At 45.4% G+C, this 71096-nt stretch overlaps 2 protein-coding genes across 3 annotated transcripts; one reads left to right on the forward strand and one right to left on the reverse strand.

Annotated features, from left to right (window-relative positions):
- The first annotated feature begins 9710 nt into the window (after positions 1–9710).
- Positions 9711–20744, forward strand: LOC149322300 (chromobox protein homolog 2-like). The gene is made up of 5 exons (XM_089507967.1): positions 9711–9792; positions 9889–9932; positions 11020–11085; positions 16963–17032; positions 18292–20744. The coding sequence occupies exons 1-5, from the start codon at positions 9721–9723 to the stop codon at positions 19660–19662; spliced, it is 1623 nt and encodes a 540-aa protein (XP_089364093.1). The 5' UTR covers positions 9711–9720; the 3' UTR covers positions 19663–20744.
- Positions 20745–39107: 18363 nt separating this feature from the next.
- On the reverse strand, positions 39108–44284 carry CBX8 (chromobox 8). 2 transcript variants are annotated; one of them, XM_089539062.1, is made up of 5 exons: positions 43947–44284; positions 43209–43252; positions 42919–42984; positions 42636–42702; positions 39108–42360 (listed from the first exon to the last, which is right to left on the reverse strand). In XM_089539062.1, exons 1-5 carry the CDS (start codon positions 44013–44015, stop codon positions 41518–41520), a joined length of 1089 nt encoding a protein of 362 aa, XP_089395188.1. In that variant the 5' UTR covers positions 44016–44284; the 3' UTR covers positions 39108–41517. The 2 variants fall into 2 exon arrangements, with proteins under 2 accessions (XP_089395188.1, XP_089395182.1); XM_089539056.1 differs by having other exon boundaries at positions 42907–42984.
- Positions 44285–71096: the final 26812 nt, after the last annotated feature.

The following is a 71096-nucleotide window of genomic DNA, read 5'->3' on the forward strand; positions in this document are numbered from 1 at the left end:
TATTTTTGTTTCTCATCTCCAAGAACGACCCCAAACTGGGACTCAAGGTTGCTGACACATTAGGGAAGTGTTGTCCACACACACAAAAGGATGCAAATACCTCAGAGGCCTGGTTTACAAAAGCCAAAGAACCTTAAAGAGGGTGAGCTGATGGTTCTTTTCACAAGAAATGTTTGGCAAGATAATGCCTGGTTTTCCCCTTCCTAGAATGATTGGTTCCCCATCTGCCTGTCCTACCTCCCAGACGGAAAGGAACCACACAGCTCAGCAGGGAGAGGCCTGTTTTATATTGCATCCCAATTTGCTACGCATTTCCACACCATTTGCTTCCTTTTCTCTTTCCTGGACTGGAAAGCTATTGTGTGTGGGGGGGGGGGTTAACTGAGTAAGGAGCTGGAGGCAAAGCCCCAAAAAGCTGCCTATCAGGATATCAGCTTGGGAGGTTGTTGGTTGTCCCAGATGTTCCTATGGCTACCCAACAGGTTCAGGGACCAGGAGAGTATCTGGGCAAATGACTAGTAGATTACACAACTATACATCTCACTTTTTAAAAATTATTATTATTATTATTTTGGTCCAGATTCTGATATTCTGACTGGCCAAAAAAAAAAAAGCTTTAAGACCTGGGACTGTTCTATGATGCCTTCAAGAATAGAGCAGTGCTCTCTCCTTACAGAATACTGAGCAGCATGGAGTATGGAACACTCACTGGCATTTACACTTATTGCAATCCACTATCCAGAAAAAACATTATCGTCCATAAAGACTTGAGAACTAGGTATTTAATTTTAAGGTTCTCCTTCTCTGACATGACCCTGCCCACATATAAAGGTCTACCTCAGCAGTCTTTCTCCATGTTCCACTGTGATCAAAGGTGAGGAGGGGTGTGTCCAAATATTAAGGCAGAATGAGGCAGTTGCATCAGGAGGCAAATGCTAGGGATTGGGAAGCTGCAGCAAACTGTGTCCGCTATGTTGCTTTACTTCTTCCCTGTAAGCCAGCCTGCCACCCTCGGGTATAGCTGAATATGCTGGTCCCCCCACCACTAGCCTGGCACCATCTGATATATATTTTTCAGCAAGCGAATTTTTTTTTTAATTCCCAGGCCTTTTACAACAGAGGTGAGATTTGTATGTCCCTCCAGATGTTTTTGAACTGCAACTTTCAGCAGTTCTAACCAGCACAGCCAATGGTGAGGAATGCTGGGATTTTAAGTACTTGCGGAAACTATTGGACTGTTTTAACAAGATAATCTCATACAGATTCATACAGTTGCAGTTTTAAACAAGACAAATCCCTGATTCTGATTCACTGATTTTAATACCAGTTCTTCCTGATCCCACTGTCTGGTGTGTCTTTATCCCACTCCTCCTTACTATGTGTGCGTGCGCGCATATTCGGCCTTATCATTATGATAACACGTCCTGATAATTCTCTGAATAATTCCCTAATAATCACTCTTAAAAGTAAGGTGATAAGTCATTAAATAAATACATAAAACAAGCAAATAAATAAATAATAATAATAAAATTTTTATTTATATGCCGCCCTTCCTCCGATCAGGGCGGCTTACAACATATTAAAATACAACATATTAGAATACAACAAATTAAAATACACACTAAATACACTAAATAAAACACACATAAACCAACAGTAAAAAAGCCCCATAGCCCAACCTCTTGGCCACGAAAGAGGAGGGAGGCCCACAGGATATTTATTCGGGGAATGCCTGTTGGAATAGGAAGGTTTTAAGGTCCTTCCTAAATTGGGCCAGGGTAGTAGACGAGCGGAGCTCTGTGGGCAGCGCATTCCAAAGGGCTGGGGCAGCTATGGAAAACATCCTCCGAGAAGTGGAGGCTAACCTAGCCCCAGGCACCTTCAGTAGCTGCTGCCCAGTGGTTCTGAGGGTGCGAGGCGGAATGTACGAGGAGAGGCGGTCCTTTAGGTATCCTGGGCCCAAGCCATTTAGGGCTTTATAGGTAATTACCAACACCTTATATTGAGCTCAGAAGCGAATGGGCAGCCAATGGAGATCTTTTAAAACCGGTGTTATATGGCTGGTCCTGGAAGCACCAGTGACCAGCCAGGCTGCCATGTTCTGCACCATTTGCAGCTTCCGAGTTTGGTATAAGGGTTGCCCCATGTAGAGTGCATTGCAGAAATCCAATCTCGAAGTTACCAGAGCATGTACAACAGTTTCTAGGTCCCTCTGGGCCAGGTATGGGCGCAGCTGGCGAATCAGCCGAAGCTGGTAACAGGTGCTCTTGACCGTCGCATTCACCTGAGCAGTCAGGTGAAGCGACGAGTCAAGAAGCACCCCCAGACTGCGCACGGAGTCCTTCACAGGGAGCGTGACCCCGTTCAGGACAGGTGGAACCACCGCCATTCCTGGACCAGGAGAACCTATCACTAGTACCTCCGTTTTCTCTGGATTCAGCTTGAGTCGGTTTTCCCTCATCCAGCCCATTACTGACTCCAGACAGGCCACGAGAGGAGAGACGCCATCCTCAGTCACTGCATCAGTCGGAGACATAGAGAAGATTATTTGGGTGTCATCAGCGTACTGATAACCCCGCGCCCCATGTCTCCGGATGATCTCTCCCAGCGGTTTCATGTAAATGTTAAATAGCATGGGAGACAGAATGGCCCCTTGAGGGACCCCGGTTTTAAGGGGCCTCTCATCGGAGCACACGTCTCCCAGCTGCACCATCTGGGACCTCCCGGAGAGGTAGGAGCGGAACCACTGGAGCGCAGTGCCCCCGATCCCCACCTCTGCCAGGCGTCCCAGAAGGATACCATGGTCTATGGTATCGAAAGCCGCTGAGATGTCCAAAAGCACCAGCAGGGACACGCTTCCCCCGTCGGTGCTTAGACGGAGATCATCGACCAAGGCGACCATGGCCGTCTCAACCCCGTAACCCGCCCGGAAGCCAGTTTGAAATGGGTCCAGATAATCCGTTTCATCCAAGACCGCCTAAATAAATGTATAGTCAGTTACCAGGCTGCTAAAGGGCATAAATAGTATTTGGCATGAGTTCTGATATGAAGTATTCCATATTCCAACCTGTTGATTTCTGACAAACTCATTAATTTCAAGTCACCTGTTGATTTCTGACAAACTCGTTAATTTCATAGGGTTTTCCTAGGTAAAGACTACTCAGAGGTGGTTTTACCAGTTTCTTCCTGGGAAATATAGGCTACAGCAGCTAGTACTTGTTGGTGTTCTCTCATCCCAGTACTAACCAGGGCAGACCCTACTTTGCTTCCTAGATCAGACAGGAGCTGGTGCTTGCAGGGTATTTAGGCCCAAACTAAAATGGTTTTAATTAAAATTAGTACAAAATAGTGGAAACTATTTGACTGTTTTAACAAGAGTTATGTATAAGTCCACAACAAGATATATCTTATCAGGACAAGTGAGCATGCTCCTCATTATGGGACATCCTCTCAGACAAGCAGATATGTATGTTTGCCTGCCTGGGAGGAAGTCCCATAATAATCAGAGGGACTAGCATCAGAATAGACTTCTGGTTAAGATTGTTCTTTAGAAACACAATGTTTAGTGAGTAGCCAAGGAACACTACATAAACCATGTCAGTTTGAATAATGTATTAATTTCCAGAAGAACAAGGTGACTATCACACACATGCCCCTTTTCCAGTTACCTATCATTATGATTTTACTGTACAACTGAAACCTCTCAATAGAATGAGGGATGTGATTAGTGGACCATGTATTCATGCTGTGGTATTTTGTTGAGTTAAGTCACACGCTTTCCTAGTTTACCTTCTGACTTTGTCTGAGCAGCTAGTTTACCCTCTGACTAAAGGTCTTTCAGAGTTAGGGAAGAGTTAAGAGAGATCAACTGAACTTCCCAGCCCAACAAGAGGAATGAATCTTTGCTCAGCAACAAGAGCTTTGGGGATTTCCTTTCCATTTCTTTTTTTTTAAAAAAAAAGTCCTGACTCATCTGGCAGCACAGGATTTTATACTCTCACTCAGGTATGCTAGAAATCCTTGGAATATGTTGTGTTGTGTGCCATAGAAGCAACATAATATGCATTATATTTTTAAATACGTAACTAGGCTCCAAATATACATTACTGGAGGTGGAGTGATACTTCAATACTTGGCACAGAATGAATGATGCTTCTTAACAGAAGCATGTCATCCTGTCCCTTTGCTATCTGAGACAAGCATTTCCCTTCTCCATCTACTTAGCAGAATCCATATCCCTTTTCTTCCTGTTCCCTCCTGGGGGCCCAGCAAATGAGATGGGGCAGCTGCTGTAGATTGGTTTTCTCCCTTCAAAGGCCATGGGGAATACTTTTATGCATAGCCTCTCACAAAGCTTTGGAGGCTGTTGGAAGCTCATCTTAGGGGCTACAAGTCAATGGATAGATCACTTCTTGCTTGTTCTCTTGCCAAGCTTGCGACAAGTGAGCATGCTCCTCATTAGCTCAATTTGGCAAACAGGAGGACTCCTTCCTTCCATATCAATCTGCCCAAGAATGAAAATCTGCATCGAAAGGCCTGCATCAAAACAACCCCATCTTCAGAGGTGCTGCAGGAGGACCTTTTGGTCATGGCACCCATTTATGGAACAACTTCTCCAAGGAGACTCACCTAGGATGCACTGTTAGGGTTCAGGCACCAAGCTAAGATTTTGTTTGTTGTGAACACCTCGGCTTTTTTTTCTTGGTCAGTGAATAGTTTGATTTTTACAGCTTTCATTTTTCAAAAAGTTTTTGAAGATTCTTACTCTGTTATTTATGTAAATTTATTGTTTAAAATATTTGATATGCAGTTTTAGGAAAAGAGTTGCCACATGTCCTATTATGGAGAACAGTCGTCCATTTGAAGGGCAATTGCAAGACCTCTCCTGCTCTTCATCTCTATGTCTTCTTGTTAATCTTTCAACACAACAGGGACTGGATAGATCTACAAACAGAGAATGTCTTCATACAGGGAGCTGCTCCTGGCTCTGACAGCTCTTCAGATGAATCAATGGGATTTAACATAGATGTTGATTTACTATTTAATAGTTGATAAATGGGCTTATTCTAGTTGGAACTAGCAACCAGATTTAGGCTGTGATGAGTTTACAGGTCTCACCCTGTATGACCAGCACCACTCCTATGTAAGAAAAATACCACCTGCCCCACTAGCATTCTCCATTGAGGGATCTGCATTAGGATTTCAGACTAATGTCAGCAGTTCCCGCCCACCCACCCCCATTTACAACACCCCCTCATGAACAACATGAGCTGCATAGTGGAGCAATCCTTCTGAGGGGATGGGGGATCAAGGATATTGTGCAGACCCCCTCAAGGCTGGAGGTTCCTTCTGGACTAGAGAGAGGAAATCTGGGTCAGTCATCACATTGGACCCTCACTTAGCCTTCTGAGCTCCCATCACCAGATTATCAGAGCAACCAGGTGTTGACTTGGGTCATTTCATACTGATTGCCCTGCTCACATAAATCTAGTAAGAAGTCCATAATGAGACCCACCTTTAGCTTGTCACTCTTCGCTCAAGTCTTCCCCTCCTCACAGTTGGAAAGAGAACACAATACCTTCCTAAAAGCCATAACTTCCCCCATTCTTTCTTCTCACTGACGTGCTACATTTGTCCTGTATATTTTATATTTTAAAACACAGATAATGGAGAACTAATATGAAAAAGATGGTTCTTTCTTTGCTTTAGGAAACATCCAAAAACTCTCATGTGAGCCTGCGACATGATAACCATGTTTAGTTATTTGAAGGGATGGCATATTGAGGATGGATCCAGCTTGTTTTCTGCTGCTCCAGGGACTGAGATATGAAGCAATGGATTCAAGGTACAGGAAAAGAGATTCCACTTAACATTAGGAAGAACTTTCTCATGGTAAGAGCTGTTTGACAGAGGAGCATGCTGCCTTGGAGACTAGGGGGGGTCTCGTTCTTTGGAGGTTTTTAAACAGAAGTTGGATGGCCATCTGTCAGGGGTGCTTTGATCGTGATTTCCTGCATGGCAGAATGGGGTTGGACTCTATGATTCAATTATTCTAAGAGCTGCATATTGCTAGACCAGGGTGGTGGGAATGTAGTGGAAATAACCGTACAAATTGTTGCTAATTTTGTTTGCCAGAGGCCTACATGATGTACATATTTCATTTGTAGTTTTAATAAAGTTTGTTTCATATTGTATTTATTTGGTAAACTTTGACAGGCTAACCAAATTAATTAGAATTGTAGCCTATTTAGCATGGTATATTCTTTGCATGTAATAATAATTTTGTCATGTGGTGTTTGGGTTTAATTATACTTTTTTTCTTTGTGAAATCATTGCATTATTCCTAAATGTAATATTATTTTTGCACTCTTTGACAGTTCTCCCATGGCATGTTTCATCTTTAAGAACTGCTGCTTGAAATTGTAATTTTTTTAAAAATCACCTCCATGCAGCTGGTCCTTTCTCTTCCCACTGGGCTTATAATTAGAGGACGTGGGGTGGAAATTAGTTGAGGAACATAACAAAAGCCATGTTGGTTCAGACCAACAGCCTGCCTTATGGTTGTTTTTGTGTGCCTTCAAATCATTTCCAACATATGGCGACTCTATTATAGTGGGGTTTTTTGATAGGATTTGTTCAGAGGAGGGTTTGCCCTTGCCTTCCTTTGAGGCTGAGAGAATGTGGCTTGCCCAAGGTCACCCAGTGGGTTTCCATGAACCCTTATCTTCAGAGCCATTGTTCAACGCTCAAACCACTATGCCATGCTGGCTCTCTAACTGGTCCAGTTTAAAGGTAAAACTTAATAAAGCAATTAATAATAAAAATAAATGTTCAAACGGGCCACAATTAAGGTAGCAAGACCACATGCATTTACCTGGAAGTTAGCCCTAGTCATTATTGTAGGTCGGACATATCTCTGAGGTCCAAAACACATTGCAGAAATAATCCGGTTTGAGACCACTTTAACTGCCCTAGCTCAGTGCTATGGAATCCTGGGAATTATAGTTTGTTGTGGTACCAGAGCTCTCTGACAGAGAAGGCTAAATGTCTCGCCAAAACTACAGTTCTCAGAATTCCCTATCATTGTGCCAGGGCTGTTAAAGCGGTTTCAAACTGGATTATTTCTGCAGTGTGTTTTGGACCTCAGACTAAAACCTAATTTGCAGCTGATTGTAATTTACAAACGTCTTGTAAATCTACCTCCTCCCCTTCTGCTAGAGAAAATGTGTAATGGTTCTAGCAATAGCAGCTTCCTTTATATAGCATTTCATACCACCAAAGCAGTCTCTAAGCAGTTTACCACTGTGGCTAATCTTTTAACTCAGTACTTCTTAACCTCTTCTTCACCAGGGACCCCCTTTAAATACCTTTTGTTGCTGTGGACTCCCAGGACATTACTAGATTTAAAACCATAATAAGAACCACTGTTTTAACTCAAGAGACTTTATCAAATTATGGTGTTGTTTGAACATCCATTCTGTTCTGGGGAATAGGAATGTTTGGGAATAAATCACTATATGTTAATTTTTTAAAAAAAAGAAAGGCTGCACAAAGCCTGAATTGTCTATCCAAAGAAAGCACCGAACAGTTGCCCTTAGAAAATGTCCCTTTACTGTTAAAGTGGTGGAACTAATGGACAGCTGATGGGAGAAGGGAAGCTATGAAACTACACAAAGGGCAACTAGTCCTCAAACACTGGACAGTCATGTCCTCTGCATTTATAGACCACTTGTTAGAAGGTCTGAAAAGCTTGGTGAGAGAGGGAGAAGTACTCTTACCTCTGGGGAGGCAGGTGAGTAAGAGAGAGGTCCTAAGTGCCCTAAGATCATCTGGAAAGCTTAACTGAGGCTGCATCCACACTGGAGAAATAACCCCTGCTCTGAGCCCACAACAAATTCCAACTCCCAGAATTCCGTAGCCTTGAGCCAGGGCAGTTAAAGCGGTGGCAAACTGGGTTATTTCTCCAGTGTGGATACAGCCTGAATGAGGTCTGATCCAGAGTATTTTTCTGGGCATGGCTCACAGCACTAGGCTACTTCAGATACCAATGGGTTACTGGTCTGTGTGTGTGTGTGTTAGACATTTTGTTGTTGTTGTTGTTGTTGTTGTTGTGTGGCTTCAAGATGTTTCTGAATTCTGGCGCCCCTAAGACAAACCTCTCATGGGGTTTTCTTGGCAAAGTTTGTTCAGAGGAGGTTTGCCTTTGCCTTCCCCTGAGGCTGAGAGAGTGTGACTTGCCTGAGGTCTCCCAGTGGGTTTCCATGGCTGAGCTGGAACAGAACCCTGGGAAACCACTGCATCACGCTGACTCTAAAGCAGCCATTCCCAAACTTTGGTCTTCCAAATGTTTTTGATTTCGCCTCCCAAAATTCCTAATGTAGAGAGATCTTGTGGCACCTTTGAGACTCGTGAAAGAAAGAGGTTGGCAGCAGGAGCTTTCCTAGGCTTCAGTCTACTTCCTCACATGTGTATAATTTGCATACATGTATCTGAGGTGCATCTGAGGAAGGAGACCGAAGTCTAGGAAAGCTCCTGCTGCCAACCTCTTTCGTTCAGCGAGTCTCAAAGGTGCCACACGATCTCTCTACGTACTGGCTCTACAGACAAACATGGCTATGTATTTGTATTCTATCACTATTAAAAATATAACTAAGCTATCCATAGAATTAAAACCTTTTAATTTAATTAAAAATTGTTAGCCAAGCTGGCTGGGGATTCTGGGAGTTGGAGTCCAAAGTGGCTGGAGAGCCAAAGTTTGGGAACCACTGCAAAACAGCCTAGAGCCTTTTTCGTCATTCAGGGAGGTTGTTGCTGGTGTTCAGCGAATGTGCAAACACTTTCAATGCCGACCTTACTCAGAAGAGCAGAGTCCTGGGTAGTGGGGGATGCCCTCCCTGGTCCAGACCCCAGCTCCGCTCCCCTCAAGACCCACTCGAAGCAGGAAGGCTGCATCCACGCTGCAGAAATAATCCGCTTTGACAACCACGCCTTAATGCTGTGGGATTCATTTGGGGGACCGCAGTTTGTGGTGACCTCCTCGAAAGGAAAGGAAAGAAGGAGGAGAAGTGGAGGAGAGCAAATCAAAGCCAAGATAAAAACAACATTTCGTATTTATAAAGGTTAAATATTTAAAAATGTTTAAGTATCAAATATCTTGGTAATAAACTATAAAACGGCGGCGGCGGCGGAGGAGGAGGAGGAGGACACTGGGGAGCCCAGAAGGCGGAGGGACTGGTCCCTGGCAAAGGAGGCTTGCAGGGCGGCCACACTCCGCCAGGGAAGCCGAGGAGGAGGAGGAGGAGGAGGAGGAGGCCAGGCGGGAGACAATAGCAGCAGCAGCAGCAGCAGCAGGCAGCCCGGGGAAGCCGCGGAGGACGGGCTCCGCCTTCCCGCCTCCTGATTGGCTGGCGGGGAATTTGGGGGGGGAGGAGGAGGAGTCCGGCTGCGAGAGCGCGCGCCAGGCATTGTGTGCGCCGCCGGAGGGTCGCGACTGAGCCAGAAGAGAAGAGCCCCGGGAAAAGGAGGAGCAGCAGTCAGGAGGGCGCGCGCCCAGGCTCTCCTTCCTTCCTCTCTGTGTAGCCCCATCCTCCTCATCCCCAGTGAAGGAGGAGAGGACGGAGGGGCGAGACCCCCTGCTCTTGCCTTGCGGAGGCACAACGCTGGCTCCGCTAGCAGCAAGGCAGAGGAGGAGGAGGAGGAGGAGGAAGAGGAGGCTCAGCAATGGAGGAGCTGAGCAGTGTGGGAGAGCAGGTCTTCGCCGCCGAGTGCATCCTCAGCAAGCGGCTCCGCAAGGTGGGCGGCAGCAGCAGAGCCAGGGGGGGCAGGGGGCCCTCGCCGCTTCCCTCGCTAACCAGCCCCTCTTTCTTTCTTTCTTTCTTTCCTCCGCAGGGCAAGCTGGAGTATCTGGTGAAGTGGAGGGGCTGGTCTTCCAAGTGAGTCCGGACAATGAGGGCTGAGGGGCTCCCTGGGCGGGGCTTGGGCGCTGGGCCCCTCGCAGGCCCTGAGAATGGGGCTGGGGGGCTGCCTCCTTCCCCCTCCCGGCCTTGAGGCCACTTCGGAGGCGCTGGCAAGTTCCTTGGCGGCTGGCTTGTTTTGTTTTTTAAAAACGTGCGATTTCCCATCCAGGAACGAGGGAGGGAGGGAGGGAGGGGGCTGGGGGCAGCGCTTCCTCCCTCGGAGTTTCTTTTGTTTACCAAAACTCGTGCCTCTCTCTCTCTCCCCCCTCCTCACAGGAACTCCCTCTTTTCCTCCTCCTCCTCCTCCCCCCCCCCCCATGGTTTGCTTGGGCCTCGGCTTCTCTGCCCCCCTTTCCCTTCCCCCCTCCATGCCTTGCTTGCTTGGGCCTTGGCTCCTTTCTCCTTCTCCTGCCCCGTTTGGCACTTCGGGGGGGGGGGTCACCAGAGGGCCTCCTTCCCTCGTTGTCTCTGGCTGCCCTTCTGAAACCTGAGCTCCCAATGGATGCATGTTGCTTGCAGGGAAAGAGGGAGGGCCCCTCCTCTGCTCCCCCCCACCAGCTGCTCCTGCAAAGCAGACTTTCTTTCCCTGGCCCTCTCCTTCCCTCGCTTGCCTTCTCATCTTACTCCCTTGGTTAGCCCCATGCGCTCCTCACACATGTCTTCTCAAGTTATCCATTAGCCATCTGAGGACCACCCCCCCCCCCAAAAAAAAAAAGCCAGCGCTCCTTTTTCTCCTCTCCTCCCATGGCTTTTTCCATTAAGCAAATTGCATCTCCGCTGGCCAAGGCCCTTTTCTGACCCCCGGTTCTAAGATTCCACTTTACTAATCAGCCTTTTGAATTCCCTCTGAGGAAGAAGGTGACTCTCACTTTGAATATGCCAGCATTGCTGTCCTGGACCCCTCTCCAAAGCCATCTGTGGTGAAACGGTGTTTCTTTCCACTGACGTGTTGCATCTCTGTGAACATGAACATGCTTTGTCTCAGAGTAGAGTACAGGGGACATTTAACAGCTTGCTTTAAGGGACCAGGCTGTGCTTGCAATAACCTGTTACTCTTTTCTAGGCACAACAGCTGGGAACCAGAAGAGAACATTCTTGATCCCAGGCTGCTCCTGGCCTTTCAGAAGAAGTGAGTAGTAGGCTGTCAACATTGCTTACTGGGGAAGGGGAGGAGGGCTCCATGGGGAAACCTTGGCTGGATTATGGGTGCAGAATTATGTATTAATTCTTGCCCCAGAATTATACTCTTTAGCCAGACTTATAAGACTGGTTGGTTTAGTAGATGCAGATGTAAAACTGGGTGTGGGGTGTTCTTAAAAATGCTTAATTTTCTGCCTTCCTATTAACTACAGTGTATGCCACTCTTCATGTTGCATTAACAGCATTCACAGCAAGGGAACAGAGTCAGGAGTAAAATCTGTTAAACAAGTGGGTTATGAATGAGTATGCTGCTGCTAATGGGACCTACTGCCTTGTGGAATCAGTGTTTTGAAAAGTGAAATGGATGTACTGGCTATTTCTTCCCAAATGCCTCAGAGTTGCTTCTTGTGGCTGTTTATTTTGTAAGAGTGGGAACAATAACTCTTATAGGTCAATCATATTTGTCAACGAAAGTAATTTTTCTTAGGAGAGTACTCTGTCTGAGGACCTAAAATGATGAGATTTCTGGCAAAACACTATATACGCTTTCTATTGATTTTAAGAAAATACTGAAAACAATTTGTGTTTATTTTTAAAAAATAGTTCCTTTCTGAGTGGTTCAAAGTATCTCTCAGGCAGACAAATCTGTGGTTTTGATGCTTATGCTCTGCTTTGGCTTTTCAGTCATACTAAGTACATAGAACAGTGCTGCTGAAGAAAGGCCAAAGGTTTGCCAAATCCAACATCCTGTTTTCCATAGTGGTTAGCCAGTTGCCTGTGTGCAGATCACAAGCAATAGCTGTAGCCAGAGCTGAGAGCCTAAAACCAGAGAACAAACTCTAAAGTAGATCCAAACATTGACAATTTGTCCTTATCAGCAGTAATGAGCAATTGTCAGAGTTTATTGAATGGAACCATCAGGGTCTCCTGTGTGGTGTTAAAGGTGCGGGAGTGAGCTATGTCTTACTGTTTGGCTCCGTGGCTCCCATGTGCTTCAGTGGTTCCTTTGTGGCTATAAATGTATGGGCTTGGGTTACATCTTTGGTGCTGGGGAGTGGTAAACTGGAGTCTGAATTGTCTTTAATGATAAGGTCAGGAGGTTCCCTCTCTTATCTGTCCTTATGCAAGCAGCTGCTGGCAACTTTGCCCATCTAATCACCTAAATGGCCATAACTGGTCATGAAAGATTGCGGAGATGTTAACTGTCAAATTCTATGAATTCAGGATACTCTTTAATAACAACAAAAAACAAGCACTGCATTAGGAAGTATTAGGAAAGTAGTTGAAAGCTAAAGGAAGGCTGGCATAAGAGGGATGTCCCCAATGGAACTGGCAAAAAATAGACAGGTCTCTTTTAAGATCTATATGTTTGGTGTCTTGCTGTCCTGTGCCAAACATGTAAACAAATTGAGGTGTTTCTTGCATAGCTGTTTTCACAAGCATGGTACCCAAGATGGAAGGGGAAAGTATATTCCCCTGGATGTCACCATTTTTGTAGTTACAGTAGTTGGACACTGCTGCTTTGTGGCTACTTCTTAACACCTGTAGCATCACTGGGTTCGTGCACATTATTTAAGAAAGACCTCAAGGTGACTGTGTGTTCCTTGATGTGGGAGTGCCAACTTTATATTAGGCGTGGGGAAGGTGTCATGAGGCCTCGTGTTATTGAAGCCCACTAGAATTCCCCAAATGGCTTAAAACCACTGCAAAACACAGTAGTTTAACCCATAAAGCCCACCCCATACCTTAAGCATGTGGTGGGTACCAAACCAATCCACTCCAATGCCAGTCCAAATAGGAGCAAAAGAGATCTGCTCTTATTTGAGCCAGTAAAAAGCCGCCATGCCCTGGAGTGGCTTGAAGCCAGCCCCATGTAAACATTCATTGCAGCTTCTGGGCATCTTGGGGGCTTGCAGCATCTAAACGCCACACCATTTTAGGCCGATCTGTTCTGGCCCTGTGTTTCCTTTCCATAGCATTGAATTGCCATTACAAGACCAATTGTAGAACTTCACAAAACTATATAGTTTCTCACCATGTGATGATGTCTCATAGTGTTTGCAATATATGTAGCATTCAAAATATTTGATAAGTTCAGAATATGTAATATTAGCCAAAGTATCCAGATATTGAATTTGTCTTCAGAGACAGTAGGGACATGTTTTCATTAATTTTCTCAGATTTATACTTGATGGTAAAAGCCTACTCATTTCTGGATGTCCGGCTATGGTGGGAAGGAAGACTTTTAAATTAATCTCATTTTCTCCACCCCAGACAGTTACAGTTTTTAGTGGGAGGATGCAGTGGTCATAATCACTTCAAAGATACATTATTGAACACCCTTGCTTGAGGAATGGATAGTCCAGCAGAATACAGCAGTGCATGTCACTCATGGTGCAATCGAGTTCTGGATTTATGCTGCAGGGGGATTTCAAGATTTGGTGGAAACCCTGCCTATACCTATGGATCAAGAGAAATGCTTCTTGAAGAACTCCCAACATGCCTGTGGAACACTCTACCAATGAAAATCCACTTGCAGAAATGCTGAAAAGAATGAGGTTGTAGGTGATGTGGAGGGGGAACACATTGATGTTGGATTCTATACAGTTCAAGGCTGCAAACCCATCGGTGGCACAACTTTACTGCAGCCCTGGACCTGGTGCAGAAAATTGTCATCCTATTGAATTAAGTAGGAAAAAGGGGAGATTTTTTTTAAAAGCAGCTGTCCTGTGTTTATTATTGCCTTGCCTGCATCAAAACAGCAGAGCTTAGGATACAGTTACCATTCTGTTGCAGAATACTACCATCAGTTTATAATATATGTACATGAAAACAATAACTCGTATAAGTTGTATTGCAGTGGACTAGATTTCCCTGGCTTTGAACTGTGTGTGCTTAGAGATCGCAAATGGAGCACTAAGATGAAGGTTCAAAAATGGAAAAACGAGTCCTTTCAGAGAAAACGTTTTGCACAGACCAATCTGTCTTCACAAAGTATGTGTGAATGTGAGCACATTTCTAATGCGTTTCTGCCTAGTACTTTAACAGGTGCTGTGGGACTCCTGACACCAATTATGAATCACTGGCTCTAGTTAACTCCCACAACGTGCTAGGACAGGATAGGTAAGTGAGGGGTTGCTGAGAGATTGATAAACACACGCTGTAATGCATGAATGCTACAGGTGATTCCTGTGTCTCACTCATTCACTGTGCCATATGTAAAAGCTGTGCATTTTGTCTGAATTGCATTGCTTTCAAATTTCCCCACCTCCACTGGCAGAGGAGGCTTTTGTTCCCAAACAAAAGCAAGTCTTCTATTGGCACAGGCCATGTTCTCTAGCAGCTGTGATGTCTGACCAAACAGTCAGTCAGCATCCCCTGCACTGTAAGTGGCAGGGGGCAGATCAACAACCACTATGAGCACAGTGTACCTCTACAGGCCCCAAGGGAGAAGAATATTCATGTTGTCAACTATAATTTCCCCCCTTCTGCGGGGGGGCTGGAATGCAAACACTAGCTGAGTGCCTGAATATCACTATCTATCACTGTTGTACAAACACCCACAGTGCATCCGGGCACTCCTCATTTCTTTCTCTTTGTTTTGTTTCCTCTTGCTGTCTGCAGGCTGCTCTTGCAACAGGTGTCAAATCAAGTCCCATTTCATGTAGACCAGAAAGGAGGCCCAAGCCCTGACTAGTAGCAGTGACTGGGATGCTCCAGCTCTTTTTCCGTGGGGTGGTCAACTAGCTCGAGCCAGGTTCATATACCCTTGCATGCCCCATGACAAGTCATTGGTAAAGATAACAAGTCATATGTGTCATCGGGAGCACTACATCTGCTACCTTGCTGACTCTCCACCAGCTGCCTGAAGCCCAAGGTCCTGGTGTCTTGCCCTTGGCTGGATCTACTTCAGCCCATGTTGTTCAATAAAAATGTTAGAATTTCCATGTGTACTGTTTTTTGTTGATATGGAAATGGTATATGGGGATTCCTCTTCAACATCCCATTGTGATACAGCGTCACTCAGTCTTGGGGTGGAATGGGGTGGGAGAAGAAGTTTGCTGAGGTTAAGTGGTGATGAAACCCTCCTCTTCCTCTGCACTCTGCACCATAAAGGAAGCAATACTCTCAGGATGTACACATGGCATGAACACTGTCATCAGAGTGAAAGAGGCAGTCAGTTGATAGTGGAAGAGAGCAAATGGGATGCTGAGGACAAAGCAATGCATTGAGAAGGAGAGGCATTGAAGCATTTTTGGAGGATGCCCAGAAGGGCTGGCTTATTAGGCAACATAGAGAATAGGCAAAAGGCCTGGTTGATCCATGCAGGGCACTAGGTTGCTTGTCTATGCAGTTGGTTCAGGCTGTAGTCAGAATTTTCCTTGTGATAAGTTTTGACATAGGTTTGAACCAGATTTACTTGTTTGATTTATGTCTAGAATGTAAAGCATAAACTGGCCTATCCAGCCAGAACTCATTGCAGTGCTCCTGGAATGAACACTGCTCCCTCCAATCCAATCCATGGAAGGGAGGCAAATACCACCCTGATGTTTCAGTTGAGTAATGTAATTTTACCCTCTGCCTTGAATTCTAGAGTGTTGTAAAATATTTGGTGTATAAGAAATAACAAGGTTTTTATCATTTGCCTCTGTAGTTGCATGGTCATTCACTTGACTGAATAGAGAAAATGACTAGATTCTTAACACATGGTTTAAGCTGTTTATGTACTTTGGAAGAGATACTTTGCATTTTTCATGTATGTTTTATGACATATTTCATTACATGCATACTTTTTCAATGAGAAACTGCAGTTGTTGAAACTACATTATTGTGTGCATTGTAGAGGTGTGTGTGTCTGATTTAATATGTAACTGATATGTAATAGAAGTCATTCTATTTTGACATATACTCATTATTAGTTTTTTATATTTTCTTGAGATGTTCTATCCATCACAGGCTCTGTTCACAATTTGACTTGTATAGGCAAGAAACTGAAAACACGTAGCCAAGCAGCAAACAAAAAGGAGACAATCAGCACGTGCTAAAAGATGGTCAACTGTTAATTGGTGTTTAAAAAGCCCAATGCATTTTGGCCACACTAGGCCTTCCTCAGGGGTCTTCAAAAGAATTCACTGGAATTGTGAACACTCTCCGAAATGCCGGACCATAGAGATAAAGGCCCAAAACACAGAAACATAGAGATAAAGCCTTCCCTGAGGAAGGCCTAGAGTGACTGAAACCCATTGGGCTTTTAAACACTAATAAACAGTTGACCATCTTTTATCACATAGAGCTTGTCTCCTCTTTGTCTGCTGCACAATTTGACTTGAACATACATGTACAAAATGTACAAATTGACAATTTAAAACAACACTCTTTACTTGAGACTCATGTTTTTAAAAAGCCAAAATTTTGTCTTGAGACTGACTTCAAAGCTGTCATTGACCTATATAAAACAGTATAGTATGAGTAACTGTTCAAAACAGCACAAAAAAAATCATCTGCTTCTCTACACAAAAAAGCAGGAAGTAGTGAGAAAATATGGCAGCATTGCACAGAGGAGTAAATAGAACTAATGTCTCTATTGAATAGCAACAGAACAAGCTGGTAGACTGGGGTGGAGGGGAAAGAGTCAAGGAATACTATAGAACCAGCCATCTGTATTTAGTGGTAATACTCATTTAAGAAATAGACAAACTCCCACATTTCTCATGCATTAAACTGGCTTGTCTTTATTTGCATATGATCACAGGCAAACTGTGAGAGACTTGTATAGAAGTGTGCCACTACGTTTATTGCAGAATTGTGCAACAATGAAAAATAAAACATATGACATATGAAATGGATGTGTTTGTTGTCTTTTCAGAGAACATGAGAAAGAGATGCAGAATCGGAAGAAAGGCAAGCGACCCAGAGGCAGACCTAGAAAAAATGTGGTAAGTAATGGTAATTTCTGGGAGACAGAAGGAAACTGCGGTATAATTTGCAGGGAGCTTGCGGTATAATTTGCAGAGAGCATGTTTGCTTCTGCTTATACATGGTTCATGTGCCTCAATGAGTCAGAATCTCTTGTGTTTTAATCCCATAGTGGGTGGATATGTCTGGTCACGTGAAGGTGTTTAGTCTCTATTCAGAAACCTTTGGGAAAAGTAAATCATCAGTGTTTGAAGCATGAATCTTATTGAAAACCAACAAATGTTTAAAAGGTTCATTACATACAAACAGCTGTCCAGGTAGTATCGTTAAAACATATCATATTCTAATCTTAAGAGCAGAAATCGGGAAAGTATGACTGCATGCAGCCTTCCAAGGCTCTTTTTATGCCCCCACCCCCTGATGCCACCACCATCCATGGGGGGAGGGGAGTTTGTGCCCCCCCCCCCGAAAGCCCCAAGAGCTGTTATTTACCTTTTAATTAGGTTTCATGAGCATTCCTCTAAAATACACTTACTGTTTGGTAGTTTTTTTAACTCCCTTTTCCAAACCAGAACAAGACTTATGGTTATTTCTGGTTAGGTTTTGTTATTTCAATTTTTTGCCAGCCCATATAACTCCCAGAGGGCTCCAGGGCAGAAAATTGACCCCTGGATCTGGTAGAGTTGTCCAGCCCTACTTTAGGTAATGTGCGCCCGGTACAGATGGGCCTTCTGTGATGCCCTTGTCATGTGCTAGGGTTGCCTGGGGGCAGAGCACCCAGATGCCCCACAACCCTTGCACGTGACAAGGGTGTAACAATGGTGTCGTGCTGTATATATGGGCGCTGCCATTGTTACGTAAGCACTGCGCGGTGTCTGAATGGGGCTGCACTTACATACCGAGTGCACTAGTGGCGCACTCGGTACACTGCCGCCACGAGGTGGAAAGAGCCCGCTTTTCACGGGTTCTTTTTCCTCTGCATGGAAGCCGCACGGTTTGGCGGCTGCGGCTTCCCTGTGGAGGAAAAATAGGCACTGGCAGGCCTTTTTCATAGGTCTGTACTGCACTGTAGTCATCCATAAAACACAAGTGTTAATTTGCGGCAGAAAAGAGACAGTGCAGAATTTAACAGTGAGCTATAGCCAGTTTTCTGTTACAGCCTAAGTCTGTCTAGTGTAGTAGACTTAACAATTCATCACCGAAAAGTGTTTACTGGCAATACTACTGAAGAAGAAGTTAATACAGATGTTGCACCCATTCTTTGTTTGTTTGTTTAAAGGAACCAGAGATGCCTTCAAAGAGTAAATCCAGTAGCTCTTCCTCTTCAACCTCCTCCTCATCTTCCTCTTCTGACGAAGATGATGAAAGTGATCTTGAGACAAAGAGAGGTCAACGGAGCAGAGAGAGTCACCCAGTGCCTCAGAAGAAGGCTCAGATTCTAGTGGCCAAACCAGAGAACAAGGACCTTGTGAGGAAGAAGCGTGGGCGGAAACCACTGCCTCCAGAGCAGAAGGTAGCCAAGAGGACTGTCAATCTAACAAAGGTACTTAAAACAAATCAAAAGGAAATTGGACGGGGAGGAGGACCGAAAACGATGAGCAAGATGACCCCGCAACACAACGCTCAGAGTTCTGGTATTGCTATGCTGAAATCCCACATGAAGGAAGCCCAAGGGGCATTTGGTGGGTTTTGTTCTGGACCATCCTCTGCTGACAATCTCTCTAATATTGTGAAGAACACCTCCCTTGGAAGCCCAAGCTGTGGCATCAGCTGGCAAAGCTCCATCGTTCATTACATGAGCAGGATGTCACAGAACCAGAGTTCAGCAGATGCCTCTGCAGTGGGGAGGTTGGCCCTCAAGTCAGCCATGTCCTGCAAGAGTAGCCTGGGACTGGATTTAAAACTGAAAAACCAGAAAGGGGCTGGGGACCTGGAGTTGACCATGCAAGGATCCAAAGTGACTAAGAGGCCCAATGGTAGCAGTGCACTGGGAGAACAGAAAACAGGGTATGGGGTCAGTGCTCAGAATTTGCACAATGGCAACAAGGTTCCTGCTGGTAGCCAGCCAGCTTCCAACCAGGAGTTCAATCTCCAAGCTTTGAATCTGCAGAGTGTGAAAAATGGGCCAAACTCCACTGGTGGTAGCAGCCTTCCTCGACACAGTTGTGGGGCTGCAGCCAAAAGTGCAGGCAGCACTCTAGCGACAAGCATAGGTGTGGTCAAGGGCAGTGGGGCTGGTGGCAGTGGGCCAAATACTGCCAGTGCAGGGGCACCGTTAATGGACACAGATGCTCGCAAAAGTGAGAAGGCCTCACAGAGCACAACCATTGATGAGAAAGATGTGACAACCAAAAGCAGTGACCCTTGTGTGAAAGAGGGCTGCTCTACAGCAGAGAACCACAAGACTTCAGCCCTGTCAGAAATGAGCACCGGAGAAGAGGAGACTAGCTCTGATTCAGACAGAGATTCTGCTTCTTTCCCTGGAGCAGCCCAGAACATGACTGTCTCCATCCAAACTAGCCAAGACTGGAAGCCCACTCGCAGCCTCATCGAACATGTCTTTGTCACAGATGTGACAGCTAACCTGATCACAGTGACTGTTAAGGAATCTCCAACCAGCGTTGGCTTTTTTAATCTTAGACATTACTGAGCTCTAAGGCATGTAGGGTCTCTCTCTCTCTCTAACTCTCTCTCTCACTCACTCTATATGATGGTTGCCTTGGATTACAGAAGGAAAAACAAAACTTAATTACTACTGTTCTTTATAAGCTAGATGCTATTAAGCAGTAACTGTATTGGGAGATTCTATAACTGCTAACCATGGTTGCTTTTGGTTTCTGTTAGTTTTTTCTGTGGAAACTCCCTGAAACTAGTTCTTCTTGGGAACCAAATCGTTATACAGCTACAAAATACACCCATACATACACATCTGTATGTAAGGATGGGCTTTCACAAGGAATGGCTTTAGCAGCCACAAATGGTGTGTTGGGTGAAAGCTGATAGCCCAGGTTTTGCAATAGCTGAATTTCTTAGCTTTATCATTTGAAAATGGCACGGAACTAGGTATCCAGGTACCTGGTAAACTGCAGGCAGGGAGGAAAATCCCCAAAACATCCCTGTAGTACAATAACACTGTGTTTCCCAAGGTAAGTGGCTCCTTATTTTTCCACCAAACTCCAGATCTGACTCTTGTAAACTCTTGGAACAGCGAAGCTGAGTCTAATCCTCAAAACAATTCTTTACATTTAGGAGACCTAGAAAAAGGTTTGTGAAGTGAGAATTTTGTTTACTTGTTACTGAGTAGGCCTTGTTGAGGGAAACAAAAGAGGATGATACTGAAGAGGATGCTGTTTTTGGGGGGGTGGGCTTAAAGGACACAAATGCTATGGGCTGCATGTGCTTTAGAAGAAGAGTGTTGGCATCTTGAAGCATCAAGAACTATCTGGTAACTTACCTGTAACATACAAATATATATATATATATTCTTAGAGCAAGGAAGAGATCATCAGAACAAAGTTTTCCTGTGGCATGAGCATGCTTTTTCACTTGTCAAATGCTAGCAGAGTCTGCTCAGTGCAGAATGCCGCCTCTTTTCCTTTGTCTGAGCACTCATCTTTGTATATTTCTGTAATTTCAGGGTACTTACTATGCACATTAGAAAATTCTAGATAGAAAGCACTTCTGTATAAAATGATAAGCAACCTCTATGTAGCTCATTGCTTTAAAAAGAACCACATGTTATGGAGTTTTGCCTTGTGTGGTCAAGTGTAGCTTCTCATAACTTAAGCAAAAATTTGCTTGATGTGCTTGTTGCAAGCTATGGATTGCAAGCTATTTGTTATACAGAGGAAAAAGAAGTGCTCCATGTAGAATCTTTTGGAGTGTGTGAAGCAGTACTGAGGATCTCCTGGGAAAAGACAAAGAGGAGGCAGGAGAGAACTGCTCTTCATATCTGCTGGCCCAACTCTGTAGTGAATCTTTGGTGTTTAGAGACCAGATCTTTGGAACTTCTTTTAGCCTGATAGCTTCCTATATGTTCTTACATGCAGGTTAATCATAAAGCTCTCTGTGTGTATAGTTCTCTGGTGGAACTAATCCTCGATTATTGGGTCTATGTGTAGGTCTTGCGTCCCTGGGTTGTGTGATAATGATTTTCAGATGTGGCAGGGATTGAAAGTTCTCCTTATGGTATGTAGCTTGCTGTGGCAGGATATCATTTCCCCAAATGCAGGAAACTCGACTGCATAATTTGTGGATACCAGTGTATGAACCCAGAAAGGACAAGATAGAGAACATCCAGAGATCAGTCTGTAAACTTGCCTGTAAGTCAGGCTATGATTATTGTTAGCACCAGATATTTCTTATAGTCTATCACTGAACAGACAGTCTAGCTCTGTTCGAATTTAGCTGTTTCCTCCTAGCAGGGCCCATTCACATTATGTAGTTATGGCAATATGATTCCATTTTAACTGAAATATTTGCCTGCTATGGAATCATGGGTCTTGTAGTTTGGTCAGAAGCAAAAAAAGAGCTTCCTTGCTGGGGATTCTAAAGACTCCATTCTAAACTGCAAATCCCAGGATTCCGTAAGATGGAACCATGGCAATTAATTTGGAATCAGAGCAATATAATGGTGTGTGAAAGGGCCTCAGGGCTGTAGCACATCCCTAGGATGGGTGCCAAAGTTCATAGCATGTTTAAGGCAGGAGCAGAGACCAAATTGGATTATTCCTACGGAGATGCTTTGAAACCCTTGTGCCCAGATACAAGGACACTTTTCCATATAGCTCACACAGCCAGAAGATATATTGGCATTTGAACTGGGGCTGTTCAGCTGATTCATCTAAATCCTAAATCAAGCCAGTTTGGATTGCACTGCAGATTGTACTTGTCTGTGAAAACAAAACAAGATGAAGGCCAATTTGGTTTCACTATGCAACACAGTGGAAGATGTAGAGATTCAGATTTCTGAATGCTTGTTAAGGTTCATATCTGGGGTGAACTAAATTGGGGCTCAGTCCATTCCACCATGTTGAGTGAACTGAACTAGGTAGCCTTGCATAGCCATAATTTCAATACTGTTTATAATAGCCATTTCAGAGTAAGTGGTGGTGTGTCCCTAGCCTAGTTATGAAAAGTGAGCAGATTGCATGCTCACTTTGTCCTGTACTAGGCAGGTCATGCATGCAACTCTGCAGTCTTTGGGACCATTTGTAAGCCAAGGTTGGGCATACCAATTTTCCTGTTCATTTCTTTTACCCTAACATGTTACTATATATACTCCAAACAAAAATAAGATATGAGTAAGCTGCAGGCTTTGTTTATGTCCATAAGCAGTGATTCACAATTAACTGGAGTTATTGCAACTTCATCTATTTACTGAAAATTGCTTGGTTAGAAATAGCTGTCATGGAAATCCAGTGCCATTTACTTCTATATAGCGTCATGTAAAATTTGAGTTTTTTACTAATCTGATTGTTACTGATCTGATTTTTATTTAAAAGTGTTCTGATACCTGTTGTGGTGAATGCTCTTTGTACTCTGTATCTGTTGGATAAAGAGATGAGAGCCAAGATCCTACATCAGAGCAGGCGCTATCCACATTGTTCCATGTCTTTTCTTCCTCATCAACCATCAAGAAGCTGTCAATCGTTGAAGGAATTGCTACTGCTCAAGATAGTAGCCAGACTCAGCTTGGTGGGCAGGAGGAAGAAACTAGAGAGCAGTCATGGATGTAGTACACTTTCTTTTTTTCCTTCCACCAGGAGCCAAGAGCAGCCATATCGGCATGGTCTGAATTGTTTCCCCATTCCCTCCCTTTCTCACTGGTAAGATGCAGCAGCACTCCACCAGGAGTTTGAAAGCTGCCTGAAAAACAGGTTTTGGGGTAGAGCACAAAGGCAAGAGCCTTTGTGTCATTAACAGGATGCTGGCCAAGTCACTTGTTCTGGTGTTGTAGTATAAATGTGACCACTACGTCTGCTTCAGAATGAAAATGTCCAGCTCCAGAAATTGGATAGTGCATATATTCTAAATATTGGTGTGTGGAATCACAGGGGATCTGTATTTCTACCCCATTCCTTGTTTTTCAATCCAATGTCATCCTCTCACTGCTGTACTCTTGCCCCATAGAATAGTCTGCTGTAAAATAAGTGAATTCTGATTTTCTTGGTGGTGGATTTTGCCCTAATAGAGTACTTAAGGGCTACATGGTCTTAGCCTACACAACCATCTCTCATTTTGAGGGTGCCAAAATGGAACAGTGTTCACAATTTAATTTGTTATATTTATACTCAGCCAGTGAATTGCCCACTTGGAAAACTGGAGTACTTCCACTAGCTGGTGATTTGAAAGCTATTGGACAGGCCTGACAAGTTCAGGCCTGGACATCCTAGATGCTGTTGAAGTTGTGTTCTTTGATGTTGGTTTGGCTTGTCTGACTTTTGTAGTACAGGAGGGGTGTTTGCTACCTCATTGTTTATGTTCTACATCAAGTGTTATTTGGCCTTTATAAATAATTATTTCCTCTTTTTTAAACTTCTATAGTGTGCCTTCTGCACATCCAGTTACATGTGTGCTGATTGCAGATCCTTTGAGTGTTGCAAAACATATTACAGTGCAAAGTCCAACTTGCTCTGCTAGCTTGGCAAGTGCTTGTTTGGAGCTGTTTGATCCTTTTGTGCAACTGGGTAACTCTCACAGCCCTTACAAAGGAGGGCCAAGATTCTGAAGCAGAGTAAGGAGATGAGACTCCATACTATCTGACAGAGCTTTTGGTAAATGGACATGTTCCACAAATAGGAGTGGCAACTATTAGATTAGCCACCCTCCTGTTTTGTTGTTGAAACTATCAGATTTCCTGGCGGAGCCTCCTGCCAGATTGGTCTCCAGTGGCTCTGCTGCAATGGGGGTCCATTGCTACAGCTGAGATATCAGGAACAGGGATTAGTTTTTTCCATCCAACAGTATTATTGTCACAAATATAAAACACCTTAGGCTCTAGCTGAGGGGTAATAAATTCATGTGTATACATCTGTGTTTCAATGCTCTTGCAATAGTGCAGCATCAGATAAATTCTGTCTGACTCTGGTGCATTCTGTTCTGCTTTCTTCACATTCTTTTCTGGTGCCTAACCTGTTTACATGTTTATTTTGTGGATGTTTTCTCTGCAGCTGTAATTTTAATGTATAGCAGTTTCCATTTGCTGAGGGATCTCCCTGCCTTTTTTTCAATCTTTTGTATAGCATCTTTGGATTCTTGACTCTGCCTTTCAGTCAGTGCCATTGGTGACAGACATCTTTGTATTCCCTAGTGTGCTTGGAAAAGTGAAAGTGCTCTCTTTCCTTCTTTGGAAGCTCTAATGCTGTGCCTTTCTGTTACCAGTTCTTTTAATTCCAAAGTTTATAACCCTAAAACTGCCTTATCTTAACCAGTAAGATAATCCATTCTTCTGACAACTTGGGTAGACTCAACTAGTTGCTTGAAGCCTAAGTGGGTCTAATGCTAAAAAAATAAAAAAATGTATAATTTCCATCTGATACACATTCAAAGTCACAATTTAAATTGAATCTGTGTGGTTCAAAGTGGCACTAATTGTGTTCTTCAATTGATAAAGGTAGTATTCAAAGCCTACCTTTATACATATTTCTTAATTTTAGTGGTGGTGTATGTCTGAGTGTGTTTTAAAGGTGTGGTAAACTGTTGTTTAAAGTTTTCCCAAACTCTGAAGAGTTTTTTTATTAAAGCCACCAAATAGTGTTACAATATTTGTGGATCAAATTGATTTTCCCCCTGAAATAACTAAATTGCTCCTGTGTGCCCAAGTGAAGTTCACTTGCTTAAAAGTTGTATCTACAGTACCAAATACACACATCATACTTAGTTTATGTGGCAGTGTTATGATACACCGCTAATACTCAATGTATTCACTTTTGAGTTCAGAAAAAATGGCTTTCACAAGAAGGAAACTTGTGAGTATTGGTTCAGTGCTTCTTGTAATGTGTGTCAATCACTGTGTGCTTCATTTTAAGAAAGCCAAATAGTCCTTGTATGACATTTTCTAATTGCTTTAACTAGAGCTGTTTCTTTGCTTTTGTACTAAGAGAACAAAAGTTGGAGATGTTATTACCCTGGGAAAGCTTAGGTTCTTTGTTAGAGTGGGACAGACTTTCCAGCCATAATATTAAATAAGGCTGAAAGCAATGTCTGCCCCGTTGATCTTGCTGGGGGCTTACTGCTGCATTTTAGGGTTTGTTTGACCCTGGCTGGACTGGCTTGCTTGCTTGCTTGCTTCTCACTTGTGATGTCTTATCTTCCAGTATTCCTGGGCCATTAATACTAGTTTAGGCTTGAGATATCTAGGCTGTTTGTTTTTTAATTTATTTTGCAGGTTTTAAAAAAAAAAACCTCCTAGAAGATGTTATGCTGGAGAATTTTGTATAACTCTCAATTCATTGTTTTAGTATCAATAAATATTTTTTTAACTTTTCAGCTAATTGGCCTTTGCTACTTCTTTCACGTGGTTCTATCATCTTTCTCCCTTCCCCCCTCCCCCACAAAAACTAAACTGAGGCATTAGTGCATTCATATTTTATTTTAAATATCACAATCCTTGTATGACATTTTCTAATTTAACTAGAGCTTCACAGCAAATCTACACATATCTATGCAGAAGTAAGTCCAATTGAGTTCAGTAAGGATTTGTCCCAAGTAAGAGTCTAGCTTAAGTGGGGAACCTGCCCCCCCCCCAAAAAAAAAGATATTGATAAGGGACCCTTTCCATGATCCCAAAGATTATCCCTATTAGGAACAATGGGAAGACAGAACTGTAAATCTATGTTTGTGTTCAGCCTCCCCCAAACAAACTAGTAATTGATTTGTTTATTTATTAGTTTAACTAATTATTGTTGTATGCCTTCAAGTACTTTCCGACTTATGGTAACGCTAGGGCGAACCTATCATGGGGTTTTCTTGAGAAGATTTGTTCAGAGAAGGTTTGCCATTGCCTTCCCCTGAGTCTGAGAGCATGTGACATGCTCAAGGTCACCCGGTGGATTTCATGCTTGAGCAGGAAATTGAACTGTGGTCTCTAGAGTCCTAGTCCAACACTCAAATCACTACACCACACTGGCTCTATGTCAAAAGATCTCAGGGCAACATACAAAAAGATCAACTTGACCAATTTAAAACTTTAAAAAATTACACAAATTAAAAAAAATTAATAGGTTAAAACCTGTTTCTGTCCGGAGGATGCTAGATTCCAGTTCCCTTTGAACCCTTGCCAACCTGGCCAATGGTGAGGGAGCATCAAGGGCTCAGGCTAGCCTACTGTCTTCTGGTGCAGTGGAGGCTGCAGTCCCATCAGCAGTAAGCATATTGGATGTCAAGCTTGGTCAGCTTTTGCATGTGGAACACAAGTAGCTGTACCATGTTGTCCTTCATCTCAGACAGCAAAATGGCTTGAACTGACCCAGTCATCCCTCACCATTTACCAGAGTGGCATGGGCTGATGAGAAACAAATCCAGCATCATCTGGATGGCCACATGTTTTGGTATGCAGAAATGCAACCTAAAGGGAATATTCTTTTATTCCAATAGCCATTCTCAAGTGGAACATTATGCTGCCATTTTAGCATACAAGAGGCATAGGGCCTTCTGATAATCAGGATCTGGGAATAATTTCAACAAGGATTCTCAATATGGCTGTATTTTCCATTTCAGCTTACCACCTGGAGCAGCAGGTCCATGTGTAAATTCTACATGCAGTTTTTAGAAATGTGTGTTATCATCTGATGTTTTTGACTGCAGACAGCATAGCCCATGGTGAAGAATGCTGGGAGTTACAATTTAACCATATCTGATTGAGCCCCAGAGGTGCAGGTATTAGATGAGCATTCAGGACTGGCATCAAAGAGGCCATATATTCATCAAGAAATGTTTTTTCTGAAATGGTGAAGTCAGGGAGGAGTTTACCACTAATGACAAGAGAGCTAAGAGTTGTCTCTGATATTTGGAAATGTTCAGCTTGCCATTAGTAACATTCCACCCACAGCAACAGAAATGGGTCATCCCTGCCAGAATGCAATTTCATGTTGGTTACTTAATGAGGATAGCATATGGATTCTGTGCAACAAATCAACTCTGATCATGCTAAGCAACCAAAGTGAGGAAAGCTCCAGAGCCACAATAACTTGACTATGGTCCTCAACAGGGTTATGCTCTATATAGGAGGCACTTACCAATCACAGTACCAAGAGGTAGTCAAAAGGTCCAGGTTGGATTACTTTGCTGTTGGCACTTTCAGTGTGATACAAATAATAACATATTATTTTGGCTTTATCAACATGCATGGTTTCACCACCAGTTTTCCTAGTCTAAAGTGAGATCTAGATTGACTTACATTTCTTTATGCAAAGGGATCTTGTAGCACCTTAGAGACTAGCTGAAAGAAAGAAGCTGGTAGCAGAAGCTTTCGTAGACTTGGGCCTACGTCCTCACATGTATCCACCCCATGGATCTGAGGAAGTCTATGAAAGCTCATGCTAGTATCTTCTTTCAATTAGTCTCAGAGGTGCTACAAGATCCCTTTGCACACTAATTTCCATACTAACATTTCCATAGTTTGCTTGCTGCCTTTTTGCAGCGCAGTACTGTGATGCACCCTTGTTATATACTGCATCAAAAGAGGAATACAAATAATATACTGTCACAGGAAAAACGGTAGACAGATATTTTGGAATAAGAGAAAGTGAGAAACGAGAAGTTTTCATTTTGCTACTTGGGCCTATCACAGATCTATGGAGCAATTCAGGGTATTCTGGCCGTGAGGACCAGATGTTCTTTTCACAGAGTTCCAGCTAGGTGTTTATATCATGAAAAGATATCTTTGATCTACTCCTGTCTTATTCTTGAGCAAATTTTCTATTCTGCTAGACCTCATGTTTGCATAAACTGTTAAGGACAGAAGTGAACAACTGATGGTTTTATTTTTTTATTTTTAAACAGCATGACTGATAATGGATGATAAGAGATCTACTATAGTCCAAGACCATCTGGAGCATTACAGTTGCCCACCTCTGGCTTATAACAATGTCCCATCCTACTTTAGAAGAAGAGTTGTAGTTAATTTTAGGATTAATATTTTAATTCTAAAAGTACTCATGCTAAATGGCTAATAGTGGTTAACAGAGATTTCTTTTAGTATACATGAAGACACAACATCAAAATGAAATGGCCAGTAGAACAAAACAGGTGCTAAAACAACTTCTTTTAACTTGATCAGTGTAAACTGAAGCTTTAGATTCAAAATTTCTCTGGTACAAATGAAATGATCTGGCCCAGAATAACTTGCAGGAATTATTCCATTCCAGAGACTAAAAATCTGCTGCAGGTGGGGAGGTGGCCTTTGCCCTTTCCTTTTGCCTCAGTGTTTTCTCCACACCTACAACTTGCCTCCTCTGGCTTTTTTGCTAGTATTTGCTTAGAAGTTCTGCAGACCTGTGCCCTAGGTGGAGGCTGTCCCTCAGCCACACCTGGGGCTAGTACAACTGCACTCTTGAGCACTCCCAAGGGTTCAGCAGCAGCTACAACCTGGCCAGGTCCAACAGCCAGGTGCCCCTAGTGGCCAGTTTGGGTATGACATATTTTTAGGCGTTCACAAGCCCTTCACTTCGATCTCTCTGGGCTTGGTTGGGGTTTATGACCTTTATGGCTGGCCGTGGCTGCTGCGGTGCTCTGAGTCCATCGATCGAGCATGAAAGCTTTTGCTCTCCTCTGAGTGAGGGGTGGGGGAGGTAGCCAGCCATGAAAAATCCCAATATTTTAATCCTCCCCTTCAAGAGTGTAGGAGGTGGGGTGAGCTCTTTGTGCAAATCAAGGAGCCAGTGCTGCAGAATCTACAGAGCTAATGAGTGAGACCAAAATAAGCAGGCACCCTCCTTTTCCCAGGAGGTGTCCCACATTCCAAATTCCTGTCCAGGAAGGAATTTGAAAACGCCTTCCCTTTGGAGCAGGACTCAGAAGCATCGATTTATATCTCTTATCAGTTGGGGTTTTTTAAAGCTTTTTGTTTGCTCATGTCCTCCATTGTTCCTCAAAGGTCTTCTCTTTTGTGGTGAAGCCATCTAGTCAACCCCTGCAAAAGAGGGCGAGCCACCGCGAAATGGAGGGATCCTTCAAAGAAAAATGTAGGATGATGCAAACTAAAAGCTTGAAACACCCCTAGAAATCTAAACCCAGGCTTCTTGGCTTCTTACTCCTACTCAAAAAGGAGGCCCTTTTGCAATCTCTCTTGGACAGAAAGCTGTCCTGGAAAAGGAGGATGTCTGGGTGGGACAGGGGGTGAGGATAGGGAAGGGGCAGTGAGTGCCAGTGCTTTCTGCCCCCTTTGCCCTTTTTTTTTTTAAAAAAATGTATTTATTTATTTTAGCCTTTTCTGGGCTCCCTCCCAAACTGGACTCTGCAGGGCGCCAAGAAGGGAGGTCTTTCCCTGTCCCTGGCAGCAATTCTCCCTTGGCAGCTAGAGGGCAACAACAGCAGGAAGACAGACAGCTACTAGGCAGCAGCAGTGGTGGTGGCTGTCACTGACAGGAGGGAATTGTGACACCATAGCTAACATTGGTTTGCACTGCACACAGGGAGATGTAGGTGGCCCTCCTTATGTAACCCCATCACCTAGTTAAACCCTATGATGAGACATCCCAAGTGAGGCACAGTCAGGAACAGAGCATTAACAGAAAGGGAAGGAGGGAGAGATACAGAGGTAGCACATTTGCAAAATTAGCCAAGATAAGCACAAGAAAGATGCCAAGGCAAATAGCAGACACCCTTAGGAAGGCAAATGGCATCCAAAGCAGCATTACACATAAAATAGGGATGTGGAATGTGAGAAGCATGAACCAAGGGAAGCTGACATAGTAAAAATGGAAATGGAACGCATGAATTTAGCACTACTAGGAGTGAGTGAGTTAAAATGAACAAGAATGGGCCACTTTGAACCAGACAACCACACAGTGTTGTATTCAGGGAATGAAAAGACAAGAAGAAACAGGGTGGCTTTCATACTAAGAAAAGACATGGCAAAAGCAGTCGGAGAATACAATGCAAAATCAGACCGAATCATTTCAGTAAGGCTCCATGGTAAACCTATAAATATCACCATAATTCAAGTATATGCACCAATCACAGAGGCAGAACAGGAAGAAAATGATAGATTCTAGAAGAAATTGATAACATATCAATGCAGGATATCAAGATGATCATTGGAGTGTGGAAGGCAAAAATCACCAGGAACAGCTGATATTTCAATTGAACCGCTTTAATCCACATTGACAGAGTCAACTCTAGTGCTAACCAACATATGTCAACAGATATGGAAAACAAAACGATGGCCAACAGATTGGAAACTATCAATATACATCCCTATCCACAAAAAAGGAGATACAAAATACTGCAGTAACTATAGGACCATAGGTCTAATCTCCCATGCAAGCAAAATCATGCTCAAAATTCTGCAACATAGGATCCAACTGTACATGGAGAGAAAAATCCCAGAGGTCCAATTGGGGTTCAGGAAAGAAGAGGCACCAGGGACCACATTGCAAACATACGATGGCTTATGGAGCACACGAGGGAGTTCCAAAAGAAAATCAGCTTGTGCTTTATAGACTATAGCAAAGCCTTTGACTGCATAGATCATCAAGGTCTATGGAATGCCCTTAAAGACATGGGAGTGCCAACACATCTGATAGTCCTGCTGAGGAATCTCTACTCAGGACAAAAGGCTACTGTAAGAACAGAACAAGGAGAAACAGAATGGTTCCCAATTGCCAAAAAGACCAGACAAGGCTAGTATCCTGTCACCCTATCTGTTCAACTGGCATGCAGAATGTATTAAAAGAAACACAGGCTTGGACACAGAAGAAGGAGGAGTGAAAATAGGAGGAGGGATCTCTAAGATATGCAGATGACACCATAATACTAGCAGAAAACCTCCCAGACCTGGAATACCTTCTTCTAAGGAAGATCAAAGAAGAAAGTGCAAAGGCAGGCTTAATGCTGAACATAAAACCAAAATAATGACCACCGAGGACCTTCACAAGTTCAACCTAAACAATGAAGAAATAGAAATAGTAAAAGAATGGCCATAGCTGGGATCAAACACTGATAGAAATGAGGATTGCAGTCAGGAAATCAGAAGATTAAGAATGGGGAGGATGGCTATGAAGGAACTAGAAAATATCCTAAAATGCAAAGATATACAACTGAGCACAAAAGTTAGAATCGTACATGCCATTGTATTCCCTATTACCGTGTATCGATGTAAGAGCTGGATAGTTAAGGAAGAAGACAGGAAGAAAATCCATTCATTTGAGATGTGATGCTGGAGAAGAGTGCTGAGGATCCCGTGGACAGCAGCCAAAAGGACCAACAAATTGGTCCTAGAACAGATCAAGCCAGAAACCTCCCTAGAAGCCAAGATGACCAAACTGAGGCTGTACTTGATGCACATCATGAGAAGGAAGGACTCATTGGAAAAGACAATAATGCTGGGAAAGGTGGAGGGAAGTAGGAAGAGAGGAAGGCCACATGCCAGATGGATGGACTCTATTTGGGAGGTCATGGGTATGTGGTTACAGGAATTAAGCAGAGCAGTGGAGGAGAGAGGGTCTTGGAGATGTCTCATCCATAGGGTCGCCATGAGTCGAGATCGACTGGGGGCAGTTAACAACAACAAAAGCTAGAGGGCACTCTTTCATTGCCTGCCTTTGACTTGGAGGTGTTAGAAAATTGATTATGGGTTTGATTATTTGTGGTTAAGAAAGTTTAGCAGCAACAGCAACAAGCCTGTACTCCACAGGTAGTTGGTAAAAACCTACTGGATCTGAGCTTCTGGCAAATAAACATGATACATTGGTAGGTGAAAAGAAATTTATTGCTATATCTAGGTTCAACAAAAATAACGAATCAGTAGAGAAAACTATGCTTGGTAGAAGAGTCCCTAGAGCTGACTCTCATGTGTGAAAGTAAGGAGAAGAAACCAGCTTTAGTAGCATAACCTGGTTTCTGCTTCCATGCTTGGTGAGAGCAGAGAGAGGACAGAAGAGGAGAGAACAGAGGGCAATACACTTTATTGGTATATAAGGGAGGGGTAGGGGAAGTGGCCTCTTCACAAGCAACACTGACCAAATGACCATAGAGATATACATCAGTGTCCCTGTAGAAGACACCCCTTCTCAAGGAAAGAAAACACAGATCTACAAGACAAGCATTGATGCTAATGCTCCAAGAGGAGGCGCCTTCTGAAGGGCTCCCCGAAGTCCTCCTTTCCCCCGCTTCACATCACAAAATGCGCCTTGAAAATGCGAGTTCATTCATTCAGGTCGTCATTCCCGGGCGGATCAAACGCGGGACAAAGTCCTGCCTTATAAATTGCAAAGGCAGCCAAGGCTAAAATTCATCGATGTAGATTTTGGGCAGGGTGACCAGGAGTCCTCCTTTTCCAGGACATGTCTTCCATTTCCAGCCTTCTGTCCAGTAGGAATTCCCAAAGGTCCTTCATTTGGAGCATGGATTTCTATTTCTAGGAGTGTTTTGAGAGCTCTTGTTTGGGTCAGCTCCTCCATTTTCCTTGCACGTCCTCCATTTTTACGGTGCCTTGTCTCCTGGGCGGGTAGGACACCTGGTCATTTTGGGTTTGGGGCCCCTGGCCTGATCTTAACTGACATCAAGTGTGTGTTTAGGGCCTTCAAGTCGATTTCGACTTATGGCGACCTTAAGGGAAACCTACCATGGGGTTTTCCTGCAGGATTTGTTCAGAGGAGGTTTATCATGGCCTTCTTCCCCTGAGGAGGCTGAGAGAATGGGACTTATTGCTCAAGGCCACCCAGCGGGTTTCAGGGCCGAGCGGGGATTCGAACCCTGATCTCCAGAATCACTCAGACCACGCTGGATCTCACATCGCATCTAGTGTACGGGTCCAAAGAGATACCAGAGTCAACTCTTAGGGTGCAATACTCTCTCTATACTGCGCCAGACTGAAGTCGGGTTGCAAATGATCCACGCCACAAAAGCCCAGAGCTGAATAAATGTACCTGGTCCATAGATAGCCCTTAGGGATGAAGGAGCCCTTTAAAGCCGCGCTCCCCGGAACCCCGAAAAACCACTTTCCTGTGGACCAAAAGGGTCTCCCTGGAGGTGCCTCGGGTGCTGTCGCTGCCCAATCTGCATCTACACTCGAGAAATAATAGAATGTGACACTACTCCAATCTACAGAATCCCGGGATTTGCAGTTTTGTGAGGCACCGCAGAGAAGGCTGGAAATCTTGTAAAACTACAAATCCGAGGATTCCATAGGACGGAGCTACAGCACTTATTTCCACCGTTGGTCCTTGGCTGCATCCCGTACTGCAGAAATTATCCAGTTTGACACCATTTTAACTGCCAGGGCTTAATGCTATGGAATTCTGGGGGTTGTAAGTTTGTGAGATAGTCAGCCTTCTCTGTCAGAGAGCTCTGGTGCCTCAACAAACTACAGTTCCCAGAGTTCGCTAGCATCGAGCTATGGTACTTAAAGTGGGGCCAAGACGGATTATTGCTGCAGTGTGGATGCAGCCCTAGTCTCCGGTGCTGCCAACTTGGGTTGGCAGCTTTTTTCTTTCTGCCTTTGGATGATTTTTCAGCTTCCATCCAGAAGTAAAAAGGAATTGTGGCGGAGTGGGAGCGGGAAAGAAGCGATAGGGATGCAGATGTATTCAGAAATATAATAATAATAATAATAATATTTATTTATTTTTATTTTTTTATGAGAGAAATGAGAGCTACTGTGGTTTGAGCGTTGGACTACAACTCAGGAAAATGGAAACCCACTGGGTGACCTTGGGCAAGTCCCAGTCTCTCAGTCTCAGAGGATGACCATGGCAAACCTTCTCTGACTAGAAACAAAAACCCATCAGTGATACCTTTATTGGCCAACCGAAATGCACAATATACGTGTTGCAAGCTTTCAAAGTTCCATGGGATTCCTCTCTGAATAGGATATCTGAATAGGATAGTCCTCTCCGAATGGTCACAGTCAACTTGATGGCACATAACAACATGATAACATGGTCTCTGGTGAACCTGTGATTTTGCTCTAAATGATTTAGTCCCATGGTTCTCAAACGGTCGGTCACACTCTCTCAGCTTCAGAGGAAGGCAAAGGCAGACCACCTCTTGAACAAATCTTGTCGGGGGAAACCCCTGATAGGGTCGCTTTAGGGCCGCCAGAAGTCGGCAACCACTTGGAGGCACACTACAACAACATGGTTTGTGTCTGGTTCTGGCTTGTTTGAACTCCTGCGTCAAGACAGGAGGTCGAATTGGAACAAGCCGAGAAAAGTCCTAAGGGGCAGCCCACAGGAGGATGGGTTACCTGATCCAGCGGACTGGGGAAGTGGAACTTGGAAAAGTTTGAAAACTGAGGGGAGTGAAAACTAACAGAGGCACTATTTATCTTCTAGAGACCAGAGCGCTTTCCATGTGCTCAAAGCGGTGTACAAAGGATAAGCTGCATACAATAAGAAAGGAAACGGTTCAGATCATATTCCCAGGTGGAAACACAGATTATATCGGATGCACGAATAAGAAAAACCATTCATACAGTGGCTTTTAAAATAATGTTGTTGTTTTATTATTATTGCAGCCTTTTTTAAAAAATGACCAAGGAGGTGGCTGTTTCCTTGGTAACTATGGGGAATGCAAATTGTAAGTGCCTTCTCGCCGTTGGGTAAAGAGGACCCCACAGCCCCGGAGCTACTGCTGAAAGAGCCTTGCTAAGTCACTGCAAAGAGCCAGCGTTGGACCACGACTCGGGAGACCAGGATTCAAATTCCAGCTCAGCCAGTGAAACCCACACAAGTGTTCTCAGCCTCGGAAGAAGGCAAGGCGAACAAACCTTCTGTTGCCAAGTAACCCCGCGATTGGGTCGCCATAAGTCCGAAATGACTTGAAGGCACCCAACAAAAGAGTCACTGCAGGCGATCGGGCAAGAAGCAGGGACTGACTAGCAGCTGGCAACCGAAACCGACGGCTGGGCTACCAGTGAAAGGGAAAGGCGGGGAATGAGACACCCGTGACCCAACCTTCCGAGTCAAGAGGACTTGCCTCAACTGGAACCTTGTGAAGAAATATTTTAAAGAAGACCTTCCCAGAAAAGGAGAGAATAAGGGAGGTCTGTCTCCACGTATGGACACGTATGGACACGCAGGACATCTCCCCAGGCTTGATGGACTATAATTCCCATCCTCCCGCATGGGAGGCTGGTGGAAACTGGAGCCCAGCCACCTCTGGAGGGCCACAGGTTCCTCAGTCCTTTCTACTGGGAGAAAACAAGCCTAGGAAGACGGTCGACAGTGGATCACACTCCCTCAGAGAGTGGTGGAGTCTCCTTCTTTGGAGGTCTGTAAACAGAGGCCATCTCTCAGGGTTTGACTGTGAGTTCATGCATGGCAGGGGGTTGGACTGGATGGCCCTTGGGGTCTCTTCTGTGATTCTATGGTTCTGTGATCCCTAGCAAGAGCAAGACGGGTAGACCTCAAGTCCTCCAAACTTTGGCCCTCCAGATTTTTGGACTCCAGCTCCCAGAATTCCTGACAGTTGGCCAAGCTGGCTGCGGCTCCTGGGAGTTGAAGTCCAAAATACCCGAAGGGCCATAGTTTGGGAGCCGCTTGTCCCGATTGACCTCGAGAAAATGGAACAGCGCCTGCTTTGCTAACGCTCACACTCTCTCAGCCTCAGAGGATGGCCATGGAAAAACAACTTGAAGGCCCACAACAACAACCAAACCCAGTAATCTTGTTTGCTGTTGTCGAAACCGAGGCACAACTGGTGTTACAGCAAACTACCATTCTCCGAGGTCCACAGCATGGAGCCATGGCAGTTAACGTGGTGTCAGAGGGGATCCTTTTTGCAGTGTGGATGCAGCCTAGCAACGGGGAGAGGGCTCTGAATTCGAATCTCGGAGTTCAGAAGGTGCCTCCTGCGTGCCTTGTTGCGAGAAGGGCGCCGTCCTATTTTCCTTCGAAAGAGCAGGCGATCCAACCAGTGTTTCTGGGCTCGCTAATTGCCTGGTTGATAGCACACAACAGAATGAAAACATGCCATCACAACAACAATAATTAAACAAGCGCAGCGTCTGGAGACGGCAGAAGTTTCCAGCCAAAACACGTCTCCCCCAACAAACACAACTATTATAGCGCCTCCTCCCCCCTCGTTTGCTCTGTGTGTGTTTGTGTGTGCATTTGTGTGTGCTGTGGGGGGAGTAGTTAGTTTCTAAGACGTTTTGAGAGGCCAGTTTTTGAAGGCGGAGAGTGCTAAAACAGAATATCTTTATTTGTCCTGGAAAATCCTGGAAAACCTAGGAAAGGCCGTTTATACTCACCGCCTCTGGAATTCTGCCTCCCTTGCTATCTTCTTCTTTTTTTCTTCCCCTGATTTATTTTTCAAGGGAAAACGATGGAAACAATGGACAACCCCTATTAAATCGGGATCTCCTTAAAGCCAGGCAATCCCTCTTGGAGGTGAGGATACAAAATCTCATTACTGGAGGCTTCTCCACTTGCTAATGGCTGCTGCTATACTAGCCCTGTTCTGGTCTGTGGCCAAAATAAATCCATTCGGCCATTCACTACACTGACCTCCTAGTAAGCTAGATGTAACTCAAGCTACTTTATCCCAGAGCAAGATCAATTTGCTCACTGAGTGCGGTAAATTACTTTATTGACCTGATCCCGATGTAAGGGAGAGGAGGAGGATGGTCCTTCCTTGCTTGCTCGAAAGGAGGCTCCTTTGAGGGGACAGGGCAGTTCAGGTGGCCTCTATGGGTGTTTATAGACTAGGAGGCGTGGGCTGGGGAGATTTAGGTCTGATCTACACTCCAGAATTAATGCAGCTTGACACCGCTTTAACTACCATGGTTCCATTCTATGGAATCCTGCGATTTGCAGTTTGTTGCGGCACCAGAGCTCTCTGACAGAGAAGGCTAACTATCTCACAAAGCTACGAATCCCAGGATTCCACGGCATGGAGTCATAGCAGTTAAAGCGGCGTCAAACCGCAGTGGGGATTAGACTTTAGATTCAAAGCCTGATCTATCTCCTTGAGTCGTTGGAAACATGTATAAAAAGAAAGCTGGGAGACAAATTAAGTAATTTTCCAGTAATTTGAGCCTGGGCCGGCCTTTCCTCACCCACGGTTTTGTGTACTGCGAATCAGGTTTTGTGTCTTCTCTAAACAATACTCTTCAAGGCCAGGAGATACTCTCCAAACAATCCACCGGGGGTAGAGATTCTGTTGTTAGGAGCCAATCGCAGTGCCATTGGTAAATTTTCAGCCCAATCCTACACCCAGGAGTCAATCCCATCAGCTTTACTCCCAGGAGCATCGCCTCCAACTAGTTGGAAAGAGGCGTGTAGGACTGCCCTTTGTCCCATTGAAGTCAATGGGAACAACTCTCTGGGTTTCCCGCTTCGCTCCGGTTCTGCGAAACCAGTCGTCCGCTGGTTTCGCACAACGCCGGGATATTTCGCTCTCTCTCCAGATGAGAAACCAGACATGAAAGGAGAGCCGGGAAAACGTCGCTTATGGCTTCGCATCAGAGCAGCATGTGATCTCCTCGGGTTGTAAGGAGGAGTCCAAGCTCATAGTACCAATGTCACGGCCAGAGATAGGAAGAAAGAAGGGTTTTTCTCTGTGTGTATGGTTGCAGCTGCACTGCGGAAAGAATCCGGTTGGACACCACTTGAACGGCCATGGCTCAATGCTATGGGATTCTGGGAATGGTAGCAGACAGACATAACCAACTGCCATTTCCATAATCTCGTAGCATTGAGCCATGGCCGTCAAAGTGGTATCCAACCGGATCCTTTCAGTAGTGCGGATGAAATCTGTTTTTATTGGTTTGCTTGCTTTTTCGCTCTAATCCCAGAAACGGAAAACAGAACGCGGTTTCTTCTGCTCTTACTTCTCTCGACAGCTGCCCTTGGGGCTCCTTCAGTCGCCACGGCGTTTCTATTCTCAAACAAAATGCAGCCGAGCAGGCAGAGCCGAAAGTCGGCTCCTGTTGACGGTGTATTTCTGTCTTGCCTCCTTAGATCTCCCGGGAAGAAGAAACGGCTTGATACCATATAAGAAAGAGGAGATTTCCAAATAAACCGGGGGGGGGTTGGGGGGATTCCTGATCATTGATAGACTTACTGCTTAGGAGCCCATCCTAGCTCCATCGGTAAATTTTCTGCCCAATCCTACACCCAGAAGGCAGCCCTATTGAACTCAGGAGGACTTACTCAGGGGGTGGCACATCACCTCCCTTCAGTCGGAAAGTGGCGTGAAGGATGCCCTTGTTCCCTTTGCAATCCCTCCATTTCCTTCCCCTCCGACTACAAACCCCGCAGAACGAATTAGCAACTGGGAATAAGAAATCCTAGATTGGCTCCTGTATATTCAGGTTCATTAGATGAAACGTCCAAACGTCCACAGCTTGGTGAACAGAAATTGGCAAATCCACTCCTCTTCAACCTCTTCCCATCTTCCAGCCCTTGTCAAATGGTGGAAACCAAGTGGGGCTAGAGTAAGGAGGGGACAACACGAATCCAGTCCATGGTGAGTAGTAAGCAGAGAGGAAAGAATTCCCACACACATACATACACCTCTACATCTGGGGAGTCTCCTCTGTTTCCCCATAGTTTGCAATCTGCTCTCAGGTGAGAATAGACTATGTTGTTGGCCGGCAAGTCTACTTGTCTGGAGCCAAGTGAAACCATTTCCAGATCAACCTCCAAAGCAGATTCATCACCAGCCCAGCTCACTCAGTGTGTCCAAGATGACCAGTCTTCCCCTGATTTTAGCATCTCATTCTGGAATGGGAACCTCTGGGTTACAGGAAGGGAATTTGCCAAAGGTTTCCCAGTTCTTCCCTTCACCACAGAAGAAATATTGACCTATCCTGCTAGGGAAATGCATGGTTACCCTCCTGTTTTAAAAGCAGGGGGGACTCTTCGCCAGATAACAACAAAAACAAAACCCAAAGCCAAGTCTCTATTTACAAAGTATTATATATATTTCAATTCACATAAAAAGCAGGTACTGTATAAGACATTCAACATTGGCAGAAGACACCTACTTAAGCTTCTGAGACTGTTCGGTCGGATCAATGAGATTATAAGCTTTGTTCTGTTTTCCTTTTTTTTTTACAGCTCTTAAAGAGAATTAAATAACTCCACACTCACATACATTCAATATATGTAACTATGTACATACACATATACACCCACGTTTATGTTTGTCTAGCTTTTATATACCCATGTGTGTGCCTACAAACACACAGCAGAGCGTGGCACAGGCCACCATGACACCTGAGGAGGAGGGACAGCACTAGTCTTAGGCTCTGTTTGGACCAAAGAGGTAGTCCTCCTAACCACTACTCTCTCTTCCACTCCATCCCATAATAAGTCCTGTGACAACATATGCCTTCTGACATGCATCTCTCTCCCCACCAGTCCACTTCAAGTGGGAAAACTTAAAACACTTCTGGGGTTTGGAACACTGATTCTTTGAACTGAAGGGAATTTAAATCCTTGGGCTGATTTTTAGTTAAAGGGGGGGGGGGGGGGACCAACAACCTGGCACTTCCTCAGTACAATTCCAACAGAAATTGTCATTTTTTATTAGTATTATTATTTTGCTGGAGAAAAAGGTCCCAAACTGAAGTTAAACTGAAGCAAGTATTTCCACTTCAGCTCAGGAAAGGTCCTAGAGGCTTCTTCCTAGATCCACCGGTATAGGAGACTTGTGTGCTTTTTCTCCCTTGTTCAGTCATCCAATGAAAAAGTTCTAGCAAGGGGCCATTCAGAGGAAAATGGGGGTGGGAGACGGGGGTGTTCAGACAGATTTGTGCTTTTTTGTACATGACAAGAGGGTTAAATCAATATCTGTTGAGATACCACAGCACCTGATCAACATGAATGAAAACTTCCCATGCCACCCCCCCTTTCAACACATCCCCTTGAAATGCAAGAGGGGTTGGGGTTTTTTTGGGGGGTGGTGGTGGTCAAATTTGCATTCCATGAAGCTGAAAAAGAGCTGAATAAGATAGTCCTCTAGGTTTCACATATTGCTTTCTTCAAGGGAGCAGGAAAAGAGGGTTTTGTATTTTGCATAAAAGTGATGGTTGAGAAGAAACTACTCTATTTTTAACTACAAATATAAGAATGTCATGGAGGGAGGCGGAATAACGTAACAGGGGATTGTTTCTTCCCAGTAAATGGGGGAGAGGAAGGTACATAGAACAGCAGCCTGCTTTGAAACTGGTCTTGTCCAACTGTTTAACTAGCATCAACAGAAGGGCTGTTTGCCCTTCATCTGTGTTCTCAGATTTACACTGATACAGAAGAGACAGCTTTTCTAAAGACTCCTAATGACCTGGAAAGGAACTGCAATGGTTTTTGAAGGGGAGGAGATGGAATCTACTTTCAGTATAAGATCAAGAGCACCTACAATATGAGTTGTGAAATACTTTCCTCCCCAACTTTTCTGGCACGTAAGGAATGTAAACAGATTTTTCTTTATGGAGTGAGCAGGGAAGGACCCAAAAAAAAAAAAAAAGAAGGGAAAAAACCCACAAAAACAAAACAGCAGGCAATGTGAACTAAACTATCTGCTCAGTTCTCTCTCCCTCCCAACCTTCTATCTGCTCCCTATGACAGTCATCTTAAAGTGCATGACAGCAGCCAGACTTTTCTCAGAATCTTAACACATACACATCCCCTATTCCCTTGCAAGAAAAGGTCGCTGGAGTTAATACTTCTTTGCTAAAACATCTTCCAACTGGTTTTAATGGACACTTTTTAAACCAACATTTCTTTTTAACTGGAGCAAAACAAAAGCAAGACAATCCTGGAAAGTCAAGTGCTTCCTTCAGCTGTCCAGCTTGAACAGTTGTGTATACAGCACACTTGATTGTACAAAGCAACACATTATAATATAACAATCAAAAAACTGGAGCTTCCATTTTGGCCCCAGATGAATACAAGACCCCCCATTTGCCCACCGCATCATCTTTGGGGGAAGGGAGGGGAAACAACTACAAAACAAAATGAACCAAGATGTTATAATAATTAGCATATAAGGTCCCTATCTACACCTGCTCTTGCAACTGAGGCAAGAGATACATCAGTTCTCTGTTTACTGTCCACCTCCAAGAGACTTAAATAAAAACAAAAACAACTTAGCGTTGAAATATATATATGTATATAGATATATATATATGTATTTCTCCTTAAATAACATATTTACATCTAATAGAAAATATAACTCTAGAGATAATCTTTCCAACCAAAACTGAAATTGGTGGCAGGGAAGGGAATAAAATAATGAATTGTAATCCTGTCCAAGAAAAAAAAGAAGATCCAAAGCCAGACCACCTGTACCCAAACCCATTCAATGCTGCCTCCCGCCTCCTCCCCAGGGGAATTCATCGTTTTTCCTTAAAGAACCCTTGGTCTGTGCTGCTCTCCTTAATGGTAACTGTCAAGAAATTTGAGGTCACATCAGTCACAACCACCTTCTCCAGGTTGTTAAGAGATGGGCTCCAAGCTTCTTCTTCTGGGTCACCAAGGATCCTGGAGACAGGGATGCGGGCGATGAGGGAAGGCCTGCCAGCCTGTGTCCCTATACCATCCCCATATAAGCTGCTTTGATTGGCAGAGCTGTGCAAAATCTTAGGGACACCCAAGTCCAAACCGCTTTGCCCTTTCGGATCCAGGAAATCTGCCCTGTGCTTGGTCAGCCTGGGAGGATATGTCTCAGGGGCGCCCAGCTTGATGCCAACTTCTGCCCTGGTGCTAGACCCAGCACTGGGCAATTCGGGCTCCCGCCTCCTGGCTAACTGAATCACACTGTGTCCTGAACTGAACTTGGCTGCAGAAGGGTTAGCTGCCTCTTCCAACTTCCTGGCTTTCAGGTAATCCACCACCATCTTGTCTCCTGGCTCCATTGGCTTTCTCTTGGAAGCAGCCTCAACAGTTTCAGCCAGGTCTTTGTAGAGCTCTTTCCTGGGCTTTGGGCCTCTTTTTTTGAAGGCGCCTTCAGACCTGTCTTCTTCAACCCTGTTCTCCTGGATCATGTCCACTCGGGAGTCATTGGTAGGAGCACTGACAGAGCTGCTTTGATGGGGCAGTGGGATTTGCCTCAGTCCTTCTCTAGCCCGGGAGGTGGAGCCCAGGTCTGGGGGGGCTCTTCCAGCATAAGGCACCCGGATCCCCCGAGAAGAGTCACTGCGAAATTCATAGGTTTTGGCTTTGGCTTTGGCTTGGGCCTGCAAAAGAGAGAAATGAATTGAGTTGCTGCAGTCATGCTCCACAGGCATTCCTATCTATGAAACTTTAAAATACAGTCATGCTTCTGCTCTTCCCAACACACACACACAAACTCATAGGCCCAGCAGAACAGGAATTCATTTTTTGCACTGCTGCCTTCCCTATGTGTACACACACACACACACACACACACACACACACACACACTAGTTTCTGCTGCATAGAGTAATATACCAGCATGGCAAGCATGGTTGCTGCTTTCCTCTTCCCTTACCTTTAATAGGAAGGTTTTGGGTTTGGGACCTCGTTTCTTAGGACCATAAAGTTCCATTTCTCTCTCCCTAAATGAGGTTTAAAAAAACAAGCACACACATATTTAAACAACAACAGAGCATTAGTTCAGTAGTGCTCTAAAACATTAATGCAACCCGTCTTGAATCCCACTGTGGGAGAAAGGTGAGATATAAATCCTTTAAATGTGTAAATAAAGAAATAAAATAAGCTAGGGCTGTAATTGTTAACAAGTGAGATGTCCCCTTTCCTACCAAACAGTGTACCTTTCCTCAAAAGCTGCCAGCAGGCGAGCATCTAGGATGTTTTCCTCAGGCTCCCAGGTGCTGTATCTGGCAGAGAGAAAGGGAAGAAGAAAAGAGAACAAAATGAGATGGGCTTTCAAAACAAACAATTATTCCAAGGTAATTTAAAAGGCCATCTACTCCATTCACCCAGTGAGACCATCTACTCCACTAAACCCGCCACTGAACATTTGCAACAACATACAACAAATCCAAATTCACCTCATTATTTACTAGGCTGCAAGGACTCCACTATCACAGTGGCTACTTACTTCTGAGACCAGCCTTTCCATTTCACCAGATATTCCATCCGACCCTGCAGATGTGCAAGAAAAATAGGAAACACATTACTATTATTACTCCTATTATTATTATTATTATGCTTTATTTGTATAGTGCTGTACATCAGTAGGCACTGCAGGAGAGAGGGGGAGGGGAAGCGATCCAAAGTAACGAAGTGAAAGAACTGGCCTGCTGGAGCACGCTCTCCATATAAAACTCAAGTTGTACCCAAAGGCATGCGTCAAATATGTATGTGTATGTGTGTGCATGCCAACAACATGCCACAAATATGCCCATGCAAACGGCGACGTCAAGGGAAGGAAAAAGGGGGGCGTGCTACAAACAGAAAGGAAAAAAACGCGATCAAAAATATATATGCATGCAGAAATGCGTGCAGCAGGGAAATGGACCTGCAGCGCAAACATGCATGGCTTGCAAGGCGGAGGCGAGGAGGAGGAGGAGGAGGCAGGCGATGGTGGTGGCAAGGCGAGCAGAAAGGAGGAGAGGCACGGCACGGCAAGGCAAGGCAAGGCAAGGCAAGGCAAGGCAAGGAGGCGGCTGCTGCTGCTGCTGCAGAGAAGGAGGGAGGGATCCACCACGAAATGCAAAAAATGCAAGCGGCGCAAGAGCCTGCGGCCTCGGTGCGGGCCTGGAGCCTGGGGAGGAAGGCTCACAAAGCCGGGGCTGGAGAGGAGGAGGAAGGGGGAGGAGGAGGAGGAGGCACTTACTTTGCGGATGCGCCTCTTGAGCAAGGCCTCGGCCGCGAAGACCCTCTCCCCCACGGCAGAGAGCTCCATGTTTACTCGGCCGCTGGCACCAGCAGCAGCAGCAGCAGCAGCAGAAAAGCAGCAGCAGAGGAGGCTCTGGAAGCAGCAGGAGCAGCAGCAGCAGCAGCAGCCAGCCCAGCCCAGACCATAATACTCCGCTCGCTGACGTCAGCCCTCGCCTCCCCTGCTGCCTCCGCACTTGTTGCTGGCCCTGCCTGCCTGCCTGCAAGCCTGCCTGCCTTGCTGCTTGGCTGGAGAGCAGAGCGGCTGCTGCTGCTGCTCTTGCTTCTTCCTCCTCCTCCTCCTCCTCCTCCTCTTTCCCTGGTGGTGGTGGTGCTGCTGCTGGGCCTGGCTCTTCCCCAGCCTTCCCTCCCCGCGACGTGCTCTGCGTTTCAATCACGGCGGAGGAGGAGGAGACACAGAGACCGAAGGGGGCGGGGAGGCTGCTGCAGACCAAGGGCTGGCTGGTTGACTAGGAGGGAGGGGGGTCCTTCAGCTGTCTGAGACGCAGGGGGGAAGGGTGCACCTCCGGAGAGGAAAGGAGGGAGGGCTGGGGAGGGGTGCAATTTGGCATCCCTCCCCACCTTCTCCCCCCCCCCCCATGCCTAGATTTGCACCCATCCCCGGCCTTCTCCCCACCCCCACCCCCATGCCATTTCTGTTCCCTATGAAGCCGGAGGGGGCTTGCACTTTCTCCCCTGTGAAGCCTACATTGCCCCCCAGCCTTCTCCCCTCCCAACCCATCTCTCCCCCTATGATTGGCACCCCTCCCCAGCTTTGTTCCCCCCCCCTCCTTTCCTCCCTCCTATGAAGCTGGAGAGGGTTGCATAGATTTGCCCCCTCCCCCGGCCTTCACCTCAGTTTCTTTCCCCTATGCAGCAGGGGAGGGCTGTATACATTTGCACCCCTCCTTTCCTCCCCCCCCCCATTTCTCTCTCCTCTGCGATGGGGAGGGCTGCCTGGATTTGCACCCTTCTCCTGCCTCCTCCTTTCCTCCTGCCTCCCATCCTCTCGCAGACCCCTCCTCAGGAACGGAACCAGGGAGGGGGGATCGATCAATGGCATTTGCAGGATCGGAAAACAGCCCGAATGCCTCTATTTGTTTCCCTCCCCCTTCCCCTTTTTTTGTCTCATATGTGTGTGTCTGTTTTGTAATCGACTTCCTTGCTTCAGCAAAATAAACACACACACACACATACACACACACACACACACACACACACACACACATCGGTCCCCTCTTCTTCCTCCAAGGATGGATGTTGGGGGATCAGAAGAAGAAGCATACACGGTTTGAGAGGGGAGGTATTCCCTACTCGATGAATGGCATGGAGGGGCGGAGGGGGGGGGGAGAGAAAACATCGGGGATGGCTGGGATGGCGGATTGGTTTTGGTTCCTCTTTCCGATTCGGAGTGGGGTCGGTTTGGTGGGGGGCTCCCCCAACTTAAAAATGGAGCAAAAAGATCCCTTCACAAACACCGCCCCCTGTTTGCTGTCCTCCCCCTGCAGGGAATGTATTTTAATCGCAGCAAGGGCGGGACCAGAGGCTGTATTCACACTGCAGGAATACTCCGATCTGATTCTGGTGCTGCAACAAACTACCATTCCCAGAATTCCATAGCCTGACGCCATGGCAGTTAAAGCAGTGTCAGATCGTAGTATTCCTGCAGTGTGGATGGACTCAGAGGGGGCCAAACCAGGTCCTCAGTTCTTTGCGGGGCTCCCCGACGCCTTCCCTCCGGATCCCTTGTGTGGAAAAGTTCACGCGCGGCCGGCCGCCTGCCTTTCGGTTTTATTACAACATACTGAGCAAAAACTCCGTGAACTTTGACTTCGGCATATTTTCTCCATGAGAAACAAATAGAAAAGGGGAGGAAGGGAGAATCAGAGGGAGAGAGGAGGGGAGGACGGAGGGATTGGGACAGAGTAAAGCAGAAATCAGTAAGAGAAAGCGCACACCTTGGAGTTGGACTCTGCAGACCAGGATTCGGATCCCAGCTCCGGATCCCATGGAAACCCACTGGGCAAGTCACACTCTCTCAGCTCCAGAGGAAGGCAATGGCAAACCCCCTGGGAAGAAACTTGCCAAGAAAACCCCATGGCAAGGTAGCCATAAGTCGGAAACGACTTGAAGCCACACAATAGCAACAATAAACACCTTAGAGAAAAAGGGGTGTGTGCCTGTGTTAGGTACTACTTCTCTACTTTGACCTTTCCGTCCTATGCGGGGGGGGGGGGGTATCTCGCCATCTGTATCTAAACGAAGAGCTAACTCTCAGCTCCTCTGACTTGTAAAGCATCTTCGCGGCCATCGAGGCGTCTCACTTCAGAGGAAGCGCTCCTGAGGATGGAAAAAGGATAGGGACCTTACAGCCAGTCAGCCTAGTGGTTTGAGTGTTGGACTTCGACTCTGGAGACCCAGGTTTCAATTCCCAGTTTAGCCATGAAACCCACTGGGTGACCTTGAGTAAGTCACAGGCTCTCAGCCTCCTCAGGGGAAGACAAGGGCAAACCTCCTCTGAACAAATCTGGCCAAGATGTCCCTTAGAGTCGCTATAAGTCGGGAACGACTTGAAGGCACACAACAACAACAACAACAACAACAACAACAACAACATGTCCACACCTTTGAAATCCATGAAGACCCCCCCCCCCATTGTGTTTAAAGATGTGTTGGCTAGGACTGGGCTGTGAAATATTTGTACGTAATACGAAGATTTATACGAGATCCAATACTCAGTGTATGTGTGTGCATCAAGTCTCCTGTCGACCCCATGAATTTCATAGTGTTGTCTTACGAACATTCAGGGGTGCTTTTGCCTGTTGCTTTCTCTGAACTGTGTATTGACGTGTTCCTTCAAGTAATTTCTGACTTATGGCGACTCTATTAAAGGGTTTTCTTGGCAAGATTTGTTCAGAGAGAGTGTGCCTTTGCCTTCCTGGGCACAACAATTCAAAAAGGATGTGGACAAGCTGAAGTGTGTCCAGAGGAGGGCGACCAAAGTGGTGAACGGTCTGGAAACTATGCCTTATGAAGAGAGATTTAAGTCCAAAATACACAGCAGAAATAACCCAGTTTGAGACCGCTTTAACTGCCCTGGCTCAATGCTAGAGAATTGTGGGAAATGTAGTTTATTGTGGCCCCAGAACTCTCTGACAGAGAAGACTAAATGTCTCACAAAAAAAACTACAGTTCCCCAAATTCCCTAGCATTGAGCCAGGGCAGTTAAAGCGGTCTCAAACTGGGTTGTTTCTGCACTGTGTTTTGTACATTAGGGAGCTGGGTATGTTTAGTCTGGAAAAGTGTCAGTTAAGAGGTGATACGATAGCCCTGTTTAAATATTTGAAGGGATGTCATACTGAGGAGGGAGCAAACTTGTTTTCTGCTGCTCCAGAGAACAGGACATGGAACAGCAAACTACAGGAAAAAAGGTTCCACCTCAACATTAGGAAGAACTTCCTGACAGTAAGGGCTGTTCCAGAGTGGAACATATTCCCTCAAAGGGTGACAGAGTCTCCTTCTTTGGATGTCTTTAAACAGAGTCTGGATGGCCATCTGTGGGGGGCGGGGGGGGGATGCTTTGACTGTGTGTTCCTGCATGGCAAGATGGGGTTGGAATGGATGGCCCTTGAGGTCTCTTCCAACTCTATGATTCTATTATTCCTCTGAGGCTGTGAGAGTATGACTTGCCCAAGGTCACCCAGAGGGTTTCCGTGACCAAGTTGGGGGTTCGACCCTTGGTCTCCCAGTGTCAAATGCTCAAACCACTACACTGGCTCATCTGGATTAATTTGATTTGGTCCTTAAACCACGCTGAATAGGAGAAAATCCTTCTGCTGAACGGACTGAAGGCAGAAGCCAAAGAGTTTCCTCAAGAGAGAGAGAGGGAGAGAGGCGGACTATGTAATATGGGTCCAGATTTCTTCGTTCTGACTAGTCTTGGTACTTGTATCGTGGGAACAGGTTGTCAAGGAGCAGCTCCGAGAGAAGGTCTCGGGGTTAGGTTAGTAGACTGCCCTTTCCGAGTTTTGTACAGACCCCCTGGGCCACCTACCGCCGCCTCTCCGAGGCTGGATGAGTTCTTATACAGACCTAGAAGAGAGTCGTACCTTCAGTTTTTGAAGTTTTGTTGTTCTTTTTGCGTGCCTTCAAGTAGTTTCGGACTCATGGCGACCCTAAGGCTAACCTATCATGGGGTTTTCTTGGCAGGTTTTATGCAGAGGGGGGTTTGCCATGGCCATCCTCTGAGGCTGAGAGAGTGTGACGTGCCCAAGGTCAATGAATGGGTTTCATGGCTGAGAAGGGATTTGAGCCCTGGTCTCCAGAGTCAGCATCCACCACACTGACTGTCCAGTTTTTGGAGTATAACGGGCTATAACCGGGAGGTGGTGAGTGGGTGGACACGACTATTTATCAATTACGTGAGGAGAAAGAAAGAAAGGAAGAAAGAAAGAAAGAACGAAAGAAAGAAAGAAAGAAAGACCCGCGTGGGAGAAATAGTCGCCCGACACTTCCCTCCCTTTTCAAGGAGCCAGCCCTCGACTTCGAAGCCTGCCTTCGCAGTAACAAAGGGCCGTGCCAGCGCTACAGCTGGTTCTGCTTAAGTTTAAATACTTTCCAACAGTTTGGGTAGTGAAAATAAAGTCGACCTCAAGAGCCTATAATGCGAGGCTCTGGTTTCCTCGCCCCAAGTACCTCTGGGCTGAGCTTTCCTCAAGGCTGCTCCCTCCCGGCAGGCGATGGCGGGGGGCTTGCGAAGGGGAAAGGGAGGGCGACCCACCTCGACCCAGGGTGGGTTGGCACCTGGGCCCCCGAAGCCCCCCAGTCCTTAGTGGGAGGGATTCACCCTCGCCCACCCTCCTTCTGGCACCCTCGTTCCTGGCTCTGGAAATTGTAGTTTATTGTGGCAGCAGAGCTCTCTCTGACATAGCAAGCTAAATGTCTCACAAAACTACAGTTCCCAGAGTTGCCCAGCATTGAGCCAGAGCAGTTAAAGAGGTCTCAAAGTGGATTATTTATGCACAGTGTGTTTTGGACCAGAGTTTGGACAAAATCTCCCTTTAAGCCCCCTGCCCGGCCAAGCCGCTTTCTTTCCTGTTAAAGAGTCCCGTTATTTGCTTTGAGGGAGTATTTCGCTGTATTTCATCCCTCGGTGACTTTATTGCCTCTTTACTCCTGTTCACTATGTTGACTTTTCAGACTCTTGGGAAGGACGGAGAGGTTCAGGAGGAAAAGCTCTCCCTCCCCTCCTTCAATGGAAGAGCTCCTCCTTCCAAACTCTGGTTCAAAACACACTGCAGAAATAATCCAGTTTGAGACCACTTTAACTGCTCCGGACCAAGGCTAGGCGATTCGGTGAACTGTAGTTTTGTGAGACATTTAGCCTTCTCTGCCAGAGAGCTCTGGTGCCACAATAAACTACCACACCCAGGATTCCCTAGCACTGACCTGGGGCAGTTAAAGCGGTCTCAAAATGGATTATTTCTGCATTGTGTTTTGCAGTGTGACAGTCCTTTTCTGGCCTTGTCCAGAAGGAATCAGGGAGGAGAGATGTTTCTTATTTTTTGAAAATAGGATTTTATACAGCTGCTAGCACAGTGCTTGAGAGGAAGAAAACGTCGAAGGTGAAGTGGGAAGGGCTATATTAGGTGTACTTATGAATACAAGGGGCAGAGGAAAGTCGTTTATCCCAACGTGTCGCCAAGATCCTACATTTTCGGCTCTACCAAAGGAGCATCAGATCACTTCTAGTATAAATAGTAAAATGCAGCAAGGCTGGAGGCAAACAATATTACACACACACACACACACACACACACACTCAAACCCCCCCCCCCCCACACACACACACACACACTCCATCTTTAATACCGACAGGTAGATTTTTGGCCAGTAAGAAAATGTGAGTTTTGGACGTGGGATCAGAATGGTAAGTACTAAACGTGAACCTACAATTCGGACGAGGGCAGGATTGTCTCATATTCTGAGTAAGTGTCAGCTCTGGCATGATGGCTTGAGTTTGGGGGCTGTGACTCCGGAGACCTGGGTTCAAATCCCGGCTGAGCCTGGAGACTCACTGGGTGGCCTTGGGCAAGTCCCACTCTCTCAGCCTCAGAGGATGGTCGTGGCAAACCCCCTCTGAAGAAACTTGAGCTCTGGTGCCACCATAAACGACAACCTCCAGAATCCCGTAGCGTTAACCATGGCCGTTAAAGTGGTGCCAAACCGGGTTATTTAGGCAGTGCGGATGTAGTCTAGGTGCATCCAATCCCCAGTCTCTTTGGTGGGGCAGGAGAGAGCAAATGTGGGTGCGCCTCTCCTTGGATAAATAAGGTAAGGGCTTCCTCTCCTTCTTTCTTCCACCTCGGTTTTCTCTCCATCTGGCTGCAATTTGGAGTGTCTCGGAGTGAGAGCGTGCGCCTGGGTGAAAGTGGAAATAAAACGGTCTAGCACTGCGATTTTATGAAGAAGAAGAAGAAGAAGAAAATATGCCAGCAGTTCCATTTTGGATCGTTAGCAGCGTGATAAATGAGCGTTCTCCCCCTCTGCTGCCTCCCTCCCTCCTTCTCTCTTTGTGTGAGTGTGTTTATTTAATGAAAGTCGGGCCCCGAAACACCTGTTTTCCGACCGGGACACGATGCGGGGCTTTTGCCCTTTTCCAGAACATGTCCTCCATGTCAACCTTCTGTCCGGGAGGAGTTCCCAAATGTCCTCCATCCTGAGCAGGACTAAGAAGCAAGACTGGGGAGCAAGGAGTAAAGGAGTAAGAGGTTTTTACAGGAGTAGGAGTAAGAAAAAGGAGTAACAAAATATATTTGTTATTCCTTATTCCTGTTATTATATTGTACATGAAAACGCCCCCCCCCAAAAAAAAATTATTATATTGCACTGGCGAAAGGGACTGGGAGGCAGAGAGGCATTTACACACACACACACACACACACACACACACACACACACACTAGTCTTGCAAAACAACCGGGGCTTTTCCCCAGGGCTGGGGAGTAGGAGGAAGGAGTGAAGGAGTGAAGGAGTAATTTACAGGAGTAACGTTAAGAATAAATATCTTGCTCCGGAGTAAGACAAGGAGTAAGCCCAGAATCACCACTACTCCCGAGCCCTGCTAAAAAGCCTAAATTTACATTTATATGAGTGTTTCCAGCCTTTATGGGGTCATGTCCTCCATATTTCCTGGATGTCCTACATTTCGGGGTGCCTCGTCCTCCTTTGTGGTTAGGACCTCTGCTCACCCACGGAACTGAGGAGAGGGCGACTTGCTTTGCTTGCCGCCTCGAAGTCCTCCTGGCTGCAACCTGGTTTTTCTGCCACTTGGCGCCTAGGGTGGCTGTTGTCGTTGTGTGCCTTCAAGTTCTTTCCGACTTCTGGCGACCCTATCATGGGGTTTTCTTGGCAAGGAAGTTTGCCCTTGCCTTCTCCTGCGGCTGAGAGACTGTGACTTATTGCCCAAGGTCACCCAGTGCGTTTCATGGCTGAGCTGGGAATCAAACCGTGGTCTCCAGAGTGATAGCCCAACACTGAAAGCACTATACCATGGTGGGTTTTACAAGGTCTTTAGCCTTCTCTGAGGAGATCTGGTGCCACAACAAACTACAGTTCCCAGAATTCCATAAAAGCATGGAGTTAAAGTAGGGTCAAAACGTATTATTTCTGCAGTGCAGATGCCCTCTATTATAATCACGCTGGGGAAGATTCCTCTTGTCGCTCGCAAGTTTGCACCCATGAGAGCAGGAGTCAGACAACAGGCTTCTTTTGTTTTTGTGGTTGGACAACCAACTGGGGGGGGGGGGGGGGATGATAGGTTGGCCACGGCCCTTTGTTACTTGCCAGGAAACGCCGGGTGCAGCTATACTGTAAAAATAATGTCGTTTGACACCACTTTGAGTGCTGTAGGTCTACCCTATGGAATCCTAGGATTTGTCGTTTTTGTTGTTGTGTGCATCCAAGTCATTTCCAACTTATGGCGACCCTAAGGCGACCCTATTAGAGGAGGTTTGCCATGGCCTTCCCCTGAGGCTGAGAGAGTGTGACTTGCCCAAGGTCACACAGTGGGTTTCATGGCCGAGCGGGAATCTCACCCTGGTCTCCAAAGTCTTAGTCCAACGCTCAAATCACGAGCCACTCTGGGTCTTTAGCCTTCTCTGCCAAAGACTGCTCCCAAAGAATGCAAAACTACACATCCCAGGATGTAGTCCCGGGCTGGGCTTGAACGTAGACGTAATATTTGCCAAATATTGGGCACCTCCTCGACGCAACGAAGCCTCTCCCACTCCAGGCTCCCCCGCAGGCCCCCCTTTCCTTGGTATTGTCCATGCACCTTGAACCCTACTGTGCTACTGAGAACAGCCCAGTCGCTTGGAATTGACGTGGCAAGTGACTTCTGAAAGGAAGCAAAGTGCCTCTGGTACACAAGGTCTTGTGTAAAGAGGCTGAAAATACTATGTAGGAAGTAAGCGCCTGCGGGGAGCTTGTGTGCAAAGCGGCGCACAAGTTTTAAAAGTGTTTTGTGTGGTGTGTGTGTACACGTTTCTCCAGGGCAGGTGCTCCTGATCGGCAGCGGTGCTTCAGAACCATCGTCCCGCCTAAGGTCCTATCGAATGCATGCATGTGTATTTGGGGAGAGAGAGAGAGAGAGAGAGAGAGAGAGAAGGATAGGGATAGAATGAGATAAAGATAGATATAAAAGTTTGGGGATAGAGATATAGAGATAGAGATAGAGATAGAGATAGGGATAGGGATAGAGAGAGGGAGAGGGAGAGAGAGAGAGAGAGAGAGGGCGAGGGATAGACATAGAGGAGATAGAGATAGAAATAGGGAGAGAGAGAGAGAGAGAGAGAGAGGAGATCGAAATAGAAATAGAAACAGAAATAGAGGAGATAGAGATAGAGATAGATACAGGGATAGCGATAGGGATGGATACAGCAATAGAAATAGAGATGGGGGGATAGAGATAGGGATAGGGATAGGGATAGGGATAGGGATAGGATAAGGATAGGGATAGAAATAGAGACAGAGACAGAGACAGGGATAGGGATAGAGATAGAAATAGAAGAGCTGCAGATAGAGCTGGAGACAGAGACAGGGACAGGGATAGAGATAGAAATAGGTGCAGATAGAGCTAGAGACAGAGCTAGAGACACATAGGGATAGAAATAGAGGAGACAGAGATAGAGATGCAGCCCCTTCCATCTTTAGGCTCGGACTTGAAGGCAGGACGGTGGTTCTGAAGTCGGACCACGGTGACCATCTCGTGTTCTTGGCCTACAATTCCCATAATCCCTCACTATTGGCTGAAGTGGCTAGGTTGATGGGAAATGTAGGCCAAAAAAGGTCTAGAGAGCCATGGTTGCCCAGTTCTCAATGTCGAATAAACTCTCCACTGAAGCGGATTTTTTCCTGATTTCATTCCACAGCCTACCTTCCACAAGTGCTGTTAGGGCAGCAATCTGTCCCCTTTCTTGGCATTCTTGGCAGCAATTGTCACGGATTAATTAACCTAGAATTTAACGTGTACAGTACTAATTTTGTTTGGGTGGGAGCAACAGGCAAGAAAGGAAGAAGATTCAAGAGTGTAGTTACAGGGGGAGTTACAAAATGAGGGCTTCCTCATTCTCTGCCTCCCCCTCCCCCCCTACAATTTCCTTCAATCCCCAAATTTCTAGCATTGCAATAGCTTAAAAGTTCAGTTGAATATATAGAAATACAGGTTAGGCATCCAAAGAAAAAGGGCAGATCAAGACAATGTGAACACAACAAATACATGAGTTATGTAGAGAGATCTTGTAGCACCTCTGAGACTAACTGAAAGAAAGAAGTTGACAGCATGAGCTTAAGTTTACTTAAATCTACTTCCTCAGATTCATTTGGGAAGTAGATTGAAGTCTAGGAAAGCTCATGCTGCCAACTTCTTTCTTTCAGTTAGTCCAAAGGGGCTACAACAGTGGTCCCCAAACTGTGCTCCTTAAAGGATTTTGGACTTCAGCTCCCAGAATTCCAGACTATTGGCCAACATGGCTGAGGCTTCTGGGAGCTGAAGTCAAAAGGCACAGTTTGAGGACAAGGGGGCTACAAGATCTCTCTACATTAGTGGTCCCCAAACTGGGCCCTTTAAGAGATTATGGACTTCAACTCCTAGAAATCCAGACTATTGTTCAACATGTCTGATGCTTCTAGGAGTCCAAAATCTCTTAAAGGGCACGGTTTGGGAACCACTGCTCTACGTACTGATTCCACAGACTAACACGGCTATGTCTTTGAGATATATATGAGTGACAGGCATGGACGATTTTCGCTGCTTCACTAGAAATTTTAATGGAGGGGGAGGGTTCTTATTTGGGACAATGGCCTCATTTTACCCCCCTCGTCCCCGTCGCTACACTCCTGAAAGACGCCTGTGTCGGAGGTGAGTGTTTCAGTGCAAGCTTTCTGGGATGCTAGGGGCGCAGCTAGACCAAGACATACGGCGCGTGCGTGGCTGGGCCCGTCACTTGCTCTGTCTGGGCGACCTGGCCGCCAGCGGAGGGGGGGCCTTTGGGCGAAGTGACAGCAGGGCCAGGCGGCCCGTGGCCTCCGAAGGCCCGGCTCCCTGCCCGAGGCAAAGCGAAGGTGGCCCGCCGCACTGGTGTCACTTCAGCAAGTGCCACCCGGTGGCCAGGCCACCCCTCCTACCCAGCCAGCCTCCAAATGACGATCCTAATGATCCTAAGGGTATTCTCATTAGGATAAATATAAATATATAGCCGTGTTAGTCTGTAGAAACAGTATGTGGAGAGATCTTATAGCACCTTTGAGAATCACTGAAAGAAAGAAGTTGGCAGCAGGATCTTTCGCAGACTTCAGTGTACTTTCTCAGAGGCATTTGGTCTCATTAGAATATGAAGAGGTGATCCTAATGAAATTCTCTGCGTCTTTTCCGTCTCATCAGGTCCAAACCACATTGTCCAGAGGAGGGCGACCAAAGTGGTAAAGTGTCTGGAAAACATGCCTTGGGAGGAGAGACTTAGGTCCAAAACACACTGCAGAAACAATCCGGTTTGAGACCGCTTTAACTGCCCTGGCTCAGTGCTAGGAAATCCTGGGAATGGTAGTTTTTTGTGGCACCAGAGCTCTCTGACAGGGAAAGCTCAATGGCTCACAAAACTACAGTTCCCAGAATTCCCTGGCATTGAGCCAGGGCAGCTAAAGCGGTCTCAAACTGGATTATTTCTGCAGTGTGTTTTGGAGAGCCCCCGGGTTATTCCAGCCCTGCCATCCAAGGGATCCATAGTTGAAAGCATGATTCAGTGCTATAGGATTCTGGGATGTGTGGTTTTCTGAGACATTTAGCCTTCTCTATCAGAGATCTCTGGTGCCAGGACATGCTACAAAGCCCAGAATTCCATAGCACTGAGTTATGGCAGTTAAAGTGGTGTCAAAGTGCATTAATTCTGCAGGGCAGGTGTTGCCCTGGATTCTGGGTGGCGGACTCCTGCTCCCATCCAGGAGATGCGAATTCTGCAAGCTAGGTACTAATAGATGCATTTCTTCCATTAAACCAAGGAACCGACCCATGGGATACTCGGGTCAGAAGCGCTAGAAGAAAGCCCGCCTCGAAGCTCCTTAGCGGCCCTTGGCCTTTCTCTTCCTTGGCCAGCTATCCCGGTTTCCGAAATGGAGGGAGAAATGCACCGAATGGCGACTATTGCCGGCGGATCGATCTCCAGCCTTTGCCTCCTCGGCAGGGTACCCAGATGTCCTCACCGCAAAGGAGGACAAGGCACTGTAAAAAGTAAGACATGCAAGGCAAATGTCGGACATGGCCAAAGAAAAGCTAAAAACGCTAATAGCAATATAAATCCATGCTTCTCAGCCATGCTCAAAATGGAGGACATTCTGGAATTCCTCCTGGACAGAAGGTTGAAATGGAGGATGCGTCCTGGAAAAGGAGTACGCCTAGTCACTCTGCCCTCTCGGTCCTGCTCAGAAACACCCAAGAGGACGAGGGGAACCTCTCTTTTCCCCGGTTCGACTCACTCTGATAGAATTAAATCAAATGCCTCCGGAAAGAGCATCCTGATCTCTTATTCTGGAAATATTTCCGGGTGAGGAGGTAGCCCTGTCAGTCTGCTGCAGCGAAAACAACACAAGAGTCTCATAGCGTTTCAAGGAGGGGTGGAGATGGAACACGTTTTAGTGGGCAGACGTTTCCCTAGACTGCAGCCCACTCCAGGAGGCTGTAGAACAAGGAAGCCTGGGCTGAAACCAGTGGGTTAGCCCTAAAAGTGCCACCATACTCTGCCTTCCTTCCTTTCTAAAGAGGGTTCCTGAACACCTTCATCCCAGAAGAGTCCAGAGTTGCCATCATCTAGGAGTGGAAATCATGCAGTCCTCCAGTTGGTGTGGGAGTGCAGCTCCCAGCACAGCCAGTGGGGAAGAATGCTGGGAATTGTCTTCCAAAGAATCTGGAGGTCAGCCTGGTTCCCACCTCAGAGTAGTTCTCATCTTAAGAGAATGGCTCGCATCTTAGGGGGAAAGGGAAGGATGTCCTCTTCTCTTTCTAAGCGTCTTTAACTATGCGGTTATGGAAGTCATGCCCTTTGAAGAGAGACTTAGGCAGCTGGGTATGTTTGGCCTGGAGAAGAAAAAGTTAAAAGGTGATATGATAGCCCTGTTTAAATATTTGAAGGGATGTCATATTGAAGATGGAGCAAACTTGTTTTCTGCTGCTCCAGAGAACAGGACACAGAACAATGGATGCAAACTACAGGAAAAGAGATTCCACCTCAACATTACGAGGAACTTCCTGACAGCAAGAGCTATTTGACAGTGTAATATGCCTCGGGTGTAGTTCGAGAATGCTTCTTCTTTGGAGGTTTTTAAAAAGAGGCTGGATAGCCATCTGTCAGGAGTGCTTTGATTGTGGCAGGGTGTTGGCTTTTAAGGTCTTTCAGAGCTGTTGGGGGGGGGGGGTGGAACACACTCCCTCCGAGTGTGGTGGTCTCCTTCTTTGGAGGTTTTTAAACAAAGGCTGGATGAGCATCTGTTGGGGGTGCTTTGATTGTGAGTTCCTGCATGGTAGAATGGATTCGATTGGATGGCCCTTCAGGTCTCTTCCAACTCTGTGATTCAATGATTCTATAATCCTATGAAAGAAAAGCAGAGGACAGATCTCTGTTCATCTTGGGCGCTGCTGGGAAGTGGTGGTAGACTTTGCCCCTCGCTCCCCAGGACCTTTTTGAAGAAAATGTGACTACCACCAACGCTACTACTCCTGAAAATACGTCCATCCTCCACCTTCAGCATATTTCTGTGCCTGATCTCCAACTAAGGGCTGGTGGGAATAAACGAAGGTGGGAGGTTCAGGAGGCAGCCCTGCAGGGTCCAGAGGCAGGAGAAGGATGGAAGGGTAAGCCAAGTCCTCTTTGTCAAAAAACAAAAACAAACGTTGGTTACCCAACCTCTCCACTGGCTGTAAAAGCTGTTGGAGAGTGGAAGACACCCCCTCGGAGGGTGGACTTTAACACAAGCTGGAGGACCATCTTTCAGGAGGACTTTAGCTGTGTATTCCTGCAACACAGAAGTATCTTTTTATGTTGCAAATTGATGTTAAATTTCCTGAACTCTGAGAATTTCCCAGTGATGGCTAAAAGGAGGAGGTGACAGCCTGCAAAAAAATACCCCTCCATACAACTGAGAATAAAAACAGCAAAATGCAGGCCCGGCCATGAGTAACATCTTCCATTTTCTTCTCCTGTATTGTTTTAACATCTTGACTGATGAAGAAGACTGTGGAGCTCCAAAAGCTTGCAACATGTATATTGTGCATTTTGGTTGCCTCAATAAAGGTAGGTGGATTTTGGAGGTTATTGGATTTGCATCACAGTTGGTTAGACTATGTGGCCTTTACAGCTCATCCAGAAGATCGATGTCTCTGTGAATATTAATTATCTCAAATGGATTTTTTTTTTTAATCCAAACCCTCAATATTTCAGGGGAAATTGGTTTTCTTGCACAATCACCACAATAGCTCCTCTAATGTATACTAGTATATACAGACATTTTGGTTAAAGAAAAATACTCTAAACTTAAAAGTATTGCTATTTATTTTAAAAATAAAGTTTATAGTTGTGATTCCTCACATAGACACACATTTCCGGTGTGGTGGTGTGGTTTTATCTCACCCTTTCTGGTAGCAACTCTCTTCTTGGAACCAGCTGCTCCAATCCTAAAGCCACCACAGGCCAGATCAACCAGGTGGCTGAACCCAAGTGTAGGATCTCGGCCTAAATTCTTTGAACCGCCTTCCTTCAAAGTGAAGGCTGGATATCCATGGCAGGGGAACTCCTCGGTTTAAATGCAGGATCGGAAAAGACAGCCAAGAGCGTTCGGCCTACCTAAGGGGAATGTGCTGCCTTTAAAGATTTCCCATACCTTGGATCAAACATTGATCAGACTAGAGATTGCAGGGAAGAAATCAGAAGATGACTAGGAATGGGAAAGGCTGCAATGAAAAGACTGGACAAGACCTAAAGTGTGAAGCTAGACAAGCTGAACACTAAAGTTAGAAGCGTCCACACCATTGCATTCCCCACCACCATGCATGGATGTGAGAGCCGGATAATGAAGAAAGCAGACAAAATGAAAATAAACTCATTTGAGATGTGGTGCTGGAGAAGAGTGCTGAGGATACTGTGGATAGCCAAAAAGACAAAACAAATGGGTCCTTGAACACATCAAGCCAGAACTCTTCTTGGAAGCCAAGATGACTAAACTGAGATTGTTGTGCTTTGGACACACCATGAGAAGGAAAGACTCCTCCTTAGCAAAAGCAATGTTGCTAAGAAAAGCAGGAAGCATCAGAAAGAGAGGAAGATCACAAGTCAGATAGACAGTGTCTATCAGGAAGACCATGGGCCTGAGCCTGCAGGACCTGAACAAAGAGGCAGAGGACAGGGGGGCTTGGAGACATCTCATTCACAGGGTCACCATGAGTGGAGATCTACTCGGAAGAAGCTAACAACAACACTTCGTGGAAAGCCCCTCATCTGCGTGTACCCCTCTCTTCCTTGCCATTCCCTGGAGATAAGAATGATGTGGAAGGTCGGAAAAGCAGAAAGGTCCTCCTTTTCCAGGACATGTCCTCCTTTGCGACCTTTGATTCAGGAGGAATTTCAAAATGCCCTCCATTTAGAACAGGACATTTATATTAATTAATATTTCGGGCTTTTTTTGGCCGTGTCCTCCATTGGTCTTGGATGTCCTCCATTCTGTGGCGCCTTCTCCTCCTTTGTGGTTAGGACATTTGATCAGCCTGTACTCAGCGGTGGGCAGCAGGAGAGGGACGAGAAGGTGGGTGGCTCCTCCTGGCCGGTTGCTCCCGGATCTCTCGGCTTCGGCGGACGGAGCATCTCCTCCGCCTTTGGCCCTCCGGTGCTTGGCCAGTGGCAGGTGGCCTTGGGGTCTGCCGGGTAGGGTGGGGGTCTCTCTGGTCTTGCCACCCTCCTGGCGCTGTCCCTGGGCTGGTGCTGCCAGGGGAGCCTTCCTGTCTCGAAGGCCGGCGCAGCGGGAATCCCTTCAATCCCATCATCGCGCTTGGCTGCCTCTGAGCTGGAATGAATGGGGCGGACAGGAGGAGGGAGACCCGGGCAGCGGCGACCCGGAGGAAGAGGTGAGCGGGGTCAAGGAGGGCGGCTGACCCGCAGCGATGCAGCCAATCAGGACCCCTCCGACTCCTGGGGCCAAGGATGACCCCCCCACGCAACACCCCGCAGGCGGCAGAGGGAGCTGGCCTTTTTAAACCTCCCAGGCCCGACCAGATTTTGGGGGGGGGGGGTTGAGGAAGGGATGGGCGCGGCCGGGAGACCACAGTGGCAGCCCCCAGAGGGAGCGGGAGGCCTGGTCTAGTCAACCCCTGGAGCAGTTAGGCAGGATCCGTTAGTTACTACTCCACCTGGCCACCTTCTTTGTTAGGCTCATGGTGAAGGAGAAGAGGAAATATCAAACGTCCAGTGCCTAGTTGTCAGTTTCCGTATTTCCCATCAGCACGTAGGGACGAGAGAGCTGGACAGCGAGGAAAGCCCCCAAGAAGATAATCAGCTCATCCGAAATGTAGTGCTGGGGAAGAGTCAGCGTGGCGTAATAGTTTGAGCGTTGGAGACCAGGGTTCGAATCCCAGCTTGGCCATGGAAACCCGCTGGGAGACCTTGGGCAAGTCACACTTTCTCAGCCTCGGAAGGTGGCAATGGCAACCCCTCTCTGAAGTTTCGTGTCAAGAAAACCTCGTGATCGGGTCGTCCTAGGGTCGCCATAAGTCGGAAATGACTTGAACGCACACAGCAACAACAGCTGGAAAAGAGCACTGAGGATACTGAGGATGGCCAAAAAGATCAAGAAATAGGCCCTAGAAAAGACCTGCCTGAACTCTTGCTGGAAGTCAAGGGAATCCGGGAAAGGGCTTAAACGGAGGCTGTTGTGTTTTGGCCACATCACGAGAAGGCATGGCTCACAAGAAAAGACAATAATGCTAGAGGAGATAGAAGGCAGCAGAAAGAGAGGAAGACCACACGAAAGATGGTTGGACTCAATCAGAGATCTGAGCAGAGCAATTGAGGACGGGGGGGGGGGTCTTGGCAATGTCTGATCTACAGGATCGCCGCCATAAATCCAGGTCAACTGGAGGGCAGCTAAGCACAACAACGAAGTTATCAGTCCCTCTGGGATTTCCATTTTCCTTCAGGAATGGAAGGAAGGGGCAGAAATGGCTTTGAAGGCGCTCAGGAAGGCGGTGGAGTCATTGGGAGCCTGTTGCAAAATGGGACCGGCCATCCATCTCTGAAAAGGCTCTTCGTTTTCATCTAGAATGTAGGTTTCAGTCTTGTGTTCCGGAGTTAAAGACAACATTACTTTCTTCGGAGTAAAGACGCATAGGCTCGAGCTCCACATACCACTCGGGAGCACATATGGCTCTTTAGTGCCACCCGCGGGGAAGACAAAAGCTTCCCTTCCCTCTCTGTGTGAGTTACTGCCACACTCGAATCCGGGAAAGGGAATCAGCACTGAATCTGGGTCTGGCCATGCATCAGATAGGGTCGCCAGTCAAACCCCGGCCTATATGCCTTAATCTGTTCAATGGAAAGGTTCAGCTGATCTGGCAGCCATGACGCCGGAGGGCTCTGCCTCCTCAGTGTGCAGAACTAGGATTAGTATTGATAATAGACCCAATCGCTACAAAGGGTGTGGGGGGGATTGTGACGTGTGCGCACGCGCAAGCCGTGCTCTCTGTTTGCCGCATGACTCTCCGCTGAATGCCTAGCCTGCCTCCATTGAAAAGCACGCTGAGCCCACTGATGTGTGCGAGGCGAGGCATGTGTGGCTGTCAGCCATCGCCTGACGCCGCAGTTCCTGGATCAGTTCCTGCATTAAGAGACACACAGACTCCTCTTTTCAACCTTAGAGGGCATCCCGACCCTAAGAGGAGAACCGTTCTGATTTCAATGGAATTTATTCCGGAGCAAGAACTCAGCTCTACAAGAAAGGGATGGCTGAGAGACTATATTTATATAAAAGGCTATATCTTAATCAAGCCAGTGAATAGTTCAGGTGAAAAGAATTCTTTACCTCGCCATCCTTCCAAAGAAAGCTGAGAGAGAGGGAAAATGAAGGACCCAACAGTTAGGAGAAAATCTTTGAAAGAATGTGTGTTAGCTTCCCTAAAGGGGGAAGGGACCTAAATCACATGGTTAGTTTGAATGAGAGGGGAGGGGAGTCTGCATGCCGGAAATCCCTATCTATGTATGGAGAGAGGGAGAGAATGCAAAAATCTTCCAAAAATAACTATGGTGCTTGTTACGTGACTTCAAGTCACTTCGGACTTATGGTAACCCTAAGGGAAAAATCACATAATTTGCTTATTCAGAGTGGGCTTGCCTTTGCCTTCCTCTGAGACTGAGAGAATGTGACTTGCCCAAGGTCATCCAGGGGTGAAGTCGAAGGCTTTCATGGCCGGCATCCATAGTTTGTTGTGAGTTTTTCAGGCTATGTGGCCATATTCTAAAAGAGTTTATTCCTGACATTTTGCCAGCATTTGTGGCTGGCATCTTCAGAGAATGGCATCTCTGAAGATGCCAGCCACAGATGCTGGTGAAACGTCAGGAATAAACTCTTCTAGAACATGGCCACATAGCCTGAAAAACTCACAACAAACTATGTCATCCAAGGGGTTTCCATGACTCAACGGGGACTGGAACCCTGGTCTCCAGAATCATAGTCTAATACTCAAAGCGCTTGGGTCTCTTATAACAATCCCTGGTTCTGCTTTTAAAAAAATGAAACTGCTAGTGGACTGCTGTAATTATTAGCCATTTCAAGAGTTAAAAGCTTATCCATCATAGTATTGGAAAGGCATTTTCCTACAGGCCACAACCACTCTGTGGCTCATACACAATGACAGTGACTGATTCAGCCAATGCTATGAGAACATCAAAGAACAAGCATGTTGCAGTGGTTTGAATGTGGACTAGGACTCCAGGAAACCAGGGTTCAAATCCCCACTTGGACATGGAAATCCCACTGGGTGACCTTGGGCAAGTCACACTCTCTCAGCCTCAGGGGAAGGCAGTGGTAAACTGTCTCCGAATATATGTTGCCAAGAAAATCCTAGGGTAGTGTTAATTAGCATAAGCCATGATGACCCATAACAACATGAGAATGTAGGCTCTGGTGAAACTGGATTGCTCTGAATGAATTAGCTTATAGTGGTTTAAGATAGTGAGTGAACTGGAGTCTCTTCTTTAATCAAAAGTATGTGGGTGCGGAGGGAGAAGGGAGATTGGGTGAAACACCCTGTAGGACCTGCTTTGATTCTGGCTGCAAGTCAAAACAGTAACTGCTTTGCATGGCACAGGGCCTCGGTCCAAACCCCACCCCACACATATTCATGTCCAAGAAGGGCTGGAAAAGACTCCCGTCACTCAGGATAAGTAGTGATGAGGTGGAAGGTCTCTGTATAATACAGCTTCTCAGGCTCCTGTGTAGGCAAAGGCCTTGTTTCTTGACTTCAATCCTGAATCCAAATGCCCAAAACTTTCCTCTGACTGAGCTTTCCCCAAAACATCAGAATTGAAGAATAACTCTGGGAAAAAATAAAGCATAATAATAATTAATAGTAATAATTTGCTCTAACACCAATGAAAGAGGGGGTAAGAGAGAATGTTTGATTCTTTTACATCAAAGTGGTTGGCTTGGATTCTGTTGTTTCCAAAGTCCAGAAATAAGTTATGCAGCCATTATATTTCATCATATGCTCCCTTTGCTGACATACACTCAGCACCAGTTTGTAGATTACTTCTTACTTGTTCAACTTGTGACTCTTTCACCATAGAAGATCAGGTTTCCACTAGTTGATTTTCTGTTTGCCAAGTCTGCAGCCCAATCTGTGTCTGCAAAGGTGATCAACAGTGGTTGGTTACAGGTTAGAAGCCTCAGTTTGTAATCTGCAGTTTCTTTTAAATATCTGGCAATTCTTTCCACTCCAGTAAGATCCTTTATACTAGGACCATTAACCATTTTGCATAAAATTCCAACAGCATTTGCTGTATCAGGCCTAGTGAAATTAGACACAGTACAGACCGTACAACGGCGGCACAGCCCCCTAACCATTTGCTGTCACTCCAGAATAAAAAGAACCCAGAAAAAATGGGTTCTTTTCCCACCGGCATAGTTATGTTGCGAGTGTGCCAATAGTGCACTTGTGACATAATTGGCGCGGTGCAATGTGCGGATGCTATGCGTCCATTACGTCATAATGGTGGCGCCTCTGTACACGGGGCACCACCATTATAGTACCATCAGTAGGTGCTAAGGTTCGGGACCGTGCAGTTGCCCTGTGGTCCCTAACCCTAGTTGCGCTGCCACCACGTCTGTCCCGGGCCTTAGATACATATAAAAGTTTTCCATATGCAGTCCTGTATTTGCCTCCATTCATCAAAGGTTCAAATTTCTCCATGTCTCTTAAGAAACCCACTTCCATTGGGGCTGGCATAACTTTAGTATCTTTTAGGCCAAGACAGTTAAGAAGGTCCATTATCTTCTGGTTTTGATTAAGAAAGAAACTTCCATCACTACTCCTTTCTATTTGTACTCAAAGATAATGTGCAGTGTCTCGCAAATGTATAATATCCTTTTCCTTCTTGAGATTTTGGATTATCTCCTCACTATCCGCTTTGTCTTGACTGCACAGAATCAGATCAACATAACTCATAAGTCCATTGATCATTTCTTAACCTTTTGTATAGACATTTGTCACCACTGCCTGGAGTGAACCTCTCTTTGATGAGAAGCTGGTTTAATTCCTCACCCCATGTTCTGGCAGCGTGTTTCAAACCATAAATACATGGTTTCGATTTGCATACAATATGTTCCTTCCCAGGAATTTGAAATCTTAGTGACTGTTCTGTGTAGAGGCCTAATCTGCCTCACCACGGAGGAAGGCTGTTTAATATCCAGATACTGTACGTGCCTTTTTCTTCGATGCTGATATAGCTAGGAGAGTTCTTATAGTTGTGTGTGTGACTACTGGAGTGAAAGTCTAATTGTAGTTTTGTCATATTTTTAAGTGTAGTCTTTTGCCACAAGTCTTGCTTTCAATGTCTGAATCCACCCTTCTGTATCTTGCTTTAAGACCAATCTACAAACAATTGCCCTTTTTTCTTTTGGAAATTCTGACAAAATCCACATCTCATTTTTATATAAAGATTGCATCTCCTCACTAGCATCTTGAACCCACTGCTCAGTATGTGACTCTGGTAATCCCTTGATTCTGCCAGTCGGAGGGTTGTGAAATCCTTTCCTCTGTGGCTAGGTGAGAGAATCTGTCAGGTGGCAAATCTCTCTTGCAGCACTCTGACCTTTTCACCTGACTTTGTATACCTGGCTCCACCCTTTGTGCACCATCTGGTTCCTCATCTTTAGACAGGTAAGCTGCATCTGTAGACAGGCCACTGCAATTATGGCTCCTTCTGGGTACAAGACATCTGGAGGATGAAATAACTCTACACGCTGTAGTTTTTGTTGGGAGTCTCCTTCCGCTATAAATAAATATGGATAGACATCTTGGTTTGAATTAGAATAATAAAATCATAGAATCATAGAGTTGGAAGAGATCTGAAAGACCTTAAAATCCAGCACCCTGCCATGCGGGAATACACAATCAAAGCACTCCTGACAGATGGCCATCCAACCTCTGTTTAAAAACCTCCAAAGAAGAAGGAGTCTTCAACCACACCCGGAGGCATATTACACTGTCAGGACAGCTCTTGCTGTCAGGAAATTCTTCCTAATGTTGCAGTGGAATCTCTTTTCCTATAGTTTCAATGGTTTGCTCTGGGTCTTATTCTCTGGAGCTGCAGAAAACAAACTTCTTCCATCTTCAGCACAACATCCTTCCAAATATTTAAACAGGGCTATCATATCACCTCTTAACCTTCTCTTCTCCAGGCTAAATATAGCCAGCAAGTCTCTCCTCATAGGGCATGGTTTCTAGACCTTTTACCATTTTAGTCTCCTTCCTCTGGACATGCTCCAGCTCATTAACATCCTTTTTGAATTGTAGTGACCAGAACTGGAGACAGTGTTCTAGGTGAGGCCTGACCAAAGCAGAATAGAGTGTATGACTGCTCAGTCTAGACACTATACTTCCATTGATACAGCCTAGAATCACAGTGGCTTTTTAAGCTGCCTAATCACACTGTTGTCTCATAGTTAACTTGTGATCTGCTAGGACCTCTAGATCCCTTCCTACTGTTGTCAAATTAGATTTGAGCTTTGAGCTTTGAACTTTCATCAATATAAACAGCATTTGTTAATTTAATTGTCCATCCATTTGGATCTAGAATCCTGTGAGCATTTCTAACATAGCCAACAAAAATGCCTTTCCACTTCAGCAATCCAGTTTGGGGTGTTTTTTTTTCCTGCTTGAGACTATAGGTATATGTTTTCCTTCCCAAAAGCTTGAGATCATTCAGTTTAGGTTTAATTCCATTCCATAAGTCAAAAGGAATCTCTTCTCTAGATTTAAGTGTATGTCAGTTATTTAGATATATAGCAGTCAAATGGTTAGAAACCAATAGCATTTAGACATGTTCATTTCTAAAAGCATGGTAACTACCATGTCTTTAAAAGTTCTGTTCCTTCCCTCTGTCATACCATTCTGCTCTGGAGTCTCTTATAGAAAATGGAGCAGACTTGTTTTCTTCTGTTCCAGAAGATACAACACAAGTCAATGGGTTCAAATGTCAAGATTCCAACTAAATTTTAGTAGGAACTGCCTGATGGTGAGAGCTGTTGAACAGTCTAACAGACTACTTTGTGCAACAATTGGACATTTTTGTATTTTCAAGCCTCATGATAAGAGTAACCTGATTAGAGCTACTTGGAAAAACAAATAGTTCCTTTTGTTTATCTCATCTTTCTTTTACGTTTGTCAAATTTTGGATGTGATAAACAAAACTAGCATTTACTGTCAGTCATATAAGCTGCGGCCTTCTAACCATTCATATTAAACTGTTTCCAGGGTTCACCTGCTTTCTTGAGTCTCTGTTCTTTCACACTATTAAATTGGCTCATTGAAATGGGCCTATTTCATGACCTGTGTATTTCACAACCAGAGCTTATAATGACTCCTGAGTCATTCCATTAGCTTTTCAGTGCCAAATATTGGGTTAAAATCAGCTGTGGCCATTGTTGCTTAGTTTTCTCCTATTTACATAAGCAGCAAAATGGGCATCCTCAATAGATTTGGTGAAAAAGCAACCACATGTCTCAGAGAAAGCACTTAGAGAATCAGAGTGTGCCTGTAAATCTAAAATGTGAGAAGAAAATTATTATTATTATTATTATTATTATTATTATTATTATTATTATTATTGAAAAGAGTGTGTATCCCAGGGAATTAGCTCTTTGGAGGAAAATATCAAGACTGAAGTCTGTTAGGAAGCAGTCTTCCCCATCAGAGCTTAGCAGAAGTAGCATGCTTCACTTTTTCTTACCTCCCTGGCCACAACTGACTGAAGTAAAAAACAAACAAACAAGTAGGCAACATCAGGTTACAAACTAAATAGTTTTTCTAATTCCTTTGAGAATCAGGATGGCCCTACTTCCTAACTAGCTAATTAAAATATAAGATAAAAAGAAGAGCTTCATTAAGTTTTCAACTCATCATCTTGTCAGGATGAGAACAAAGGAAAAAAGAGAAAGTAGATAGAGAAGGGAGAGTCTGTATATAACCACTGACCCTAAAAATTTCTTGGGTCACATGGTCTGGTTGCTTAGGTATACAAAATATTTATGACCATGCAATGCACTAGCTAGAAAAGCAAATGGAGAAACCTGAGCTAAAGAACTCAGAATGGATATAGGCATGCAGAAGGCCCTATGTTCTCTAAAGTCCCCAATTGCTCTAACAGCAATGAAAAGCAGGAGGGTGTGTATGAGAGAGAGAGGGAATGCTTGCTTTTCCAACAGATTGTAACTCCCACAATTCCTCACTATTGTTTAGGCTGGCAAGGGGTGATGAGAACTGCAGCCCAGCAATATCTGCAAAGCACAACTTTAAACCTAACACATGACACTCTGTTGTACTTTTCCCAGTTTCCTCCTTGGCCTTCTGGTGGGGAAAGCAAAAGTCCTCACACAATGAACTGAACCCAACAACTATTAGGAATCCTTGCACAGGCCTGAGGTGGAAGGGGAGAGGATTAGGACCAGAGGAAGCCAGTGTCTTTTCTAATCAGAAGGTGATCTTTAGTGCTCCTTCATGCAGTAGTTGCCCTTCAGTTGACAATATTATTTTAATTAATTAATTTGAAATATCTTAAGGGAATATATATAATGATGGATATATAAGTGTTACATGTCTTCATGTCAACTCCAATGCATACCAAACCTATCCTAGGATTTTCTTGGGTAGGTTTATTCAGATGAACATTGTCATTGCCTTCCTCTGTGGCTGAGAGTGGCTTCCCATGGTCACCCATTGGGTTCCCTTGGCCAAGAGGGGATTTGAACCCTGATCTCCCAGATTCCTAGCCCAGTTCTCTAACCACTGCACCACACTGGCTCTCATATTTAATAATATATTTATAGCCTGCCTTTTCACAAGGAATGAAGGCGGGTTACAACATCAGAAAAAACAATACATCGAGATCAATCACAATTTAAAAATAATCCCCATCCCATCCCCCCTTCCCAAATAGATGCTAGAGAGATTAAAGTGTGCAATATATACAGGCCTAAATCCTATTGATAGCCTCTACTAAGTGAGATCCATTGAATCAATAGGATTTTCTCAAGTATTGACTCATCATTCAATAATTGATTCAATAGAACTATGCTGATTTGGACTACCAATGGTTTTCAGGCCATCATCAGTAATTTAGTGTTATGTGTTAAAAGTGCAGGGAATCTCTTGGAGAGCTGGAAGGCCCAAAATTGTACCCCCATAATGGTGGTATTTTAGTCAAGTCAGTATCAGAAGCTGCAATGAACAACAAAAAGTATAAAAATCCACACCTCCTAACTGCGATAGTGGTAAAACAAATGCACAAAGATCTTGATTAATAAAACCATATATTCTATGCCATTGCTTTTCCTGCACCTTTATTGATATAGGGATGGATGGATGGATGGATGGATGGATGGATGGATGGATGGATGGATGACTCATATTACAATAAAAATATCAAATTAGTTTAACCTAAACTAAACAATAAAAAAGTAAAATAAAAAGTAACAAGAAACAGTAGGTAAAGAAGTATGGTGGATTCAGGGTTGTTGTTGTTTTAAGGCAGCTTGGTTTCGTTTATTGTAGGCTGTGGTGTTGGCCTGACAATATTATGGCTGCTTTCTTTGCAGATTAAGTACGCAGTCCTAGTTAAAGCAATGCATCTGTGTGTCACTGATAGTGGTCCTGGTGCCTTAGAATGGTTTTAGATGGTTCTCCTAGTTCTGGCCAAAATCATCTGTGGACCTCTGCCATGCACCTTGCACTTTGTGTAGTGCAAGAAAATAATCCATGTCTCCATAAATAGCCATTTTGATACAGTCCATCTTTCATTCTTAATCTACATGAGTATTCTTGGCCATTCTGATTCCATTGCTTCCGGTTGGCAGCAAGATAGCTACAGTATATACTCAACTATAAATCGACCTCATGTATAAATTGAGGGCAGATTTGGGGGCCAAAATTATGGATTTTCATATGACCTGTGGATAAGTGAATGGTACAACTTAGGAGCATGCAACAAAGGGTCTAAATCAGCAATGTCCAAACTCTGGCCAATGGTCTGGGATGCTGGGAGCTGAAGTCCAAAACACCTGGAAGGCCAGAGTTTGGACATCACTGGTCTAAATGATAAAGCCAAGGAAAACAATGCCAAAGAAGTTACACAGTTCTGCCAGGCATAACTGTTTGGGTTTACCCTAAAGCCTGGATGGATGAGAGAGTAAAGTGGGGCCAGTGTTTCCAGGACACATTACACTTTTGCCTTTCACCAGGGGAGTTAAAGTACCTTGTTTACATTGACCCATGAATAAATCAACCCAGGTTTTAGGATTCAAGTTTTGGACTAAAATTTCTAGACTTATGCGTATATACAGTACTCAGGCTGATTTGTGAATTGAGATCCTGCCTGAACTACTTGAGCTGCCACTTGTTTTCTCTTCTATAATATCCATGGAATCCACCACTGTAGGCAGTCGCATCACTAGAGCTGGTGCCACCTGAAGCAGTAACTCATTATGTCACCCTCCATTGACCTCCCCCCATACTATGCCATACAGAATCCTTAGACATGTTTTTGGTACTAACATTATGTTGTAATTCCCTTATATCACTGAATGTCATGATAATTGTTGTGACATAAACATACTTTTAAATTACAATATCATACACACAGCCTAAATGTATTTACATTTACATCATTTCATGTGCTTAATGTAAAAATTCAGTAAAATGTGATGTTTTTAAATTAAAAAAAATTAAAAATCTTATTTTTTAAATTATTTGTTCAAAATTTGAAATTTTAATTTAAAAAAAAAAACAGGGGTCTCTCCACCTTTAGGGGTCACCTGGTGTGATCCGCAGCCTCTGCACCCCCTAATGCTGCCACAGGGGTCTTTTTTCTCCTTTGTATCTCTGCTAATAAGAAGCCACCCAAAGGCCGGTGTGCAGAGAGTAAGAGAAGAGAAACTGGGGACTTTATTGTGAAATACTTCTTTCATCCTTCCTTCTGTTTCCCTCCCACCCAGCACCCACCTTTAAGTATTAATTAATTAATTAATTAATTAATCTAATATCCTGAATTTGTCCCAAGAGCCTAGTACAGCCTATTGGAGAGGGCCAGGTGCACAGACAAGAGCCAGAGGTGTCTTCAAGCCTCTGCTACAAGTCTCTCCTGTGTATAGTATGTGTCTATGGCTGGGCAGTTGTGTTAACTCTTCCTCCTGCCAACAACTGGTATCTCACAAGCACAGCTGTGGTCAGCTTCCATCTCTCCCTTTCCCAGCTTGCCTGAGATCTGCTCCATCACCTCGCTGCCTTTGAGGCGTTGCTCCCTGGTTTTCTGTTGTGGAGGAAGCCACAAACGGTTGTGTGGTTGGACTCGTGGGTCCCTTTCTCCCTTCCAAAGAGGAAGTCAGAGGCACAGTGCCAAAGGTCGCAGATGGGTTGAGGGTGGTGTTTTCCCACCAAGAGAGGGCAAACTTGGCATACTTCATGAGGACTAGTGGCCTTTGGAAACCCAGGGTAAAACACAAACGAAGACAGCCTAGAAGGGAAGGGTTGACTTTTCTACTCCTCCATGCAATGTGCGGCAGCACGAACTGCAATCCAGTTTAGTGGCGGTGAAAAACTCTGGCAATGGGTGTTAATCCGGATCGATGGAGAGGGAGTAAAAAGGGAAGGTCGGGGCTGCGTGGGTCCAAAACACACTGCAGAAATAATCCAGTTTGAGACCGCTTTAACTGCCCTGGCTCAGTGCTAGAGAACCCTGAGAATTGTAGTTTGTTGTGACACCAGAGTTCTCTCTGACAGAGAAGGCTCAATGACTCACAAAACTAC

The sequence above is a fragment of the Sceloporus occidentalis genome, unplaced genomic scaffold (assembly GCF_023333645.1).
Source record: "Sceloporus occidentalis isolate IW3139 unplaced genomic scaffold, rSceOcc1.0.p SCAF_1, whole genome shotgun sequence".
Classification (NCBI taxonomy): Eukaryota; Metazoa; Chordata; class Lepidosauria; order Squamata; family Phrynosomatidae; genus Sceloporus; species Sceloporus occidentalis.

What these genes read in the sequence shown, in the direction of transcription:
- LOC149322300 (XM_089507967.1), top strand. Translation starts at nt 9,721, where the DNA reads ATGGAGGAGCTGAGCAGTGTGGGAGAGCAGGTCTTCGCCGCCGAGTGC. An exon ending in TCAGCAAGCGGCTCCGCAAG is followed by an intron (nt 9,793 to 9,888) that starts GTGGGCGGCAGC and finishes TTTCCTCCGCAG; the next exon opens with GGCAAGCTGGAGTATCTGGT. An exon ending in GCAGACCTAGAAAAAATGTG is followed by an intron (nt 17,033 to 18,291) that starts GTAAGTAATGGT and finishes GTTTGTTTAAAG; the next exon opens with GAACCAGAGATGCCTTCAAA.
- CBX8 (XM_089539056.1), bottom strand. Translation starts at nt 44,015, where the DNA reads ATGGAGCTCTCTGCCGTGGGGGAGAGGGTCTTCGCGGCCGAGGCCTTG. An exon ending in TGGAAAGGCTGGTCTCAGAA is followed by an intron (nt 42,985 to 43,208) that starts GTAAGTAGCCAC and finishes TCTCTCTGCCAG; the next exon opens with ATACAGCACCTGGGAGCCTG. An exon ending in GAGGAAAGGTACACTGTTTG is followed by an intron (nt 42,703 to 42,906) that starts GTAGGAAAGGGG and finishes AACCTCATTTAG; the next exon opens with GGAGAGAGAAATGGAACTTT.